A 72,089-nucleotide genomic window follows, 5' to 3' on the forward strand; every position below is an offset into this window, starting at 1 on the left:
ATATATAAAAATACCCAGCTGACGGGGCTTAAATAAGACATTCAACTAAAATTCCTCTAGGTAAACTGTAACACTGAAGTTGTTAAAGTTTTTCAGGATTGCATTGCATTTTTAAGTTGAGAGTAATTCTGGGTTAGTAATTTTTAAATTCCATACTTAAGATATAGTAACCATTATATTTATTACAAATCAAAAAAAAAAAAAACACAAGTTAGAATTTTTTGTAGCACTCATAATTTTTTCCTAGTATCACTTTGGTGAAATATCAAGAGTTTTAAAAATTATTTTTTTAAAGATTTACCTTTTATATTTTTAGATCTGTATTTCTTCTCATTAAGATTTTCATCTATTATTTTGAACTCTGCAAAAAAGTGATGATAATAAATGACTTTTTTCAAAGCTATACTAATTAACTATGTGACTAAAAGCATATTTTGGTGAAACTGAACAAATTTGTGTAAATATGGTTGATGATTACTGAAAGCTGTGACATGAATACATAAGTATTACAATACTAAGAGTCAAGCCTTCAATTAGCTGTTAAAGTGCCTATGTCCATCACTTAACCAGAAGGTTATACATTTATTGGAAAGAATTGATTGAAGCTGGGGACAGTTTAGGAGTGACAGGCTACAGAGGAGATCTCTTCTGGTCTTTCTTCTCTTTCTTCCTAAACAACATCCCCCAATTCAAGGAAGAAACCTTCCAAGGGAGCCCTCATAGACTTTGATGTGTCTTTTTAAAGAGGTATAGGCAGATGTTATTGGTGCCTTGCCCATATCTCCTTTCTATTTCCACTTTGGGGAATACTCACTAGACTTCCATTTGCTTGAATCTAATTGCTTTGCCTGTGAGCTTTTTCTGTCCCTCTAACTTTACTTTTGCACTTGTGCAGAAGAACAAAGTGCCTTGGGAATTAACATACCCTCATCATGCATAGTATTCAGCAATGATTGATATGAGTTGATGTAGAAATATATTAGTTTCTGTATCTCTTGGGTCAAATAAATCTGAGGTATGGGTTTTACACTACTTCCAAAATTGACCTTGTGGGAATAAAGCTCATTGCCCGGGGTGGCAACTGGCTAGCAGCCATTATTAGCTGATTTCCCTTCTGTGTGTCTCATCCCACCTCCTCAATAGTTTACTTGCTCTCAAATCCCTGTTAGATGCCTGCTAATTAAGTAATTCAAACTGCAAAAGAGGCAGCAAACAGGTTGATTTATCCTCATTTTATGTAAGCAAAGGGGTAAACAAATTCCTAAGGGAAAGCAGATTATAAGAAAGGGGAGACAATGGGACAGGCTGTATCACCCCACTAATCATTTTAACAAATATATGTCTGTATCCTGTGGATCAAAAACTGTGGGACAGGAAAGTTAGCTGGTTTGAACAATCTTGGCAAGACCCACCCAAAGGGACTGATAGATCATTAGCTAGGAAAAAGAGGTAAGTATCTTGGAACGAAAAATGAAAGTAATTTAGACTGAATTTGATCTTTAAAAATCTCACAGTTCTTGTAATAAAAAATTACTGGGAAGCTCTAAAATTTATTCATTATTAGAAAAGCAGAGAAGGGAGATCCCATATAATGTGGTTATAGGCAGCAATGGGAAGGAAACACAATCATTTCATGCTCATTCCCCACCTAATTCAGACTGTTGAATAAACAACCTGGTTAGACATAGCATTAATTCCTTCCCAACCCCTCCTTTATCCATGAAAGGCATTGCTCATTAAACACATCACTAAGCTCAGACTAGTGCCCCAAATATCCCTCAATAGTAGGTATAGGCAGTGACTATGAATCAGAGTTGACATATAAACCACAATCTTTTCTTAATTCTTAACATTGGAATAAAATCATAATTCATTAGCATCATATTTTGTCATCTGTTTCAAACTCATTTTCCAGCCTTACAAAATCACACATACTAAAACAAAGCTATAACAAAATGTTTGAGTTGGTCAAATAATTATATACTCAGAGTCTTCTAATTTAGAATTCATTTACCTATTTTTTTTCTTTTTGGAAAAAAATTCTATACACAACCTTTAGTTGAGTTTAAATGCCATTCCACTTCTAAGCACTTCCTCACTCAGAATTGATTTGTCTTTTTATTTTCCAGAACTTTTATTAATTTTAAATCCTATTTAAAACTGAACTCATGTCACCCTAAATTTGTCTCTCTTTCTTGTTCATTATAATTTACTTAAGGAAACAATTATATTTTATTTATTATTCATCCTATGGCAGCTGGCATAAGCTTTATACATTTTATCAAATCAAATTAAATGGATTAAAATATAATTGATTTTCATTTGGACTTTCCCAATATCTTACCCACAAGATAAACTGCTTTACTCTTGTCCTGTCTAGTTTTGTGTTCTTCTACTTATACAAGAAACTAATTATACTATCAAGTAGAGACTCATAATTAAATTATAAGAAATTAGTAGAGATAGTCCAGATTTATAGATTAGCAGTTAAAGTTCACTTAACTGGGCTTGTACTTTTGCATTCATACAAACTTTACACACATCTCACACACACAAACACACACACACACACACAAAATCAACTATATGTATAAAAAACATTCCAAAATACACTCAGAAACGAAGTAGAGATTGCTCTGATTTGTTCTGTTAGTGCTTAAATTTATTTTGGTTTAGATTTCATATACTTGATTATAGAATCATTAAACTCCAAAAATTAGCAAAACTGAGTTTTGTTAGCAAGTTTGTGCTTCCTCAGCCCTTTATTTTCCTCTAGGTGATATGTCCCTGACATGTTCTAAGCTCTAAGGAAATTCAAGACATTTTTCAAAGACTTAATTTCTTCATATATTAATTGGGAGCTATAATAATTTTTACCAACATACCTCTTTACCCTAAAGAGCTGCTGTGGGGATCAGAAGAGAAAGTAACACACACACATATACACAAAACCACACAAACACTTCCAAAAATATACTCATATAACATTATGCTCAGTTTTATTGCTCTGAGGCAATACCAATTCTAACTCTTAAAAAGAATTTTGATCTAACTGAAGACACGATTAATCCATGAAATTTTCAGAGATTATTAGACCTGGCCACAGGGATGAAGGCAGTGTACCAAATAAAACATTTCTTAATCACTTGGGTAAACGATCTTTGGAAAACAATTAGAAATGCTGCCAATTTTATACTACTAGACTAATATTTTGTGGATCATAAATTCTTTTAGAAGGCTCCAGGCAAATTGGATTTGAAAAAAAAAAAAAAAAAAAAAAACCTTCTCTAAGATTAGTTGACGCTTTAATTAGGTGAACACAAAATAAAAAGCTCAGTTTCATTAGATTTATTAAATTATTGCCTGAAATATTTTTCCCCTTTGACATCTTAAAAGAAAGGTTTGTGCTAAGGGTTTAATACCTTCAAGGAGTCAGGGCAAAATCTTTACACTCTCAGTGTTTTAAAGTACAAGGTCTTCTTACCTATTTCTGCATATGTTCTTCCTATTAAAACATTATATTCAACTGTGCTAAAGATGTTCATTTGCTCCTGCAAATAATTGGAGCTTGTTTATTCAGTCAATCAATGGGAAAATATGCAGACTGGACAAGGGTGGAGGGAGTGAAGGTGGGTGGAAGAGAAATTACGTGAGACATATTTGGGAGATAAAAATCAATACAACTTAGTGCTGGACTTGACAGGAGAGATGTCAAGGACAACTTTCAGCTATCTAGCTTACACAGCAGGGAGAGTGATAATGGCCATTTACTGAGTTGAAAAACAGGCTTACTAAGGATGGGGGTAGGCCAGCATCAAGAGAGATATGTTTATTTTAGAATATTTTCTTTATATCTAGCCTAAAATACTTAAATTCCAGTTTGGAAAACCATTCATATATATTAAAATAAAGTCATCTTTTATTTTCTAATATGATCCCTTCTAAAAAATAGGAGTACCACAGGGTGATCTTAATATATTAGATTGTATGAATGAATTTATCAAATTGTTACACTGTGGAGTAAGAGTGTGTAGTGTAAGAAATAAGAGAAAGACAATAGAGTGAAGAGATGATAGCTAAAGAAAAGAAATCTGAGCTTTTTAACAGACTGGCTCTAGTGAAGTTGTTAGAACTAGGTAACTTTTATATGTATTAAAGTGGGACTCATCAGGATATAAACTTTTTTCATAAATTTACAGCTTTTCAAGGTGATTAAAAAGACTATCTCAGATTTCTTCTCTGGTCTACATATACTGTAAATTCTCTTGTTCACTATGTTCAAACAATCAAGCAGAGCTAGTCATTAGCAAATTAACTGAGCCTTCTAAAGTGTGTATTTCAAGCTCCTGCTCATGATTTTGAATGAGGACCAATTATGTTCTCACATCTGTCACTCACATCATTAGCTGTGGAATGTCAAGACCCACTTGCACGTGGTGTAAATATGTGAGAGCAGAGATTCAGAGGTGAACTGTTCATTTTAACTAACTACTGTTGTCAATATCCATTGACACCCATCAACTGATTCCTTTTATTCCTGATAGGAGCTCGTTTGTTTTTGTTTTTGTTTTCTAGGTATCCTGAAGAAGTTCTTTTCTACATAGAGGGCTTTTCATTCCTAAAGTCATGTTTTAACTAGTTTGTTTATTTGACAGGAGCAATAGAATTAAGATATCTTAATCTTGATGTGAAACATATGCACAAATGTGCTGTAAGAAAACATAAGATGAATAAATGATAGTGAGATGAGTAAGTCTTGTATATGAATTATTTTAAGAAATACACAATTAAAATGATAGTTAAGAGTAGATAAAAGTAAAAATTTTAGTTACGTAATATGTAAATTAAATTGAAATATATAAGCTGGTATTTAACAACATATACAAATGTTTTTGTTATTATACTGAAGCATTTTTTCCTTCCCACACAACACTATGAATTAGGAATACTTTCCATCTTCTTTAAAATGACATATTATGATATATTTTATTTTATTTTTAAGTTTCTTTATTTTGTTTATCAGTGATTCTGAACTCTTGATGTTTTTGCATCGTTTGCACATTGTCTTCTATGAATCTCATATTGGTGTCTCTTAGTTCTTCATTTTTTATGAGTTCTTTATATATAAAAAACAACCTTTTAACTAAGAGTATATGTTAAGCTCATTTTTTTCAATGCTTTATTTTCTTATGGACTTTTATCATAAGATATATTGATACAATTTTTTCTGAATGAGGACAAATTTACTAAACTTCCTTGTTAAGAAGTGATAAGTTCTGAACTCTAAGTATCATTGAAAATACTTAGAAATAATCTTAACTAAAACTATAAGAGTCTACTGATTTGAGAAGCTTTGCATTTTATATTAGTTTCATAAGCTTATTCTTTATAACCTTTTTCATCTCATGGAACACATAAACTAATTAGTAAAATTCTGGTGTCCCCCAAAATATATATTTTTGCCAGTCTGACAAAAAATAGGAATAGTTTTGATTCACTCACACTGGAAAGCTATTGTTGTATTTGCTGTTGTCATTTTTTTATTTGACCACTTAAGGGAAAATAGGTCAGTGCCCTGACCAAATGGTCAGGTATCCCATGTTTTAAAAGTTCTTGTGGCACACCGGTTGGAAACCACTGCTTTGTATGATAGTTGAAACTATTTCTTCTGTCCTGTCCAGAGAAGGCATTTACCAGCTATGATACCTTTTATTCAGTTAAGTAATTTCTTTAACTTTCATCAATTTAGTCTCCTCTGATGGACTCAGCCATCACTCTACCCAGGGAATTTCCTGTTTTTCTGCTGCTAGTCAATTTATATTTTAAGCAAGTTATTTGGCCCAATTCAGGTCATAGTTTAAACATACTGTAGTCAATTAGCCCATGTCCTTGGCATTTTTTATTTATAAGGAATTACAACCTAGCACATTTTATATATAATGTTCTAGGCTTCCTTGCTCTGTAATTCTTGTGCCTCTTCTTAATGTTTTTTATAGTGGAAGGATGCTTTTTTTGCTTTTTTTTTTTTTTTTTTTTGTATTTTCCAGATGATTCCCATCAAACATCATATCCACTTTGCCCTTCAAACAATATTAAAATGGGTCATAGGTAAAATTACGTAAGTAAAACACATAAAACAAAAAACTCTGGAGACAGTATTTATATGTGCATTAATTCTGACTGAATCTTGGAATTAGATTCCTGTACAGAGAATTCACAAAGAAAAGCAAAGTGTAGCCTTCACACAAAGGGAACTTAGGGGCACACATACTCTTAACCCAAAAGAAACAGGCATTTTACAAAGTAGGGTGTGATATGTTGTTAGTGTAGTTAGCTAGATATGAAGAAAGGAAGGGGACAAATGGAATCATACACTATTAAGCATAATATACTGGAGAGATGAATTGGATAATAAACCCATTTGCTTCACTAGGAAGTTACAGCTTCACACACTCTCCAGGGCATCTACCACCCTTAGGACCTAATTTTCCAAAGCTTGCATACTGAGGAGAGGAATAAAAATAGCAGGAGGAATTTTTCTGCTGGCCACATATGCAGAAAAAGCCAAGATGGTGACCATGGAGGCATGTCAGTATAGCCTGGGAAATAAATCAGGTTGGGTAAGGGACACAGAACTCCCAAAAGATAGGGGAAATAGATTGGTTAGAGGGTGGACCCATCAGAAGCCCACAAAAGCTTGGGAAGTTGAGTGGTTAGTTTGAAGAAGCTCCTGGTCCTTCCCAAGATGAAGATAATATAATCAGCCTAATAAAGACTCTCCCCTTCTTCCCCTCCCTCTCCCTCCCCCTCTCCCTGCCTGACCCCCCTCTCTCCACACACACTGACTCCATTCATTTCTGTGTTTTCTCTCCATAGCAACTGTGTGGCCCTGGCAGTTGTGAGGATCAAGCACAGGCCAGGTCACAGTGCCAGCCAGGAACAGACTGCACTAGCCAGATGGGAACAGATATGAACTAAGTTTTGACATGGCACAGGACTTTTGCACCTTTGTATTGGGCTTGTTCCATGATGGGACAAACAGAGATGGGGCACTGGGAACCCAGAGGCTTTGATTTGCCCCTACGATGAATTTTACCACAAAGCCTCAATCCCCCATAATGGGGTCTCCTGGAATGCTTTCCTTGCAATCCTGTGAAAGAACTCGACTTCCACCAGCACGATTATTAATTGGGCCCAAATATGTAATTGTAAGGAGTTTTCTCTTTCTTAACCCTAATTTTTACTTCTCATTCATATCTTTCTTCATGAGTGCCAATTTTATATTTTAGGTCATTCATTTTTAATCCTTCTTTTAGGTCTGTTTTATGTTATCTTACAATGCTTTCAAAATCCCTTCTTCAGCCTTTATTAACTAAATGAGAACATTTCATATAACACAATTTTTTTTTCATCCTAATAGCCATTAATCCACTTTACCAAGTGTGCTGGAAACCATTTTTGAGAACTAAAGTTCATAACAAAAACAAATAGTTATTCCCAGAGACTGAGGGAATGAGGAAGGGAGGAGGTGGTATTCTTTAATGCAGAAGAGTGAACTCTAGGGAACAATAACTATCAGTAATAGTGTCCACAAAGCTTGCAGCTTTTAATTTAGTGGTCACATGTTGGAGGCTTTAAACACGTTCATTCCCCTGGTCCCATCCCAGATCATTTTACATGAAGATGGGTTCTGGGTATCAGTATTAAAAAAAAAAAAAAAAACTCAGATAAGTTTAATTAGCAATCAGCTTTGAGAACCACTGCCTAATCATTGACTATATAAGTAACTAAGCAGTTTAGAGTATGTCAGTGAAATAGATAATCTTTGAGAGTTTTAGTGTGCACTATACATATTTCCTGATTTTAAATGTAGATATACAATCACAGGTGATTTTTTAAGAGAAGTCTTGAATAAATTAAAGAAAAATCTCAAATACAGGAAAATGCACCAAATAATGCAACCGAGTACCTTTTACTAAAGTTGAATATTATCCGCTTAAAGTTAAGGTTCAAAATAATCAAAATTAATTACATTAAAATAGTTCAAAAGTAACACCATGCCTTCACTGATGTTGCTGTCAAAATTTCTAATTCTACACATTTATATTATATTCAATTGTCCCCTAATTCCTTTTCAAAATTATTTTCAATAATTATCAGCAAAATGTCATTATATTTTCTAAAAATATATATAGAGAGAAAAGTAATGACAAAATAACTATTTTTAATATTATGAAGAACCTATTTGCAGTTTGAATACAGATAGTAAACATTTATATATATAATATGTACATACTGTCAGAAAACTTCAGACTTAAATATGTATATATCTATTTCTATATTTAATCCCTTTCCAAATTTTATCAGTGAAATCTCTTTTTCATGTATGGATCTTCTTATATGAAATAATATGGTGAACATGTTAATTTTCATATTATATTCAGATTGTTGATAATTTTTTTAAAATTCCATCACACAAATTTATATGATTCTAGAGAAAATTAGCACTGACTTTTAGCATTCCTCTAATTCCAAATAGAGTCCCCCGCTTTTTCTTTCTACACCTTTTGCCACTTAATCCTTTGACATATTTGGAGAAAATATAGTTGTTCTGAAAGACCTTGTTACCCTAAGCAGAAGCACACAAGGAGGAAATTCCAATTTACTCACCCTTACACCCAGACAAAATTAGTTCTGAAGGCAACTATAACTTGAGGATTCTTATTAACCACATTTTTATAGCACCTAGTCCCTACTTCACTTTTCCCTTGTACATCCTGGCTTCCAGAACCATGTTTTTCAAACCACAATATCATTAAAATATGTTCTCATAAATTTATGGATATTTCTTAGATTAAATATTTTGAAAGAAAAATGAAAAAAATTAATAACATGTAACTTGTACGAATGGATTGGACTCAAAAGAATTCAAATAGTAACTTTCCATAATACTGTATTCAGACCTATTTCTGGATGATATCATGTGTCCCATAGTTCTTCAGTTAACTTTTTTATATAAAAGTAATTTAGACATGACAAAGTCTAGTTTAGACTAATTTCAAAACTTCACTTTTTTACTTGATGTAAAGTATTTCCTATCCCCCAAAAGAGCCAAATACAATGTTTTACAGAGTAGGGGAGCTAATCTGGCCCATCACCATCTGAGTTATACCTACTGCCTTTCTTCATAGGTAGCCTCTGGATTCTTTATGGTTAGGGCAAGCAAAGGAGACAACCAGACATTTTTCTGAGCAGTACTTACCACCTGCTTAGCATCCCCACCCCAGTTAATATAATCATTTTGTGAGTTCTTTGGAGATCTCCTCTCACAATGCCGAGGAGCATTCCCTGCACCTTTATTTTAGGGCAAAAAATGGATAGCTACCATGCTTTGCAACTTCTGCTCTGACCAACATGCTGCCCATCTGGCAAAACTCTGGAATTATCCTTTCATGATGACTTGGATTAGTCTGGGTTCTCCTGAAGAACCAATATATAATGCATTTTATAAGTACATCATTATATTTACAGAGAGATACACTTATAACCCAAATGCAAACAGAGTTTTCATCTGTGAACACTACATACTAACTTTAAAAAAAGTTTATTTATTATTTTCCATAAGTAACACAAAATCATTCTGGTTTTGTTTGTTCATTTTGGAGGGGTGAGGTGTTCACATTACAGAGTTGGTAGTGTTTTACACACATACAAAATATCCTCAGTGTCTTTTTGTCCTTCTCTCCTATGTCTTCCCTCTCTCCTAAGACTCCTAACAGCTCTAAATCCAATCCTCATCACTCAGTGAGAACAGTATGAAAATCCTATTGTTCCTTTTTCTTGTTTCAAAATGTTAAAGCACATACTTTATTAGGGCCCCAGCAACAAAACAGAGGGTTGTCACTAACAGAGTTAGTTCTTGGAAAAGAGTTTAATAATGGATTTAAATCCTATTATATTTTTATAAAAGTTTTTTCTAATTTAATGACAAAATTGTTTAAAGAATCCACCAATTCTTCAAACAAAACATTTTGAAATACTTAAATAATTATTATTCAATTCCCAATTCCTTTCTCAGGAGAAATTCTTCATCAAGTAAACTTTAATTCTTGCCTCATAATTAAAAGCTATAGCAAAACAAGATGTAGGAGAGAAGCCTTAACTTGAATATACTAACCTGAGAATATGTTCTATAAATGTGAAGTATGTTTTCTTGACAGACATAAAATATTACAAGAGAAATTCTGATAATATTCTATAACCTAAATAATAAGCCATATCAATAAAACTTAAGAATTGTTTAAGGAAAAGAAGAGGAAATATGCTGAAAATGTGTAACTGTTCTAAGATGTCAGAGGACAGAGAGGAGAAGCAGTGTAAAATAAGCATCTTTGTGAGAGAAATTGGTTTTGCATGGTAGTCATTTGGAATTCTGGTTATATGATCTTTACTTAAAAAATAAATTCAACTCATGTAGGACCTTAATGGATTGTTCATCAGTTTCTGTACTAGAAACTATACATTAATCAGCAACTGCCAAACATCCCCAAGGATTAAATTATTTTGCTTTTGTCCTTAACCTTGATATTTATTCTATTAAAAACATTCTTATTTATTCTGGTAATTAAGTGTTGCTACTGGCCTTTATTGTCCCAGAATCTCAATATCAATGTTTTAATGAGAAAGTCTTATTCACAGGCTGGGTTTTCTACTTATATCCACAGAGGACCATCATTATGGAACCTCTCAAGTTCATGGCTACTGTTCTCACAGATATATGTCTCAATGTCTTGGTAAAGGGGTGCTCCCATAGTTCTCAAGCTGATGGAAAGGGCATGAGTAAACAGATTATATAAAAGGAACCCACTGTAATGTTTCTATTTCTAAGTATTTGGAGTCTTTCTTCACAGTGTAAAACAAAATTCTGGATATCTCAACCTCATTTCATTTAGAACACTGTTGATCAAATGTGCCAATTATCAAGTAATTAAGGTCAACAGAAATTAGAACCTTCTTAGCTACTGAATATCATTCGCAGAATCCAGAGACTCTGATAAGTGTATACCTAAAAAAAATTAGACTAATCTATAATTGTTTTTTTTCTTTCCCTGGTCCTGCATTCACTGTATTCATTCTTATATATATTTTCATGGTCAAGACAGATATAAATAAGGAAATGCTTATAATTCTATTCGCCATATAAGTCTTGTTCTGGGTTTGATAGTGTAATGGGCTCCCGAGATCTAAAGGGAATGAGTACTAGAAAAAATGTTGTATGAGAATTGACTTTTCCTTGCAAGATAATTATAATTGCCTCAGGGAAAGTCATTTACAGGGATTTGAAGAAGTCAAAGCAATCTTTAGACATAGGAAAGGAGGAGAGGCCCCAGGGATTTGGGGACTCTGAGTCATCTATATTCTCTGTCTTAGCCACATCCCAATCTTATGCTCCACACTCCCATAAAAAATTCCTTAGTTTTCACATAGAGACCTCATGAATATAACCACTGCAATCAGCAATTCAGGAATTTCTACCATGGATGTGATTTTCAGCTATATTATCCCTACAATTAAAAGATGCAAATACTATATTTTTCGCTCCATAAGATGTATTTTTTTTTCCCAAGAAGTGGGGGGAAAATGTCTGTGCATCTTATGGAGTGAATATTTCATCACAGACCATGATATGTATTACCTGACCTGTCAGTGGTGATGAGGGCTGTTAGAAGAGGAAGAGGTCGGGACACTTAAATGTCCCACTTTACTGCTGAATCTCAGGGGGTCTGGCCAGTATGAAGATAGTGAAGAAAGTGATATCAGTGATTGTGAGCAACTGATCTTCATAAATTCTGACACTAGCGATGATGAGTTTTGGGGGCTCCCAGAAAACTAGAAGAGTACTTGAACCTTAAAGTCTCTCCTCATTTGTTAATGACAATGATAATGGTTCGTAATACTGCTGTTGACTGCTGTTCACTTTACATGGTTGAAATGTTATTCTGTTATATTTTATTAAATATTTTAATACACCATTTGGTTCAGAATTTATTTTTCTTGTTTTCCTCCTCTAAACCTAGGTGTGTCTTATAGTGTGAAAAATACAGTATATTATTTTAAGGATCTGAGCTTAACATGTTTTTTAAATGCCCCAGCACTATTTGAACGTCAGGTCAATGCAGTGGTGTGCACATATATTTCCTGTATTCTTCACAATGACCGGTGCTAGCATCCATTTAGTCAGACACAAACTTGGTTTCAATAAACAAAGTTAAAATTTCCTGGATGGCCACTGTAGTCAAGGATTACCAGGTTCCTATACTCTAGTATCATCTTAGTCAGTTTGGACTATAACAAAATACCTCGTCCTGGGTATTTATAAACAACAGAATTGATTTTTTACTGTCCAAGATCCCTCTTCTGGGTTGTAGACTTATTGTATCTTAACATGGCAGGAGAGTCTAGAGATCTTTCTAGGACTTTTTCTTTTATTATTATTATTTTTAATTTTATCATTCAATTACAGTTGTCCTAATTTTTACCCCGTTGCTCTCCTCTATCTGTCCCCCAGCTCCCACAATCAATCCTCACCCTGTTGTCCATGTCCCTAGGTCTAAGGCCTCTTTTAAAAGGGCACTAATCCCATTCAGGAAGTCTCCACCCTCATGACCTACTCACCTCCCAAATGCCCCACCTCCTAATACCACAACATTGGTCATTTCACCATATAAATTGGAATGGGGGAGATGGGGTATCACTCAGATCATAGCAAGTATGAATAGTATCCTTACTGCCTCCAATCCAAACCAGTTAAGAAAATTAACCCTAAATTCCCATTTCTTTCAGAGTTCTTTGCCTACATCTTTTCTTGTTATCAATTATTATATTGCACAGAATTGTGAGGTGTGAACAGTACAACACTTTCTGGCCAGTTTAAACAAGAAACACATTTATTATAGCATAATTAATAGTTAGTACATCTCTTAAAAAGATAAAAGCCAGAGTTCAAAATAACAAAGCTAGAAAACATGTCAACCACTGAGAGATCCTTCTAACTGAAAAGTGCACTGTCACTGCCTTTAAGCACCTGTGAACTTACAGGACTGTGTTGCAGCATCACTTCTTCTGACATAATTTTAAAAACTGAGCACTTTTGCACTTTTTAAGATCAATCTCCCTACAAGAAGCCATTATTCATATTAACTACAATCAGAACTCATGCTTATGAAGATGCTTCTGATTGGTAGATTCCAAGTTACCCATGTGGTTCCTATATGCAAGGGGAAATGATCAAGAAATTTCTTAAATATTATCAAACCTGATTACAGAAAATACAGTATGCAATATGGTAACTAAAAAATGACTAAACTCATACTAAATAAGTATAAAGAGATGGGCAGATGTAGGCATTTTTTAAATTATACATCAGTGAAGTTTTAATGGAGGCATAATAAAACTAATAGACTCATTTGATGTGTCAGATTCTAATTTGGTTTCTATAAAAATTAAATGTAATAAGACAAGGAAATAAAAAGACTTAGCATAAACATTGAGAAAGAAGAGATGCAATTTTTTAGTTTTAGTTTTTTAAAATGTAGATGTCATAATTATATGTTACCTAGAAAACAAATAGGCACTAGTAAACATTGCTATAGTTAACAACAGAGTGTTTTGATGTAGACATGAATAAAGGTAAATTTGTAAAATTTTGATTGTAGAAATATTGATGGAAAATTCATTTTTATGAGGTCTCAGATGAACATGAGGAACTTGATATTAGACAATGAAGAAAAGGTGATCTTTGCTACAAAGTGCCTAAGTACTTGGCTGAATTTTGTTCCTGTTCTCTTTGTTTTGTGGGAGGTGGAAACTCTGTATTTAACTGAGACTAGTTTTGAGCAAATGTTGAAAGAGTAGCTTGGTTTCTCTGCACTGCTATAGTCAATTATGAAAATAGAGAAATAAATTGAAGAAGGGATTGTTAAGTAAAAAGGAAGTGGAACTTAGAGATTTTGGAAATTCTCAGCTTATCCATATCAAAAAAATATGAGAAAGTATTTTGAAAGAAAAATTAAGGATGTGGCTGAACAAGCAGTTGGTAAACACTTTCATTAGTGTGTGAACCATGAGCCTAATCAGCCACATCAGGAGAAACACTGCCAGTTTTAATGGAAGGGGTTGAATATTAGACAAAATGAAAGAAGGCTGTTAAATCTGTTAGATTGGACCATGTTGCCATTTGGCAGTGAACGTGCACTATTCTTCCAAACATAGGAAGAATGATCTGGAAAGTCATTTCAGAGATAATCGGAACTGCCTTCTCCGTTTCAAATGGGAGATATCACCTTGGATTCAACAGACTAAGTGGCAGCACTTTTGAAGCCTTGAAGGTGCTATTGCTTAGGAGTTTGGGGGTGTGATGAAGCAGCCCAGCAGAGCCTGGGGGCACAATTTCCCTGCACTCCTTATCTCCCTTCTCCACCTCTCATCTCCCTACCCACCCCCAGCCATGTGCAGCAGAGCTAGAAGTGGATATGTTGATAAAGGAATGCTGTCTTTGATTCTTGAAAGAAATATGAATTACTGTAGGCTTTATGAAAAGCAATTTGGAAACACTTATTAGAATTACAAATGAACTTAGCCTTTGACACAGCAATCCCAATGACGCAAATCCATTCCATAGAAGTGGAGTTGTTTCACAACAGTGAGGTCCTTCCCATTTAGTATCTATTGCTATGTGTGATGCTCATAACATGAGTTGCTAAGTGCTCTGAAATCACTAAGAATAAAAACACCAAAGCCTAAGGCTATATGTACAAAGATGGTTATTGCAGCAAGATTGATAAAGGGGGAAAAAAAAACCAGGTATCACATGAACCCCCACCTGTAGAAGAATGCTTAAATAAACTGGAGTATATATAAAATGTAGCATACTATATCGACACATTAACAGGAGTTAGTTATAGATTTGGATGCAGGAATATTTACCTATGGATTTTATTTATTTATTTTTTTGCCTGGGAAAAGAAAGATCCTGAAACATTTAGATATTATGATAATAGTTTATCAAGAAAACATTTACTAAATAAAATATTAAATATGTGTGTAGATGTGTTTAGGTATAGGTGTGTGCATGTGAATATCTACATGTGTGTGAGAAAGAGGGAGACAGACCAAGAGACAGAGGGAGAAAAAATGGAGAACAATTCAGATGAATACATGGAGTAAATGACAGCATGATTTATGAAGGTAGCAAGCCGAAGGGAAAAAATATTAAAAGACTGAACTAAAACAGTTGGTATGATAATAAGCACATGTATGCATTTATGTAAAATTATAAATATGCATTTGCGTGGGCAGTTTTTTAAGAGCCATCTTTCAAATAGAAGCTAATTTCAAGTGCTAAGAGGTAAATTGATGATGAACTGGAGACAGCAGATAAAACTATTTTAAGCTAAATGTTTGACAAAGGCTAGAGATAAGGAATGTTGAGTCCTACGGGTTTTAGGTTCAAACTGTCATTTATGCTATGAAGGTGACAAGCTTATTTTTATTTAGGAAGAAATAAAATTATTTGACAGAAAGGATAAGGGCAGTTGTATAAAAAAATGAATAGACAATATTTATACACATAGGGCAGTGAATGTCTTTTGGAGCACATTAGTACATAAAAAGGTAGAAATTCCTTACTGCTAGATTAAAGTAAGAGAGGAAGAGTAAAAATAAGGACAAATTCTGGGTGAATAGAAAACAGTAAAGTAGAGATGGTTGTTATTCTGCATAACTTCCTGCTGTTTCCTTCAAAACTCTAAGGGTAGTGATTGAAATCTGTTTTATTGTTATTATCCAGGGATAAAGTCATTGATGAGATATACACATTAGAGATATTGATAAGCAAACTCTGATTCTTTAACTTTGATCTCAGCCTTTAAGTGCCTGCTTGGCTCACCCTGTGTGGATCAATGAGAGACAGATGTGATAGGATAAGTAGTCCTTATCATCTAATTAACATTACCATACTGGTGATTAAAACAAAGCCTTCTAATTATTCAAACTTAATATCTGAATATCCATTTCAAATATAGCTTTGTGATACAGTAAAAAACACCAAGTATGCATTACATATTGAAATTCTATCAGTTATTTTAAGTCTAGATATATATTTAATATTGAAGCAGTAAAATGTTGTGATAATTATGACTTCAATTGCTGATAATTTTATGTACCAAAAATATTATTAATAAACTTAAAATGAACTTAAAATATAAAAATAGCAAACTTATTCAACTATTAGAACCAAGTACATTATCTCAACAACTTTGGGAAAGACATGTCATTCTTTCTGAAGTTGAATAATAATTGAATAATACATTTTTTTTCTATCCAGGAATTGCTATGTGAGTATTACTACCGTAAAAAAAATAGCATTTCCTTAATTCAGATATTGTAAAAGAGGAAGGATATCTTACTGACTTAGTAACTGTATTCCCCAGAGCAGTATTCTGTGTGGGCTGACTAAACCAAAAACATAATATGTTTCACAACTGACCTGTGGTGAAAGGAAACATCCATTTAGCATTGCAATTGCATCTACTTAGCAATATAGAAAAGACAGAGGCAATTAATAGCTAAAAAATCTGAGAAGTGATTGTCTCTCCATTACATCAAGTTTTTAAAAAAATTAATTGACTATTACAGTGTTAATAACACCATTAATAATTGTTATATTTTGTATAAAACCATATTCTTTAGCCTATGAGTTCATTATGTATGATATTTGTCTTTTTCCTGGGTTTCATGTGAATATTAATTTTAACATGCATCCATTCTACATTGAGTCAAAATGTGCATCTCTAGGTACATTTATACTCTAAATATTGACAATTAAATTAGATGAACTAGCAGTGGGTAGAAATCATTGTCCACTTATTTTTCCTAGAATCTCCTTCCATTTCTGAGAGGAAGTATTAAGACAAAGGGAGGGGAATTCAAAGTAACAAAAATGTAGATGGGAACTCATAAAGAGAAAAAATTTGGAAGAGCTATTCCAAGTAAGGCAGACTATGTCAACAAATACTAACAATAGGATGTTTATCAACCAAAAACAACACAGACACACCTAACCGTGCTTAGTTGGAATTTTTATGGGTGCATTGGTCATGAACATGTAAATAGCAAATAGTCAAACATTTTTATTTATAAGGATATGTATTTGTTTTTGTAGGGTTTCATAAGCATGTAAAAAAGAACAATAAAAAATTTCACTATAGATTTTTTAAAAATCTTCACATGAAGATATGTTTATTGATTTTGAAGAGAGAGGAAGGGAGAGAAAGGGGGAGATAGAAACATTGATCTACTGCCTTCTGCATGCATCTGAAAGGGGATGGAACCCACACCTAGGTATGTGCCTTGACTAGGAATTGAACCTGCAACATTCTGGTGTACAGGACAATGTTCCAACAAACCTAATCACCTGGCTAGGGCTTACTATAGATTTTTATTCAGATAATCCTGGAAGATGATAGGTAACAGAGAAGAGAGCAGGTGATAAAGCAGGGGGGATATAAGTAAAGACTTAATTAAAAAGAGAGATAAAATGTTACCTGCACACAGAAACTCCTCCTTCCCAAAAAACATAGACCTGCATTTATGGCTAAGTGTCTAGAAAATGGGTAAAATGCAGTTACCATAAGGATTTTCACTATAGGTATTGTGAGACTGTTTCCTATATTAAATTCCAAATGTAACATTTTTTCATCTATTTACATTTTGTTCATTTTCATCACCACTTTAGATTCCCAGTGTGAAGGTGCATTGAATTGTTTTACTAGAAGAGGTAGCATCTATCATAGGTTGCTTTGTATTTCAAAGTGAATAAAAGATAATTTTGATGATCATGATTAATTTAAATAACATAAATTTGCACATTAAATTTTATAAATAACATACTAATTTTGTATAACTGCTACTTTACTTTAATTATATATTTCTAGATGTCCTACTGCATTATTTAGAATTAGAAATGAATATGCTTTATTGCCTTCTTATCAAGAAACACATCTTAACAGCTCAATTTTGCATTTCATATTCTTCAGGTTTTCAACTCTATTTTTAATTCAAAATGTTATATAGCCTTCATTACTCTAGTGAGATAATCCCATACATGTTGTGGACTTGTAGCATGAAGCAAGCAACAGTTTATTTGGACAACAGATTCTCAAAACTACTTAAGTAACAAACTAGAAAGAAGGAAGAAAGCAATTGCCCTGAGTACAAATAAATAAATAAATTATAATAAAAATATTTTACTGTATTTCACAAAAACATGCCTTCAACTTATTTTGTTATTTAACCCTTTGTGAGTGTTAGTGCATATAACAAATTATTCACTTTGTTTTTTTTTTTTTTCAACAAACCAATGTGCAACTCCCTATAAACAGAAGGATAAATATGATATGGTCTCTGACTTCCTAGAATGACACTTGACTGAGATGATAATAATAATAACTATGATAATAGTCTATAGAAAATAACTGTGGTAATCTTACAAGAGACCTAATACTCCAGGAATGATTATGAACGGAGGTGACAGTATTTGCAACTATGAATATATATCTGCTAAGTGAACCAAGAAGAAAGAAAAGTATTTCAAACAGATGAAATAGTATGGGCAAAGCATCAATGGAAAAATTATGTGAGATATTCTAGGTGCCAACATGAAGAAATATAAAATATTTCAATTTATTAATCATTAGAAATTTAATTTTTTAATTATAGAATGAACATTAGCATGTATTGTATTGAAATTTAATGTTCTCAAATCATATTTGTTTTAAGTACTAACATGCTGTCCAGTAATCTCTATGGACTAATAGGAATCATAGCTTTTAGCATAGTTTTCAGTAAAACAATAATGTTGTCATTAACTCTAATTAAGATGTCTTGTGTTGAGCAGGAAGATCAAAATTGCCTGTAAAGATTTTTTTGCATTCTAATGTTTCTTTTCCTCTCCCATTAATAGAAAGATACAGGTATGATTAGGTCTTTATGTTTATAACGTGATTAGATACAATATACAAAATGAAATTATGCATTAAAATAATTGGAAACAAAAGAGAACATGTAGTTTTTATGCAAAAATGTTTAGATCAATTGTTTAGAATCTTATTATCTTGTATGAGTCAAGTGGGACAGCAAGTTTTAATCTAATGTTAAGCTAGGCCTTTAGATTTGTTATTACACAATTGTTGTGACTTTTATTTCCCAGTGATGGGAAGTATCTCTGACTGATACAATCCCTTCTTACTTGATCACTTTGTCTCTTTGTGTACAATTCTGCTTCATTCTTCTTTCATTATATTCATCATATTTTCAGCTAATTGTGATGATATTATTGAACATATGGGGATCTGGATAAAAGAAATAAATATACATAATATTTTAGCTGATATTATAAAAGAAAATGTCTGCATTTATCCAGCTATAATAATACTTACAAGTCAGAAACGGCATGCAGTTTCATTGGATAAAGTATTCTAAATTGCCCAGGAACTAGTTAGCTATGTTCCAGGTAGCAAATGCCTTGAACGAAAAATTTTACCATTACAGAAGAAGGGGCAATCTGGAAAATTTACTGTTGACTCCACTAAAATGTTAGGAACACAGCAGCAAAATACTCTTTTTTCTTTTTTTAATAACAAAAAGATTTTTATTTTTATTTATTTATTTTTTGAATATATTTTTTTATTTTTGGTTTTTCAATTACAGTTGTCCCATTTTTCCCCAATTGCTCCCCCACCCCAAGCCCACCCCTTCTCCCACAATCATATCCGTCCCCATTGTCCATGTCCATGAGTCATTTATACACGTTCCTTGACTAAACCTCTCCCTTACTTATCCCCCTTATCTCCCCCCCCCCATTGACTGCTATTCTGCTCTTTGTTCTATTTAGTTCTTTTGTTTGTGTTGTTCTTTAGTTTCCTGTGTTAGGTGATATCATATGGTATTTTTCTTTCTTTGTCTGGCTTATTTCACTAAGAATAATTCTCTCTAGTTCCATCCATGTTGTTGCAAGTGGCAGGAGTTCCTTCTTTCTTTCTGCTACATAGTACTCCATTGTGTAAATGTACCACAGTTTTTTGATCCACTCATCTACAGATGGGCACTTAGGTTGTTTCCAGCACTCAGCTATTGTAAACAGTGTTGCAATGAACATAGGGGTGCATAAGTGCTTTTGAATTGGTGTTTCAAGATTCTTCGGGTATAATCCTAGTAGTGGAATCGCTGGTTAAAAAGGCAGTTCCATTTTTAATTTTTTGAGGTAATTCCATACTGTTTTCCATAGTGGCTGCACCAGTCTGCATTCCCACCAACAGTGCAGTAGGGTTCCCTTTTCTCCACATCCTCACCAGCACTTGTTGTTCATTGATTTGTTGATGTTGGCCATTCTGACTGGTGTAAAATGGTATCTCATTGTGGTTTTTATTTGCATCTCCCTGATGGCTAATGATGTTGAGCATTTTTTCATGTGTCTATGGACCTTCTGTATGTCTTTCTTCGGAGAGTGTTTGTTCAGGTCCTTTGCCCATTTTTTAATTGGGTTTTTTGTTTTCTTGATGAAGAGTTGTATAAGCTCTTTATATATTTTGAAAATCAGTCCCCTGTCTGTGATGTCATTGGCAAATATGTTTTCCCATATGGTTGGTTTCCTTTTCATCTTACTGATGTTTTCTTTTGATGAGCAGAAACTCTTCAGTTTGATGTAATCCCATTTGTTTATTTTTTCCTTGATTTCTCTTGCTTTAGGAGATGTATCCGTGAAGAAATTGTTACGTGAGATATCTGAAATTTTCTTGCCTATGTTTTCCTCTAGGATTTTTATGGTGTCATGGCATACATTTAAGTCTTTTATCAATCTTGAGTTTATTCTTGTGTGTGGTGTAAGTTGGTGGTCTAGTTTCATTTTTTTGCAAGTCCCTATCCAGTTCTCCGAGCACCATTTGTTAAAGAGGCTCTTCTCACTCCATTTTATGTCCCTTCCTCCTTTATCAAATATTAGTTGGCCATAGAGGCCTGGGTTTATTTCTGGACTTGCTAATCTGTTCCACTGATCTATATGTCTGTTCTTATGCCAGTACCAGACTGTTTTGATCACAGTGGCTTTGTAGTATTGTTTGATATCTGGTGTTGTGATTCCTCCTGCTGTGTTCTTCTGTCTCAAGATTGCTTTTGCTATTCAGGGTCTTTTTTCATTCCATATGATTTTTTGGAGTATTTGTTCTAGATCTGTGAAATATGTCATTGGTATTTTAATAGGGATTACGTTGAATCTGTAAATTGCTTTGGGCAGTATGGCCATTTTGATGATGTTGATTCTTCCAATCCAAGATCATGTTATTTGCTTCCATTTATTTGTGTCTTCCTTAATTTCTTTTTCAATGTTATGTAATTTTCAGAGTACAGGTCTTTTATCTCTTTGGTTAAGTTTACTCCTAGGTACTTTATTTTTCTTGTTGCTATAGTAAATGGTATTTTCTTTTTTGTCTCTGTCTCTGATATTTTATTATTGGTGTACAGAAATGCCTTAGATTTCTGTATATTTATTTTGTACCCTGCGATTTCGCCAAATTCACTTATTATATCGAGTAGTCTTTTAGTGGAGTTTATAGGATTTTCTAGGTATACTATCATGTCATCTGCATATAATGATAGTTTTACTTCTTCTTTCCCAATTTGGATGCCTTTTATTTCTTTTTCTTGTCTGATTGTTGTGGCTAGGACTTCCAACACTATGTTGAATAGGAGTGGTGAGAGTGGACAACCTTGTCTAGTTCCTGAATTCAGGGGGAATGCTTTTAGTTTTTGTCCATTGAGTATGATGTTGGCCTCAGGCTTCTCATATATAGCCTTGATTATGTTAAGGTATGGTCCCTCTATTCCCATTTTGCTGAGTGTTTTCATCATAAATGGGTGTTGTACTTTATCAAATGCTTTTTCTGCATCTATTAATATGATCATGTGATTTTGTCTTTCATTCTGTTTAGGTGATGTATTATATTTATTGATTTGCGAATATTAAACCATCCTTGCATCCGTGGGATGAATACCACTTGATCATGGTGTATGATATTTTGATGTATTGCTGGATCCTGTTTGCCAATATTTTATTGAGGATTTTGGCATCTATGTTCATCAGTGATATTGGCCTGTAGTTTTCTTTCTTTGTTGTGTCTTGACCTGGTTTTGGGATTAGGATAATACTGGGTTCATAGAAAGAGTTTGGGATTTTCCCCTCTTCTTGGATTTTTTGGAATAGTTTGAGGAGGATAGGAGTAAGTTCTTCCCTAAATGTTTTGTAGAATTTGCCTGTGAAGCCGTCCGGTCCAGGGCTTTTGTGTGCATGGAGATTTTTGATTATTGTTTCAATTTCCTTCTTTGTTATTGGTCTGTTGAGACTTTCCACTTCTTCTTGATTCAGTTTTGGGAGGTTGTATGTTTCTAGAAATTTGTCCATTTCTTCTAGATTGTCAAATTTCTTGCCATACAGTTGTCTGTAGTAATTTCTAACTATCATTTGTATTTCTGTGGTGTCAGTCGTGATTTCTCCTCTTTCATTTCTGATTTTGTTTATTTGGGTCTTCTCTCTTTTTTTCTTGATTAGACTGGCTAGAGGCTTGTCGATTTTGTTTATTTTTTTGAAGAACCAGCTCTTAGTTTTGTTGATCTTTTGGATTGTTTGTTTAGTCTCTATGTCATTTAATTCTGCTCTGAGCTTGATGATTTCCTTCCTTCTACTTGCCCTAGGCTTTGTTTGTTGTGGTTGTTCTAGTTCTTGTAGCTTTAGGGTTACATTTTTATTTGAGATTCTTCTAGCTTTTTTAGGTAGGCCTGTATTGCTATGAACTTCCCTCTCAGGACTGCTTTTGCTGTGTCCTACAGGTTTTGGGCTGTTGTGTGCTCATTATCATTAGTTTCTAGAAATTTCTTGATTTCTTTGTTGATGTCATTGTTAACCCATTCATTATTTAATAGCATGTTATACATTCTCCATGAGTTTGGGTGTCTTTGATTTTTTTCTCTGAGGTTGATTTTTAGTTTCAAGGCATTGTGGTCTGAAAAGATGCTTGATATAATTTTGATTTTCTTGAATTTGTTGAGGCTTGTTTTGTGTCCTATTGTGTGGTCTATCTTTGAAAATGTCCCATGTGCATTTGAAAAGAATGTATATTTTGCTTCTTTGGGGTGGAAAGTTTTATATATATCAGTTAAGTCCATGTGGTTTAGTGTGTTGTTCAATCCCTGTATATCCTTGGTGTTTCTTTGCTTTGATGATCTGTCTATTGTTGATAATGGAGTGTTGAAGTCCCCTACTATGAGTGTGTTGTTGTTGATATCCTTCTTGTGGTCTTCTTGTATTCGCTTTATGTATTTGGGTGCTCCTATGTTGGGTGCATATATGTTTATCAATGTTATATCTTCTTGATGGATTGTTCCTTTAAGAGTTATGAAATGTCCTTCTTTGTCTCTTTTTATTGCCCTTGCTTTGAAATCCGTTTTGTCTGATATGAGGACTGCTACCCCAGCTTTTCTTTCAGGTCCGTTTGCTTGGAAGATTTTTTTATATCCCTTTACTTTCAGTCTGTGTACATCTTTTGTTTTGAGGTGTGTTTCTTGTAGACAGCAAATATGTGGGTCCTGTTTTCTTATCCATTCCACTACCCTATGTCTTTTAATTGGAGCATTTAATCCATTTACATTTAAGGGTATTATTGACGTGTATTTATTCATTGCCCTTTGTACCTCTGTTCCTCTCCTCTCTTTTTTTTTTTTTTTTTTCTTTTTTCTTAGAACTCTCCCTTTAGCATCTCTTGCAATGCTGGTTTTCTGGAGATGTATTCTTTTAGTCTTCCTTTGTCTGAGAAACTCCTTATTTCACCTTCTATTTTGAATGAGATCCTTGCTGGGTAGGGTATTCTTGGCTGTAGGCCTTTGTTTTTCATTGCTTGAAATATTTTTGACCATTCCCTTCTGGCTTGTAATGTTTCTGTTGAGAAATCAGTTGATAGCCTTATTGGAGCTCCCTGGTATGTTATTTGCTGTTTTTCTCTTGCTGCTTTTAGGATTCTCTCTTTGTCTTGGAATGTTGCCATTTTAACTATGATGTGGCTTGGAGTGGGTTTTTGAGGGTTCCTCTTCATTGGAACTCTCTGTGCTTCCTGAACTTGTATAACTTTTTCTCTCATCAGGTTCGGAAAATTTTCTGTCACTATTTCTCCTATCAGTTTTTCAATTCCATGCTCCTTTTCTTCTCCCTCTCTTATTCCGATGATCCTGATATTATTTCTTATTATGCTATCCTGTAATTCCCTTACATCTTGTTCATACTTTTTCAATCTTTTTTCATTATGCTGTATTGTCTGGGAGTTTTTCTCTACATTATCTTCTAACTCACTAATCCGATCCTCTGCTTTGTTTAGTCTGCTTTTGATTGATTCTACTGTGTTTTTCAGTTCAGAGATTGAATTCTTCATTACTTCCTGGTTCTTGTTAATAGTTTCTATGTCTTTTTTTATGCTGGTGTAGTTCTCTTCAAGTTCCCTGTAATTTTCTTGGAGCTGCTGGTAACTTCCTTGGAGGTTGTCATAGTTGATTTTAAGGGTGTCGAGTATATTGAGCTTCTTTACCACCATTGTTTTGAATTCCATGTCTGACATTTCAGCTATGTCTATTTCATCTACCTCTCTTTCTGAGGATTCCTCTTTTCTTTTCATTGAGGGGTTATTTTTGTGTCTTACCATGTTGAATTCTTCTTGTTTGTTTTTATTTTTTTGGGTGATGGTCTGCTTTCACTTCCCTCCTTTGTGGTGTGAGATTCTTTATTGGAGATCTGGGGCTTTCAGTGGTGCAGTCTCTTTGATATCCTGAGCCTGATGTTCTTGGTTTACCCTTTATGTCGTTTGTTTATGCTGTCTGGTTATATTTCAAATGTTCTTTGGTAGGATCTTCCTTCGGGCTAGTTGATTGAGAGTTACTCTATTCACTTTGTCTTGAGTTCTTTTGTGGAGATGCTGTTAAAAACATAAATACACAGCCCAGGCAGGAGACCCACAACCTCAAAAATATCCCCCACCCTCTATCCCGCTATCGTCAGCCAACGAGTCAGTATTAATATAAATGTAGAGAAATTAGAGCTTTTACACTATAGGAAGAATAGATAAGAGTTGTTTTTAGGGAGGAAAAATAAGATTTTTGATAGAGGGGATGATAGATTAATAATAGTTGAGACTATGCAAGCCAGTAGGTAATATTTACATTATATGTTAATAAAAATAGAAGAAAAGGATGTAAGAATGCAGAATGTAGTAAGAAAGTAGGATTGTATTGGATTGGGTTTATATGGTAATTGTCGGCAGCCGTCCCTCTCGAGAGACGATGGTGTAGCTTCTTAAGAGTCTATCTGCACTGCCGAGAATGGCTGTGCAGTCCAACTCGGGAGTGACCCGGTATCTGTCTCCTCCCGTGTTGAATCGACATCTTGCGATGGCGCTGGAGTGTCCTCTCCAGTGAAGCTGAAGCTACAGAGCCTGGGCAGGGTGATATGGAGGGTCTGCTGTTGCCCATGCAGCAGACCCCCCCTCTCTTCGCAGCTGAAGGGTCCAAGGGAAAGACGGAGTCAATACAGCTTGGCTTCAGGTGCGCCGCAGGAGTTGCCGGTGTTGACTACAACGTCAAACCGCCTTAGGGACTCCGGCTCCAGATTTTCTGTCGGGGTTTACTCCCTTAGCCTTTCCCCTGAAGAGGTATGCCGCAAGGCAGCGGAGGTTTTTTGGAGTCAGAGTTTTCCTTCTCTGATGTGCCCTGGTAATTATATTGTATTTATTTAGAGTAAAAGGAGGGCTAAACTAGATACACAAACAAATAAATGATGATTAAAAAGGAAGGATGAAAAGGGAAGATTATATAGAACACATTAGAGATATAATGGTTTTTTTTTTCTTTTTTTCTTCCCCTCCTCTTTTTATTTTCCCTTCTTCTCCCCCTCCTTCTTTCCTTTATTTATTTATTTATTTTTAAGGAAGGGAGGGGGAAAAAAAGATTGTTTTTACTCAGTTCAGCCTTGATGTGTCGTCTTCTTTTTCTGTGTCCGCAGCTGGTCTAGTGTGGCGGTTCAGAGATTCTTGTTTCTTGCAGCAATGTTGTGCGCCCATGGTGGCCGGCATGGCATGCTTCCTTGCCGCCTGCTGGAGCCAGCTGAGGTGTCCTTGCGCACGCGCCCCTGCACACCTGGTGCGGCCCAAGAGCTTGCCCTGCGATTGGCGCCTATTGTCGCCGGGCCGAGGTGTTTTCGCGCTCGAGTGCCCGTGCCCTTAGTCCCGCTGAGCCAAGCTCCGGGAGTTGGTCTCTCGCCTCTTAGGACGGGGCCCTGGACACTTGTGCACAGTGGAAGAGCGTCTGTGAGTCACTGCCGCCCGCCTTCCCTCACCGGTCTGGGGGGGGACAAGCGGAGCCTGAGCTAGTGGTCTGAGTTCCGGCCTGGGGCCTGGCGCCCACTGTAGCTGGCTAGGGGTGTCTGCACACAGTCTTCTGCATGTCCAGCGGGCCCTCCCTGCGCCTGTTGTGGCACTGATCTTATGTCCATTGGGGAGTGTCTGAGGGACGCCTGGACTCACGGCACCGCGCACCTGGGCCAGTGAATGAGAGCACTTCCCTATGTGCACCCCCGCGACCTAAGGGTAGGGTTGGGGAGTGGATGAGCGTGCCTCTGCGCCTGCGCTCCTCAAGAATGGCCTACCACCCCCAAACTTTCCAACCCTTTCCGCAGTCCACTAGAGAAAAATATAAAGGAGAGTTATGTTCTCACTTGCCCGGCAGCACGCTGTCTCCTGTCCTTTGGCGCCAATGCTACTTGGTCAAGTCCCGTCTCTGCCAGTGGGCAGAGATCCGCTCTCCTCCCGACTCCTCTCCGGGGAAGCCTGTGGTTGCCAAAAAGCCTTTGTGTACTTCCAGCCGCAGCTCGGGCAGCTGTCCCAGTCAGGAATCCTATTTTTCTCCTTTTCCTCCGCTATCCTCACTAAACAGGTTGTTCCCAGATGGATTTTCTCTAATCCAGCAGTGCCATGGCTCGACTCCTGCCAATGTCCAGCTGCTCACTGAGATGTTCTGTCTGCAATTAGCCCAAACTGCAGACGGGTCTCGGGAGCCTGAAAGCGCAGCCTCCCTTCACTCCTCCGCCATCTTCCCAGCAAAATACTCTTCATTAGTCCTAACATCTTGCTTCTTAATATTTTTTGTTAGTGGCACAATATTTTTTTATGTTTTATGCAATGGTGGTCAGTCTTATATTCCATTCATTTATACACTTTGGTTAATATGTGTACTCTGTTGCTGCACCCTGACCTTTTTTTCCCTAAAATGTGTATTCTACGTATGTACTTTACTCACAAGGCTTAATTAAGCACAGGTTGTCTCTTGCCTGCTGTCTTGACTGCTTTCTCATTGGAATTTGGCTATGTGTCTTCTCCATTCACTTTTAATCTTGCCTTCAAATATTTCTTCTGTAACTCTTCTGTTTTGATAAGCTTATCTCTATCCCATTCCCTTTCTTGCCTTAATATGGGATAACATTAGGCTATCTATAGTCAGATAAGAACCAGACTCTGCTTTAACATCATTTGTTTAGATGCTTTTGACTACCTTTTGACAGGGAGAAGATAGATCTTGAAGTTCAAGGCAACTGATTGAAATAATTGAAAATTACTGCTATTACTTTGAGCCTGACTCATCAAACAGCTGAAGAGGGCATTACAGGAATTAAAATTAATGAGCATTCTCTTGTTACCCTACAAAAACACCTGAAAAGTCCCCAACTGTTATGTATTACAAGTAAAATCTTCAAAGCTAAATTTCTGGCTGTAGAGCAGGAGGCTGAATATTTAATAATGAGGTTAAAGATAAGTTAAATAATTTTTGTGGTAGTTGACACCTGTGAAGTCCTGTGGGTCTCTATATTCCTTAAATTGAACATCCATAAAACAATTGGTGAAGTTTTATTCCCTTGAGGGTAACTCAGAAATGACTGTAAAAAAGTCTCATACATCATTTATACCAGGTCTGAAGCCTCAGGAGGTTCAGTTGGTCTCCACTCTTGTCCCAGCTATGAGATACAGGTGAGTAAGTAACCCTGCTGACACCCTGACCTGACCCAACCTCCTCAAGCAGATCCCTTGTCACCCAGCCTACACTTGGCTGGAAAGAATTAGAGGGAACACTGACCATAGTGACCTGACAGGATTGCTGTGGGGCAAAGGCCATACTAAAATATCAATGCAGCTACAAGATGTGCATAAATTAGAAATAGTTTGGAGGACAGACGCAAAAGTGACAAAGTACTTTAAAAACGGTCTATGTAGAAAGACTAAAGGGACTTAAATTACTTAACTGTGACGAATGAAGGCTGAGGATAGAGAGTAACAATTTTCAAATAGTAAAGCAATTGTCCTTCATTTTGTTCCATTGTAATCAAGAATACATTATAAAATTTAGGGGAAAAAATCTTTTTGGAAAGAAGCTCCTGACCACTGCAGACACTTTAAATGTGATCTTTTGCAGTATCTGTCAAACTGAATAAAAATATCATCACCAATGGTCCATCCCAGTAACATACCCGAGAAGTTGAAGCAGGTGCAGATTAAGTCTGATTTTCCAAAGCTTATGCGTATGCATAAGTTCAGACTCCCAAAATACTGGCTTTATCACAAATGGGCACGAACTGCCAGGGTACAACAATTTATAAATCTTAAAGTTAATTATGCAGTTAGAACAGTGGATCAAGTCTGAAACTAGTAAATAGATAATTATTTTTAACTAGCTATTAAAATATATTTAAATATTTTCAAAATAAAAAAAGAATTAGAAAAAGATTTCCACAGTTCTGATTTTTAGTTACATAAAAGCATATTTGGGATCAGTTATTTAACTGTAGAACACTAATGAAGCAAACATCGGAAGTGTAGGTGAGACCTTCAATCTGCTCTCCTTTGGAGTAACATATGCTTTAGGGTGGACCGGTGTTACCAAGGCTAATCACTCCTTGTTTTCGCTCTTTGTTACAGCTTTGCTTTTTACTCCTAACTCGTAGGACAGCTTAAATGGTTGACTCATTTAAAGTGCTTAATTACTCACGTGGTGGCTATTTCCAACACAAATTGTCTACAGGATACACAGAGACCTATTGTGTCCCAGGCTGATGTTACAATCCTAAATGGGACATGATTACTGTACATTCCCTTTCAATCCTGTTAATTTGCATATTTGGATAAGTCTGTTGGGACTCCATTTTACAGCTTTTGCTCCTTGTACACTGCCTGCAATTGCTTTGGGAAACAGCATGTGATTGGCTTTTTTTATTCATCAGAATAGAGGGTTTGGAGCTGCTGACACTATGGCCATTATGCGATGCACCCATGGGTTTTGTGGCCCATTACATATTGGATTGCTGCACTTGCTTTTTCTTTTTCTCCCCCCCAACCCCGCCCCACTCCGGTGCTCAGTTTCCATGTATTATTGAATATTTCTCTTAAATGTAAAAGCCACTATTTGCATGTGATTGTTAATGGGAAGTACTAAAGAGTTTTTTTTTTTAATTAAGGTATTCATTAAATGGGTTGATAGATTTCTAGAATTAATTTCATAAATGTTAATGGAAATGAATGATTTTAAAAAACAAAACAAAAAACTAGGCAATCAAATGTTTTTGGTTGTTTCAACCCATGACTGCCTATTAAGTCCATTCAGACTCTATAAGAAGTTGACAAGTTAGTCTGTGCAAAAAATATTTTATGTCCCCATTTCACTTGCTAATTAAACAACAATAATAAAAATTTATTCATCAATAGTCAAATTTATTTTGAATGTAATAGATTTGGGTATTTGGAACAAAAAATCAGACAATGTGCTTAATGCAGCATGATGTATATTAAATGTCCAGGTAAAACTGGCTTCTAGCATTTTCTGTGCTAGAGGAATTGCCTGGCATTCACATATATGTGACATATTTAATAATGCTTGTGAACAAATAGCACAGTACCTTACACATAATGTTTTCAATAAAAAATAAAAGCTTCTTTTTAAGTTCTAATTTTCTTTTCAGATGGACTTGCTTTGATTTTTCAATAAGAAAGATCATGGCAAGGTGATTTTAACTTCTCTTGGTAGCATTACAATGCAAAGGAAGATTCTGAGACTGTATCTGGATTCAATGGGAAAGAATTAGATTGGTGCTTTGGGAACTAAAATGGGAAGCTCAGTATTCATAACTCATTGTCTTATGTCTCTGTTCTTGAACTTATAAAAAGATTACTTTCAATTTTTTAAACTTTCATATTAGTCACTAATCATTCAGTTAGAGAAAACAATTATTGGCAGAGACAGTTTGTTGAACAAGATGGGAAGTTGCCAGGGAAATATCAATATTTATGCAGAAAACATGAAAATAATTTAATAGGTAATAAGAAGTTTGAAAGGATGTGTTGACTTGAGTTGAAAAACCGCTCTAAGATGATCCCAGTCAACCTTTCCTGCTTGTCTTGTGGGCTCTGTAAGAATTAGAAGATATGACCTAAGTGACTGCTTTGTACTTTCACTATTATGTGCATTTGGCCAGGTAGCAATAACAAATGCTAATAATGAATTGTACTATACAATAGCAAAGTAAATAAAGCCTAGGTCAGCTGATCAATAAATAAATTGTTTTCTCTGAAAGTATTTATATAGAAGATAAGAAATAGTCATAGAAGTGTCCATTCTTGCTTAATAATATAGCTTTTGAGTACTAATCACACACAGGCACACACACACAAACATACACAAATCTCATACTGAGGCTGATTACATCTCAGGCAGTGGTTTCTAACTGTAACTATATATAGCTATTTATTAAAATAGGGGCTTATAAGTTCTACTTTTGGAAATAATTGCTTCACTTGGACTTGGGTAGGGCATAAGAATATGTTTTCAAAGCAGTTTAGATAATTTTGGTGATCAACTAAGTTTGTATATCCCTAGTCTAGAGGAATAGTTTTAGTATAGCTACATAGAACGGTTGCACTATTCAATAGTCCCTGCATTTCATAGATAAACCAAATAGAATCAGGAAGAGAAATGAAAAGGTAATAACAAAAGCTGCAGAAATGCAATTACTGCCTTCTTACCAAGGTGAAATGTGTGCCATTTAAAAACACTTCAGATATCAGGATATAATCAGACCAGGGAAAGCCAGCCTGACCACTCAGCCAGGCACCCAAGGAAGAGACTAGAGGCTGTGGTACAAATAAGAGGATCTCAAGCAATATCGATGACTCTCAGAGTACATAGATGGCATTTCTCATGGTTGTATTGACTTCTCATTTTCATTTACCAAGTTGATCAAATACATTAAACATGTATCAGCACCAATTCTATTTAACACTATATATGTATATGCATAGCAATGTAGAAATTATATACATTATTAGCAGTTGGGCATGTAGTTGAAGAAATGCATTAAAAATAAATATAAAACTTTTCTTGAGAATATCTTCCTAATTTTTGAAAACACTGCTCTTAAAAATTAATCATCCTTGGCTGGTGTGAATTGAGCACTGGCCTGCAAATTGAAACATTGCCAGTTCAGTTCCCAGTCAGGGCACATGCCCAGGCTAGGTTCCCAGTTGGGGGTGTGTGAAGGCAACCACACATTGATGTTTCTCTTCCTTTCTTTCTCCCTTCCTTCCCTTCTCTCTAAAAATAAGTAAATAAATAATTTTTAAAAATTAATCAGAAGATAGCTTTTTGTATTAAAAGTATAACCTACTTAAACTAAAAATATTGAGAAACTCAAATTAAATTAATATTTTCATGCTCTTATTAAAAAATAAATAAAAATTTGATGATATCACATAGTTTTATAAAAATATTGTGTAGTGATTTATAGTGATTATTTTCTCAAAATGTGATATTATATTTTTAAGTAATAAATTTTGTTTTTTAGAGCAGCATTAGATTTAAAGAAAAATTAAACAGTAAGGGCATAGAGTTCTCATATACCTTCTCTCCTCCTGCATATAATTTCTCCCATTATTAATGGTTTTTATTAGTGTGGTTTATTTATAGCAATTGATGACCTAATATTGACTCATTATTTACTGAAGACCATAGTTTAAATGAGCATTCACTCTTGTGTTGCATCTTCTATAGGTTTTGCCAAATGTGTAATATTGTGTTTTTAGCACTAACATTTCAGTGTATTTCATTGCTAGAAGAAATCTGAACAGAAAAAGGAATAAAATCAGTGAGTACTCCTAGGAATAAATTTTTTTGAATTATTAAAGAAATATTTATGCGCTATATGTGTTGAAAAGCTAAACTATCCATCTTGCTGCTCAAATTCTTATATAGAATGATCTTTAAAATATAAAAATCTGACTTCATTTTCTGATTTCTCATGATGTACTATCATAGCACTTGTATTGAGAGCTATATTTTATTGACCAGTTAAACAAAGTGAGACAATAAAGTTACTTTTTTCAAATAAAAGTACTTTCTTAAAAAAAAATAGATATGGTAAGGAGAAGATAATCTTAAAAATCACTGTGTGGCTTAACCTCTTCTACTTCAAAACATTAAAACTGTCATTTTTTCTTTAAGATTTATCATGTCAGTACATTAAAAAAGAATATTTAATTCTCAAGTCTTAGCATGCATTTAAAAAATAGCAAAAAAATAATTTTTTCAAGCAAATTAATTTTTGGCAACAACAAACTACATTGAAAGTTATTCTAAATAGTTGTATTGTTTCTACATTATGCAATTTTAATCAGGTCATTACACACAATATTAAGTATAAAGTACATGTATAAGGACTTCTATATTATAGATTGATGAAAGTCCCTTTTAATTAATTTTATTGTCCTGTGAATTTAGCATTTCATGGGCCTTTTAGTGTTAATTTTCTATTGAGATATCTTGAGAAAATATTATCCTGAATCTCAAAACAAAAATAACAATAGAAAAAATGCTTTTCTGAATCTCTGCTGCATTGTTTATAAAATTTAGCATTCTTCCTATTTGACTTTCAGTAACTATATGAGTCAGAGAAAAATCTGAATCAGAGTTTCAGATGTAAAGTGATATCTGTCTTTATGAAGAAAGCTATCATTACACACAAATTTAACCTTCTTGTCATTTGTGAGTTTCCAGAATCTTGCCATGAGAATTTTATGTCTGGCAAGTGACATTAGGAAGTCAAAAAGAAGAGATTGCATAACTACCATCTGAGAATCTGCCCTGATCTTTTCTAAACTTTGTGCAAGTCACATTTGTTTTACAACCCTATATGTAATGCTCATGAAAGCTGTAATATCCTACATGTGCCATTACTTGAATCTTTTGCTTTGGTAAGTACCCCTTACATTTTTTATAGTTCTTGAACTTCTTCTAATTTATTTTATAATTATGAAAGGGAAAAAATCCCACAGCTTTACTTTAAAAAGTACTTTAGCAAAACATAATCACTTCTCAGATAAATTTCAATGCTTTTGAGACTTTTGGCCATGCTGGAGTCATAGGTAGACATGCTTTCTCACCCTCCACAATAATAAGAATAAATACAACTACTTTAAAACTAAAAACAACCAGAACTACCAGAAAATTGAACTGCATGGAAGTTCAACAAACAAAGATATAAAGAAGAAATACTCATCCAGACAGGTAGGAGAGGCATAGAAAAAGTGGAGAGGACATGGTGTGGTGATGGCAGTGGAGGTGAAAACAAGGCAGTGGCTGTGGCTGGCCAGTAGAAAGAGCAGTCACACATTATAAAAATCGGGAGAAATACCAGGAGAGCATCCTAGCCCCAGACCAGATCATGAAGCTCATGGCTTCAGCACTGGGGAAAATAAAGCCTTATCGCTTCTTATTGTGAAAACTAGTGGGGGTTGGAGCAGAGGAAGAAACTGCCAGTCTCTCAACAGAATCTGTTTGTTTAGAGGGCTCTCACAGTCCTAGAACATCTACAAACCCACTCACTCTGGGAACCATGGCCAGGGCAACAGCTAGAGGGGCACCAGTCCCATACAGGAAGTGTGAGAAGTGCCTGGAAAAGGGGAAAATGCTGAACAAGTGACATTATTCCCTCTCAGACCCCTCCCTGACATATAGCATCACAGCATGGTGAAATGGGTCAACTCACACTGATGAATACCTAATCTCTGCCCCTTACTACATAGCAGGTGTGACAGATCTACCTAAGACACAGAAGCGAACACAGGAGCCTGTCAAGTTGAGGAGACAGAGAAGCATGGACCCAAAAAGGGAGCAGATCAAGGCTCCAGTGGGAGAACTGAGCAACAAGGAGATAGCTAACCTAACAGATGCAGACTTCAAAACGTTGGTGATAATGATGCTCACAGACTTGACAAACAAGATTAAGTACAACAAATGCACAAGGAAAGAAGTGAAGGCTAAACAAAGTGAAATGAAGGAAAATCCACATGAAATCAATGGTGAAGGGAAGAAAGCCAAGGTTCAAATCAACGATTTGGAACATAAGGGAGAAATAAACAGTCAGCCAGTATAGAACAAAGAAACAAGAATTGAAAAAAATTAGGATAGGCTTAGGAACCTCTGGGACAACTTTAAACATGCCAACACCCAAATTGTAGGGGCACCAGAAGGAGACGGGGAAGAGCAAGAATTGAAAGCTTATGTGAAAAATAATGAAGAAAAACTTCCCAAATTTGGTGAAGGAAATTGACATACAAGGCCAGGAAACACAGAGAGTCCCAAACAAGCTAGATGCAAAGAGGACCACACCAAGATGCATTATAATTAAAATGCCAAAGGTTCAAGATAAAGAGAGAACCTGAAGAGCAGCAAGAGAAAAGAAGACAGTTACTGACGAAGGGGTTCCTATAAGATTATCAGTTGATTTCTCAAAAGAAACTTTGCTCGCAAGAATTATTCAAAGTGATGAAAAGCAATGACCTATAACCAAGATTACTCTATCCAGCAAAGCTATCATTTAGAATGGAAGGGCAGAAAAAATGCTTCCCAGACAAGGTAAAGCTAAAAGAGTCCATCATCACCAAGCCATTATTATAAGAAATGTTAAAGGGACTTATTTTAAAAAAAAGATCAAAACTATGATCATTAAAATGAAAACAATGTCACAACTATCAACAAACGAATCTAAAACACAAAAACAAAAAACAAACTAAAGAAAGAACCCAAATAGGAACAGAATCATAGGTATGGAGATCATTTGAAGGGTTATCAACTGGGAGGGTGAAGGGGGAGAAATAGGGAAATGGTACAGGGGTTAAGGAGCGTAATGGGTAGGTACAAAATAGACAGGGGAAGTTAAGAATAATGTAGAAAAGGGTACTGGGTGGAGGGGAGCAAAGGGAAAAGAAATTGCGACAACCGTAACAGCATAATCAATAAAACATACTTCTAAAAATTTCAATGGTTTTTATTTTGCTACTGCACAAAATTAGTTTTTTCTAAATTAGAAAGAAAACATGTTTTGGGATGATTCTGAACTACTAATGGAAATATTAACACACACTCACAAGAATGCAACCATGGATATTACCAAGACTAATTCTTTTTTTTTTTTTTCTTTTTCCAAAAAAAAAAAAAAAAGAGAAAAAAAAGAAAAAACACAACAAAAAAAAACCCAACAGGGAAAAGCTTATAAAACTAAATATGGATCTCAGCATTAACAGCTGAACATAGAAAGGAATTAAAACGCTTTAATTAAAAAATCACGAGTGGATGATAGTGTGTAGAAACTGAAAATTTACAAACTATTTAAAACCTGGAATCGCTGGCTGTTCAGAAACTACACAGATGGATCATGGGTGGTGGTGAACAGCAGAAAGGGATTATGGATGAATCTGCATTGTTCTAGCTGCTCCCCATGCCACCCGTCTCCGAAGAAAGCCTGACATTGATTAGATATTGAGCCAGGCTAATGCTGGCAGCAGATCCAGTGATGGTAACCTGCCTATCAGTAGATCCTTCCACTGGGTTCGCAATTTTGATCTGAGCCCCAGACATCTGACGGATCTCATTGATTTTGGCGCCTTGACGCCCGATTATGCAGCCAATCAAATCATTTGGAATGGTGAGTTCATGAGAAGTAGTCTGAGCAGATGCATCCAAACCTGCACTGAATCCGGTGTTGCCATGCGTCATGGGAAAATGAGACTGTTGCATTGCCAACTGGTGCAGCTTGGTCAAATCTGGCTGTGGAATGGCATACTGTCCTTGAATGGTATAGGCCTCTAGAGGTGGTCCCTCCAGGTCAGGGTTGAGGCTCATGGACGGGGTGGTGTGGGGAAAGCTCGCACTGTCGCTGCCTGTGCTGTACCTGTCCTGACCACCTGCAAAGATGACGGGAGAACTGGACGGCTTGGGCCGGTACGGGATGGTCACGCCCTTCGGGGGGGACTCCAACATGACCACACAGATCTGTTTCACACACTCAATGATGGATTGCGGAATGCCAGCAATAGTGATGGCCCGCTCAGTTGAATTGGGGAGCATATCCCCTGCCACCTGGACCTGAGCCCCTGTAGTCTCTCGTATTTCCTTGATCTTGCAACCACCTTTCCCAATGAGAAAGCCGCACTGACTAGCAGGGACCACCAGTCTCAGGGAGACTGGAGGTCTACTGGCAGCTGTGCTATTGGTCATAGAGCCTCTTCCAGTTTGTCAATGATCATAGCAAAGGCTTTGAAGATGGCATTAGTGGGTCCAGCCAAAGTGATAATTCTCTCAGGACAATTCCCTTCTGAGATGTTGATACGTGCACCACTCTCCTCTCGCATCTTCTTAACTGATTCTCCTTTCTTTCCGATGATACTGCCAACTTCCTTTCCATGCATAAGTAGCCGGATGGTGAGTGTGACGTTTAATCCACCTTCAATCACACAGGTGTCCATGTTGAGCAGTGTTCTGAGGAGCAGGACTTTGAGTGGTCAAATCTTTGGTCACTGAAGGCGCGAGGCGACTGAGGGGAAAAGGGGAGCGGGCGGGAAGGGGAAGGGCGGGGAGGCCGGGGGCGGAACAATAGGGGCGGGCAGGAAGGCGAGGGGGCCCCCGCGGGCGGGCGGAGGAGGAAGGGGGGGTGGAGGAGGAGGAGAAGGAAGGGGGAAAGAGACCCCGGGGCGGGTGGAGGGCGGCGGAGGGCGGGCGGGAGAGGGCGCAGGCTGCTGCCTCTGCTGGTCTGGTACCAAGACTAATTCTAAGTTTAGTTGTCAGCTGTGTAATAGAATTATCATTGAATAGATACAATTCCAACAGTTTGCACCATATTCTTTATAAACAAGTTTTCTAGTGAACAGATCACTACAAAAAATATTTAAGATTAATTATTCACTATTTATTATCACTTTATGCTTACTGTGAAGTAAATTGAATTATAATACTAGGTGGCATTTGCCAGTAATATATTCTGTCAGAGAGAAGCATTAAGAATAGGACAAATAGGTATGCTGAGTAATCTTGGTTTAAATATTTAAACTAGTTCTTTTAGTACCTGAAGTATATGTTGCAAAAATTATAGAAATTTTCTGGACACAGGTGGGTATACTTAAAACAACGTCAGAATAATTTAAGAGTTAAGTTAATATTTTTCAATAAAATGGTGATGAAAACAAAGGGATAGCCAAGTATTAAGATGCATTGTTTGAGATAACATACATTTACATTAGTGGGAAAGTTGCATTGTCTCTCACGTTTTACCTTTCTCTGATTACCTTTTTGACAACTCTCTTTTAAGAGTTATTCCAGGTGCACAGAAGTCTGTGGCAAAGTAGTTAAAGAGAATGTACAATATAGTTCAAGTTAGTGCAATCCTTTCCTGTAAAAAATACAAAAGAAAGTGTAATCGTCGGCAGCCGTCCATCTCGAGAGACGATGGTGTAGCTTCTTAAGAGTCTATCTGCACTGCCGAGAATGGCTGTGCAGTCCAACTCGGGAGTGACCCGGTATCTGTCTCCTCCCGTGTTGAATCGACATCTTGCGATGGCGCTGGAGTGTCCTCTCCAGTGAAGCTGAAGCTACAGAGCCTGGGCAGGGTGATATGGAGGGTCTGCTGTTGCCCATGCAGCAGACCCCCCCTCTCTTCGCAGCTGAAGGGTCCAAGGGAAAGACGGAGTCAATACAGCTTGGCTTCAGGTGCGCCGCAGGAGTTGCCGGTGTTGACTACAACGTCAAACCGCCTTAGGGACTCCGGCTCCGGATTTTCTGTCGGGGTTTACTCCCTTAGCCTTTCCCCTGAAGAGGTATGCCGCAAGGCAGCGAAGGTTTTTTGGAGTCAGAGTTTTCCTTCTCTGATGTGCCCTGACTGGAAGATCGAACCAGCGACACTTAGCTCGCAGGCCGACGCTCAATCCACTGAGCCAAACCAGCCAGAAAAGAAAGTGTAATATAGAGCCACTAAAGGTGAACTTCGGTGGGCTGGTGGGTGCATTTGAGTGAACCATTATTGACCTCTCTGCAGAAAAGAGAGGTTATTATATAAAACATCAGAATTACTGGATGCTACTGGTATTCTGAATCAATAAAATTGAGTGAATGCATTAAGGAGATAAGTGTAAATTAGATATATTGGTAATGCAAATAAATTGATGACAAAACATGGAAAAGAGGTGTTATCTTAAATGTATGTTGGAATATTTCTTTTTCTTTAAGTATACTTTATTGATTATGCTGTTACAGTAGTTCCCATTTTTCCCCTTTGCTCCCCTCTGCCCAGCACCCCACTTCTCTCCATCAATCCCACCCTCCACAGTTCATGTCCATGGGTCATGCATGTAAGTTCTTTGGCTTCACCCTTTTCTATATTATTCTTAACTTCCCCTGTCTATTTTGTACCAACCGATTAGGCTTCTTAAACCCTGCATCATTTCCCCCTCCCAACTGATAATTCTCCAAATGATCCCCATACGTATGCTTCTGTTCCTATTCTGGTTTGCTTAGGTGGACCCTGTTTTCATTTTTTAGATTCAGTTGTTGATAGCTGTGAGTTTGTTGTCATGTTAATGATCATAGTTTTGGTCTTCTTTTTCTTAAGTCCCTTTAACATTTCATATTATAATAGCTTGGTGATGATGAACTCTTTTAGCTTTACCTTGTCTGGGAAGCACTTTATCTGCCCTTCCATTCTAAAAATAGCTTTGCTGGATAGAGTAATCTTGGTTGTACGTTCTTGCTTTTCATAACATTGAATACTGCTTGCCATCTTTTTCTTGCCTGTCAAGTGTCTTCTGAGAAATCAGCTGATAGTCTTATAAGCAACTCTTTGTAGGTAACTTTCCACTTTTCTCTTGCTGCTTTTCAGATTCTCTCTTTATCTTGAACCTTTGGCATTTTAATTATGATGTGTTCTGGTGTGGTCCTCTTTGGGTCTAGCTTGTTTAGGACTCTGTGCTTCCTGAACTAGTATGTCTATTTTCTTCACCAAATTTGGGAAGTTCTCCTTCATTATTTTTTCACATAAGCTTTAATTTTTGCTCTTCCTCTTCTCCTTCTGGCACCCCTATGATTCAGATGTTGGTAAGTTTAAAGTTGTCCCAGAGGTTCCTAAGCCTCTACTCTTTTTTTTTTTCTTTCAATTCTTGCTTTCTCATTCTGTACTGGTTGACTGTTTATTTCTTCCTTATGTTCCAAATCATTGATTTGAACCTAGATTTCTTCCCATCACCATTTGTCTTGTGTGGATTTTCCTTCATTTCTCTTAGCATAGCTTTCACTTCTTTCCTCATGTGTTTGCCATACTTAAGCATATCTGTCAAGTCTGTGAGCATCTTTATCACCAGTATTTTGAATTCTTCATCTGTTAGGTTGGCTATCTCCTCATCACTTAGTTCTCCCACTGGAACCTTGATCCATTCCCTCTTTGGGGCCATACTTCTCTGTCTTCTTATCTTGAGAGGCTCCTGTGTTTGTTTGCCTCTGTGTCTTAGGTAGAGCTGTCACTCCTGTTATATTATAAGAGGTGGAGCCTTAGGTATTCGTCAGTTCAGGGGAACATGTTTCACCACGTTGTGGTCCTATATGTGGGGAAGGGGTCCGAGAGGAAATAATGCCACTGGCTCTGCACTCACTCCTCTTCTAGGCACCTCAGCCACCTCCGTATGGGACTGACACCACTCTAGCTATTTCCCTGGCTGTTGTTCTCAAAGTGGGTGTGTCTGCGGATGTTCTAGGACCATGGGGACCCCTTCAACAAGTAGACTCTGCTGAGAGACTGGCAGTTTCTTTCTCTACCCTACCCCCACTTCATTTGCACAGTCAGAAGCAATGAGGCTTGATTTTCCCTGGTGCTGGGACAGTGAGCTGTGTGGTCTGGTGAGGGGCTGGGAACACTCCCCAGGTATCCCTCCTGACTTTTTAAAACATGTAACTGTGCTTTCTGCTGGCCTGCCATTGCGACCACCACACCTCGTCCTCTCTGCCCCAGTTCTGCTCCTCCTACCTGTCTGGCTGAATATTTTTTCTTTATATCTTTGTTGGACTTCCACGCAGCTTGGTTTTCTGGAACTTCTGGTTGTCTCTAGTTTTGAGGTAGTTGTATTTCTTCTTAGTTGTGGAGGGAGACCCAGAGTGTCTGTCTAGTCCTCCATCTTTGCCAGAAGTCTCTGGAATATTTCTTATAATATAAAAATAGCTCTATGTTTATGAATATCCAAACCCTTAAAAATTTTTTTTTTCAATTAAAGCTTACATTCAATAGTAATCTGTATCAGTTTCAGGTGTACAGCATAGCGGCTAGACAATAGCCAAACTCTCTTGATACTATCATTATTCTTTTTCCTAATTAATATTCCTTGATTTCAATAGCATTTTATGTTTTGTTTTGTTTTTTCAGTTTGATTCAGATGAGCTTTTCTGCATTCTCAAAGAAGTGAAGAGGGAAAAAAAATTAAAACCTAGCTGTATATTTGAAGATATAATACTTGTGAGAAGCTATAATGTGGTTTTACTATATAATCTAAGTTATCTTCTATAATTTACTTTTTTTGTATATGTTCTCCCTTCAAATTCCTTGCCCTCAGGGATTGCCTATATTCTCAGAGGCAACTATAACCCTGACAAAATAGAAATATATTAATATGTTTAATAAACTATACAGGGTGAAGAAAAAGTAGGCTTACAGTTATAAGTATGTGAAACAGTTTATTATTATATTATTGCTTAGTAATTATTATACTATTTTCCATACAAACAACCGTAAACCTATTTTTAGCCCAGCTGTACTTACTTTTTTAATAATTATATTTTAAAGTACACATGATAGACATCTGATGTATATTCTGTATAAAATAAAAAAATAATATCTATAATCTCTGTCTTTTTCCTTTCTCCCTCTCCCTCTTCATACACAACACATGCGCATGCGCATGCATGCACACGCTCATAATAGTTTTGCACACAAAGAAATTAATGTATGGAGATAAAGAAATGTTGCTATAGATACAAGATATGTAAGATTCAAAATGACTTAAAGTAAGTTTTATAGATTTATATAAATGAAATATACTACAATGCATACATTTAAAATGTCTACATATGTAATAAGTGTGTACATCGTGTGCTTCAAGTAAAATGGACTCAAATTAAGATGGATCCTACATCATTTCAAAACAACTGTTTGAAAAGTTAACTGTAGCTCACTAGTTGTTTGGTTTAGTTGATTTAAAAAAAGGAGAATAACACTTTTTGTTTGTTCAAGTGACTGAATTGACTCATTGTTTACATCATATTGATGAAACAATAAATGATATTGATGCCATTCATCATATTGATGTCGAGTATGAAACAATGGATTCTCTATTCACAGTGGCTCTGGGAATGGAGTGATCATCATCTTACTAGATCAATTTCATGTCAAATGAATATGACAAGACTGCTGAGTATGTTAGATGGCTTATGTCATTCTTAATTATTCCAGTTTTATAGATAATGTCAGAAGGAAAACTAATGAAGAAAAAAGATAATTGGTCCAATTCTCCTGTTACAACACTAAAAAATGATCATATTAATTGTTAGTTTATCTAATTTATATACATATAAGTTGCTTGTGTAAAATAGAAGCAGTAACAGAAGGTTATAATAGTCAATGTTTTTATATGCACAAAGAAGTAAACTGAATGGAATATGATTTATTTAAGCAGGAAATTTTATATGTTGCAGAATTCACAATTAATGACCATGTGATATTGGATAACTAATTCCACCTCTTTTAGTCTTAGTTTCTCTATTGGACAAGAAAATATGTAATAAAACAAGAAACCTGCCTCCCAAGGCTATTTTGGAGATCCAATGAATTAAAGTATATAAAATGACTTTATTAATTGTAAAGTAGAGTGTAAATATGATGATGATTATTGAGCATGTCAGGTTGAATTGATTCAGATAGAGTTCCACAGCTTTATTAAAAAGACTGAGTGCAAATTATTCTTAGAGGTTTGTTAAAGCTGCAGAAAACTGCTGAGATGGGTAAAATAAGAAAAGCATGGCAATCTGTATTAGAAAATCATTGTATATTGGAAACAATGTTTATATGACTGCCTAACAATAAAAGTGTCATAGTGTATTAAGTTAATTATCCTAACAGAGGATTCAGGTACTACATAACTAATGAGATTATGTGAAAATTTAGTCTTCGTATTCCTGAAAAGTTTGAGTATTATAAACATTACTTATCTATTGTTGCTTCATGCTTAGAGATGAAGAAATGAAAAGTTGCATTTGTAAAAAATACACTGCCTTCTTTTAATGTAGAATTGTATTTGCATTTACTTTTAGAAATGTTTACTTGGAAAGTGGGTTTAAGTAAGCTGCATAGGAAGACTCTGAACTAACCCCCTCCCACAGACACACTTAGTGTACACCTACTTATAGAGCTATTTTTTTCTGAAGAACTGAGGGCTGACTAAACAGTATCAACAGGACAAATGAAAGGACCACATAAAGAAAGATAGAGGAGACAGAGACACAGTACAGTACACTTGTCATGGGTATTATGTTCTAGACGCCACCCCCATCCCCACCCCGCGATAGGTGAAAATCTGCGAAGTAGGAACCTTACATTTATTTTAGTATTTATATATATTTTAAGGCTTTATAAACCCTTCCCACACACTTATAAGCCATTCCCACTGTCTTATTAACATTTTCCACGCTGTTATAAGCATTACTTATTTCTTAAACATATTCTACACTCAAACCTATGTAACTTTAACAACATACATATACAGTACCGCTAAACCCTATGATATAGTGAAAAATCTGCGATAAATAATTAAATATAATATTTTCAAAAATCCTGCAATACAGTGAGGCCATAATAAATGAACCGTGATATAGAGAGTGACTATTGTAACCTGAAATTGCAACCTGGTGCAATCACTATGAAAAACATAGAGATTTTAACACATTATTGAAGAACATTCTAATATTCTTTGAAGCTTTATATATGAGCAAAGTTTTTGGAAACAACAGCAATTCAACTTCCGAATATTTATCTGAAGAAAGTAAAAAAAGGAAACAATTCAGAAAGATATAAGCATTCCTATATTTATCATAATGTTATTTATAATATCAAGATATGGAAGCAATCTAAATGTCCAACAATAAACAAATAAATACATCACTAAATGAATACATATGTCCATAAATATACACATATATGCATATATGTATATATAAAACATTTTATTTATGTATAGATATGTACACACAATGGACTATAACTCAGCCATAATAAAGAATGAAATCTTGTTATCTGTGACAAAATGGATAGATCTAGATGGTATTATCCTAAGTGAAATGAGTCAGATAAAGAAGACAAGTACTATATGATTTTAGTGTATGTGTAATCTAAAATAAAACAAACAAAAACAAACCCAGATTCATAGATACAGAGAACATATTAATGGTTCAAGAGAGCAGGTGGTGGGGAATGGGTTAAAAAGGCAAGGGGTATTCAGAGGTACAAACTGCCAGTTATAAAATAAATAAGTCAGAGATGTAGTGTATAGCGTAAGAAACGTAGTAAATAATGTAACAACTTTGCATAGTGACAGATGGTTACTAGATTTATCAGAGTGATCATTTTGTAAGATATATGTATATATGTTGAATCATTATGTTGTATACCTGGAATTAATGTAATATCATATGTTAACTAAATTTTACTAAAAAATGTATACTTGATTTATTTCTTCTGTGTGTTTTTTTTTTGTATATTTTATTTTCCTTTTCATTGGTTATTTATTTAGATAAATGACAGTTGTATTTTACCTCCTGCCAAGGGAAAGGCACATTTTTTAAATACCAGAGAACATTGCCCTTTTGTTTTTATTATTTATTAATCATCTTCATTAGAGAATATAGTTATGTCTCTAGAAAGCTTATTGTATCATAGAATTATTCTATTCATTGGAATCTATGAGTAGTGTTCTACAATGCTGTGTGTCACTTAAGATATTATACAAAAATAGGTGAATGTGATAAAAGAATGGACAACCAAAGGAACCTGGAGGATGATTTAGTTGTCAAGGCTGTGTTCCTTGAAAGTCATAATCACTACCCTCATTGAATTTATATAGTATATGGGATATACACACATAATTTTATTCTTCATTTGAATAAAAAGATTTGAGTGTATAGAGTCAGAGATCTATCTATCTGTCTACCATCATCTACCTATTCATTAGCAGAAACATGGAAACATATGTGTCTTGATGATGATAAGACAAAGTGCACCCTCTCATAGGTTGAACATAAGAACCTGGAGAGTATTATGCCAGGTGAAATAAGCCAACCAGAGAAAAACAGGTACAATATGATTTCACTTATATGTGAAGAGGCTGCCTGAGAAGGGTGAAGGAATTAAACAAAGGAAAAAAAAAAGAAAGACTCATGTTGATTATCAGAGGGAAGGGTGATGGGGGTAAGATGGAGAGGGTATCAGGGGATAATTGGTGTTGAAAGAAGACTTGAATTAGGATGGTAAACACACAATACACTATCCAGATGATGTATTGTAGAATTATATAGTGGAAACCTATGTGATTTTATTAAATAATGACTCCCAAATAAATTCAATAAATGAATACATATTGATACATACATACATACATACATACATATAAATCTTTTAAAAAGTACATATTCCAGGAAGGCAATTTGATGCTGTAACAGAAACCTTTTTTAAAAAGAAATTTCCTTTGACTCAGTTGTGTATGTTTAAAAATTTATCCTAAGAAAATTATCAAGAAAACTTTATATATATATATATAAACATGTATATATATATAAGCATACATAAATATATATAAGCATACATATATAAACATATGTATGTATAAGCATATATGAAACTCCAAAGAACACCCTAATATGCTTTGAAGTTTTATATATGAGCAAAATTTTTGGAAACAACAGAAATATCTGATGATAGAGAACTAATCCAATAAATTATTATATCCATAAGTGGAATGTAGCCATGCAGCATTTAAAACTTGTGTTCGTGTATATGAGGTGCGCATGTAAGACAGTATAACATGGAGAGAGAGAGTGACAATGAGAGAGACAGAGAGAGAGACTGATTCATTGTATTTTTCACATGAAGAAAGCAGATTAAAACTATATATTGGAATCAATTTTCATTTCAAAAATCATTATAATAATCTGAATTTTCTGTGTACATTAAGAATTTTATTATTTATTTATTTATTTATTTTAAAGTTTTTAAAAATTTATTGTTTTTCTATTACAGTTGTCCCACTTTTCCCTCCATTGCGCCTCCCTTCTGCCCACCCCTTCTCCCATACATTAATCTTTTTAAAAGATGAATCTTACTAATTCATTATGCTAAAATGTGTATTAATTATTAAAAATTTCATGTTTAAAATTATCTATGTGTGATTTTGATATAACTAATTTTAATATATTGGTATTTAATTTTGCAAGTGTTAATTGGTTATATGAAAATATATAGGTAATATTGTATTCTTTATATTTTTGAAATTGATACACTACATTGAAAGTCAATCTCTTTTCAAATACCAGCATAAATCAACGTGAATATCTGACTTTAAATGCAAACAGAAATGCAAATGTCAGGATTCCTGCACTTTAAAAGCAGGTGGTGTTTATTGCCTTGTGCTTATTAAACATCTTTCTATCTTTACTAACAACAGGGTGGGTAGGACTATGAGCTGCTCTATATTTAACAGTACTTTTACATTTCAAAGAGCTTATAATGTGTATTTTTTGATGACTAATCCCTAAGGTGATTCATTTTCAACTGCACAGAAATATTCAGTCTAATTCTGAAGAGAAAATAACTTGCTAGTTTAATCAAGATATATTGTTAGTAGGGAACCAAAAGCCAAAAACAGATTTTTGTTTTATTTTCAAAAGAAGACATTGGTAGGACGACAATTTAACAAGCATGCAGCTGAAGGAATAATAATACCAACTTTAAAGCAATGTCTTCACAAAACAATTGATTTAAGTAGTTTGATTCAAACCACTAAAATAAGGTGAGTGTCTTTATTCTCATCGTCGTCGTCGGCAGCCGTCCGTCTAGAAAGACGATGGCGTAGCTTCTTGAGAGACTATCTGCACCGCCGAGAATGGCTGTGCAGTCCGATTCGGGAGTGACAATCCCTGGCACACTTGTTACAGGTGAAGGCAGATGGCTGTTGTTGCTGCTGTTGACGCTGCTTCCGCCTCGATCTTTTCTGGACCGCCTCGTCGTTGCGCACAGCCTCTGCACGTGACGTACCTTGCCTGACCGCGAGCCTCCAGGCTAGGCGGTCGTCTGCTTGAACTTCCCATGTGTTGAGATTGATGGAGCATTGTGTCATGTCCTTTTTGCAGATGTCTTTGAACCGCAGTTTTGGGCGCCCTGTCATCCTCTTGCCTTCTGCTAGCTCGCCGTAGAGGAGGTCTTTGGGGATACGGCCTGCATCCATTCTTTTGACATGGCCGAGCCACCTGAGGCATCTCTCGCTAAGAACTGCATGCAAACTGCTCATATTGGCTCGCTTCAGCACCTCGGTGTTGGGGACCTTATCCTGCCAGGCGACATGCAGGACGCGTCGTAGGCACCTCATGTGAAAGCTGTTGAGTTTCCTTTCGTGCCTTGCGTAAGTGGTCCACGTCTCGCTGCTATAGAGGAGAGTGCTGAGTACGCAGGCTTGGTAGATGCGCAGTCTGGTTTTCTCAGTGAGGCTGGAATTGTTCCACGCTCGCCGGTTCAGTCTGGCCATAACTGTGGCTGCCCTGGCGATTCTCCGGTTGACCTCCAAGTCGACTGACAGAGAGCTCGAGATGGTGGACCCGAGGTAAGTGAAGTCGTTGACAACCTCCAGGGTGTATCCGTCGATGGTGATGCATGGGGGAGTCCCCGTGCCTTGAGCCATAACATTCGTCTTCGTCAGGCTGATGGCTAGTCCGAACTCCTTGCATGCGTGGGAAAGGCAAGTGACTAGCTGCTGGAGTCCCTCTTCGGAGTGTGATGTCAAGGCTGCGTCGTCGGCGAAGAGCATCTCACGGATGAGCACCTCTTTGACTTTGGTCTTGGCTCGTAGACGGGCCAGGTTGTAGAGCTTGCCATCGGATCTGGTGTGAATGAAGACACCCTCGCTGCAGTCCTTAAAGGCGTATTGGAGGAGCATGGAGAAGAAGATTCCGAACAGCGTAGGCGCAAGGACGCAGCCCTGCTTTACTCCGCTGCTGACTGGGAAGGCCTCAGAGGTTGCGCCGTTGTAGGACACCGTGCTGTGCATGTTGTCATGAAAGGACATGACCACAGCAAGCAGATGTGGTGGACAGCCAATCTTCCGTAGCAAGCTGAAGAGACCGCTTCGACTGACCAGATCGAACGCCTTCGTAAGGTCGATAAAGGCGAGGTAGAGTGGTTTATGCTGCTCGTGACACTTCTCCTGCAGCTGGCGTAGGGAGAAGATCATGTCCACTGTTGATCGGCCAGCTCTGAAGCCACACTGGGACTCTGGGTAGGCGCGGGAAGCAAGGGTCTGCAGGCGGGCAAGAGCGACCCGGGCGAATACTTTGCCGACGACGCTGAGGAGAGAGATGCCCCGGTAGTTGTTGCAGTCGCTGCGGTCTCCTTTGTTCTTGTACATGGTGATAATGTTGGCGTCTCTCATATCCTGGGGCATGTAACCCTCCTTCCAGCAGAGACAGAGTAGATGGTGGAGCGGCTGTAGCAGGACTGGTTTCCCGCTCTTTAGGATTTCTGGAGGGATTCCGTCGCTTCCTGGTGCTTTCCTGCAAGTGAGGCGGTCGATGGCTTTGCTGAGCTCTGCCGCAGTAGGTGGGGTGTCTAGCTCCTCCATGACTGGTAGGTCTGGGATGGCATTAAGAGCAGTGTCTGTTACGGTGTTCTTCGTTGCGTACAGCTCGAGGTAGTGCTCGGTCCACCGCCGCATTTGCTGTTCCTGGTCAGTGATGACCTTACCTGTCTTGGACTTAAGGGGGGCGATCTTGGAGGGGATTGGGCCTGTTGCCTTCTTGATACCCTCATACATTCCTCGTGCGTTGCCTATATCGGCGGCTTCCTGAATGCTTCTGCACAGGTTTAGCCAATAGGTGTTGGCACAGTGGCGGGCGGTCTTCTGGACTTTGTTCCTGGCAGCCCGTAGAGCTTGAAGTGTACTGGGAGTGGGCGAGACCTTGTAAGCCAGTAGGGCCTTCCTCTTAGCCTCGATCACGGGTTCCATTTCTTCCCAGTGAGCCTCGTACCAGTCAGCGTTCTTCCGCTCTTTCTTCCCGTAAGCAATAATGGCGGAGTTGTATATGGCGTCGCGGAGACGTAGCCAATTAGATTCGATAATGTCATCTGCCGCCACTCCCTCGCCGAGTGCATCTTCCATCCTGTTGATGAATTGCTGGGTCTTAACTGGGTTGCTGGCACAACTGGTGTTGATGCGTGGGCGACCCTTCATCTTGGAGTGGTGCAACCTCTTCGGCATTATGCGCACCTTGCTTACCACGAGGGCATGGTCCGTGTCGCAGTCTGCACTGTGGTAGCTGCGGGTGAGGAGGGTGCTGCCAATATCCGTTCTTCTGGTGATGACGAGGTCAAGCTGGTGCCAATGGCGGGAGCGGGGGTGCCTCCATGACACCTGGTGGATCTCTTTGCACTTGAAGAATGTGTTTGTCACGCACAGGCCGTGGTGACACGAAAGCTCAAGCAGTCGCTGACCATTCTCATTGATCTTTCCTCTCCCAAAGTTTCCAAGGCAGGTGGGCCAGGCCATGTGGTCGGCTCCTACTCTTGCGTTGAAGTCTCCAAGGAGATAGAGAGCGTTACTTCTGGGGATCTTGGATAATGCTTCGTCCAGTGCATGGTAGAACTGTTCTTTCTCTTCGATGGTGGCGCAGAGGGTTGGGGCGTACGCGCTAAGAATGCTGACTGGGCCGAAAGTCGTTGACAATCGGAGGGTAAGTAATCTCTCTGTGCCTCCTGTGGGTGGCTCTATGGAGTTAACAAGCGTGTTCTTCACAGCGAACCCAACACCGTGCTGTCTTGGTTGGTCCGGAGACTTCCCTTGCCAGTAGAAGGTGTAGTTGGTTTCTCTGATAGTTCCGTTGTCGGCCAACCGGGTCTCCTGTAGAGCTGCAATGTCGATGTTTAGTCGTGCCAGTTCCCTATCGATGACAGTGGTTTTCCTGGCACCGTTGATCCACGGAAGGTCTGCAGTAAGTCCAGGGCACATGGTCCTGATGTTCCAGCTAGCGAGGCGAAGAGCTGGAGGCTTCTTTCTTGTTGTTTGCTTGGAATTAACTGGTGCGGGTGTTTTGTGGCCCACTTTTCGAGAGGCGCCTCTCTGATCCCCACGCACCCAGTGGGGCAGGCGAGCCATGGCGAGACGGCACCTAATTGGCTGGGGCTGCCCAGCTTGAGGCGGGCGGTAGCTGTCCAGTGAGGTGCGATGACCTCTCCCGCCGTCAGAGGAGACCTCTGGCACTCGTTTCCTTCGCCAATCGGATGAGCTTATAACCGGTATCTGTCTCTTCCCGTGTTGAGTCGACATCTTGCGATGACGCTGGAGTGTCCTCTCCAGTGAAACTGAAGCTACAGAGCCTGGGCAGGGTGATATGGAGGGTCTGCTGTTGCCCATGCAGCAGACCCCCCCTCTCTTCGCAGCTGAAGGGTCCAAGGGAAAGACGAAGTCAATACAGCTTGGCTTCAGGTGCGCCGCAGGAGTTGCCGGTGTTGACTACAATGTCAAACCGCCTTAGGGACTCCGGCTCCGAATTTTCTGTCGGGGTTTACTCCCTTATTCTATATGCAAATAATAAAGTGTAATTTTTTATTATTGATCAGGTTTATAGTAAGGAAAGTAGATGTTATGTATTATGCAATGTATATAATTAGCTACATTCAGACATTTATCTTTGAATAAGTTGTAGTAATCCTGGTGCTATTGGCAGTTTGAACCAGATGCTTTGTTGTTGGGAGTGAGGCCTCTCCTACGAATTGTAAAGTAGTTAGCAGCATTTTTGGCCTCTGTGTGCATCACCCCAGTGGTAATAGTCAAAACCGTCTCGAAATTTACTCCTCTTTTAGGGGAGTAAAATCACTCCCATTTGTTTCTGTCTTAGAATATGTTTCAGTACCTTTGGAAATCAGAGTATAGCTTAAATTAAAATTTTTTTTCTTATGTTTTTTTTTTGGTTTTGTTGTATTCATGTGATCTTTGTTTTGTTTGTTTGTTTTTAGTTGGCCATTGTTTTATGCACGGATGCTGAACATTACTGAGGGTGATTTAGAGCTGTACTCTGGCTCCAGGATAGCAACAACACCTAGTGTCAGAGAGGGTTAGCAAATATGAATTGTCTAGGCTATATATATTAGTACACCAAAGATCTGTAAAAATGAAAATACTATCAAAATAACAACCCTCAGAATAAAATATCAGAAAGGTTTGAAACAGTCAATAGAATGATGTTTTATATAAATAAATATCTGGGTGGTCAGAGGATATAAATTTATTGAAATAAGAAAATATTTATAGAGTGGGCGCCAGGCCAGAGCACAGAGCACTTGCTCAGGCTCTGCTCGTGCCCATCCAGGCGGGTGCGGGAACAGCGGGCAGCAGCGACTCACAGACACTCACTTCTACTGAGCACAAGTGTCCGGGACCCAGCACTGGGAGGCGAGAGACCAGCTCCCAGAGCACGGCGCGGCAGACCTGAGGCTAGCTCCCCAGCCACCTTGGGCACACATGGGTGCGCAAATGCAAAAGCACCTCGCCGGCTTTAATAGGCACCAATCACTCACTTCCACTGTGCCCAAGAGTCTGGGACCCCTCCTTAAGAGGCAAGAGACCAACTCCTGGAACATGGCGTGGCAGGCCTGAGGCAAGCTCTCGGGCCCCCTTGCGAGCTCACAGGCGTGTGTGCAAGGGCACCTCGGCTAGCTCCAACAGGTGCCAAAGGAATGGGCTGTGAGGGGACACACCACTGCTGCAAGGAACTGGAACCTCTGACCTGCCTCATTAGGCCAGCTGTGGACACAGAAAAACAAGACAACACACAAAGGCTGAACTGACATCTCCACAAAAGAACTCAAGACAAAGTGGATAGAGTGACTCTCAATCAACTAGCCAGAAGGAAGATCCTAACAAAGAGCATCTGAAATATAACCAGACAGCATAAACAAATGACATAAAGGGTACCCCAAGAACAACAAGCTCGAGAGATCAAAGAGACTGCACCACTGAAACCCCCAGATCTCCTATAATCTCATACCACAACGATGGGAAGTCAAAGCAGACAAACCCAAAAAACAAACATAAACAAGAAGAATCCAACATGGTAAGATGCAGAACCAACCTCTCAATGAAAAGAAAAGAGGAATCCCCAGAAAGAGAGGTAGATGGAATAGACATAGCCCAAATGTCAGACACAGAATTCAAAACAATGGTGGTGAAGAAGCTCAATATACTCGACAACCTTAAAAACAACTATGAGAACCTCCAAGGAAGTTACCAACAGCTCCAAGAAAATTACAGGGAACTTGCAGAGAACTACAGCAGCATAAAAAAAAAAAAAAAACATAGAAACTATCAAAAAGAACCAGGAAGAAATGAAGAATTCAATCTCTGAACTGAAAAACACAGTAGAATCAGTCAAAAGCAGAGTAAACAAAGCGGAGGATCGGATTAGTGAGTTAGAAGATAATGTAGGAGAAAATTCTCAGACAATACAACATAATGAAAAAAGATTGAAAAAGTATGAAGAAGAGGTAAGGGAATTATAGGATAGCATAAGGAAGAACAATATCAGAGTCATTGGAATTAAAGACGGATCAGAAGAACAAGGAATAAATAAACTGATAGGAGAAATAATGACAGAAAATTTTCCCGACCTGATGAGAGAAAAAGTTAGGCAAGTCCGGAAAGCACAGAGAGTTCCAATAAAGAGGAACACCCCCCCAAAAAAACCACTCCAAGGCACATCATAGTTAAAATGACAACATTCCAAGACAAAGAGAATCCTAAAAGCAGCAAGTGAAAAACAGCAAATAACATAAAAGGGAGCTCTGATAAGGCTATCGACCAATTTCTCAACAGAAACATTACAAGCCAGAAGGGAATGGTCAAAAACATTTCAAGCAATGAAAAACAAAGGCCTACAACCAAGAATACTCTACCCAGCAAGGCTCTCATTCAAAATGGAAGGCAAAATAAGGGGTTTCTCAGACAAAGGAAGACTAAAAGAATACATCTCCACCAAACGAGCATTGCAAGAGATGCTAAAGGGAATGTTCTAAGAAAAAGAAAGAGAGAAAAAAAAGAGCAGAGGAACAGAGGTACAAAGGGAAATGAAAATACATGTCAATAATATCTTTAAATGTAAATGGATTGTATGCTCCAATTAAAAGACATAGGGTAATGGAATGGATAAGAAAACAGGACCCACATATTTGCTGTCTACAAGAAACACACCTCAAAACAAAAGATTTACAATGACTGAAAGTAAAGGAATATAAAAAAATATTCTAAGCAAACAGACCTGAAAAAAAAGCTGGGGTAGCAGTCCTCATATCAGACAAAATGGAATTCAAAGCAAGGGCAATAAAAAGAGACAAAGAAGGACAGTTCATAATACTTAAAGGAACAATCCATCAAGAAGATATAACACTGATAAACATATATGCACCCAACATAGGAGCACCAAATTACATAAAGCAAATACTAGAAGAACACAAGCAGGATATTAGCAACAACACACTCATAGTAGGGGACTTCAACACACCATTATCAACAATAGACAGATCATCCAAGCAAAGAAACACCAAAGATATACAGGCATTGAACTACACACTAAACCACATGGACTTAACTGATATATATAGAACTTTCCACCCCAAAGAAGCAAAATATACATTCTTCTCAAATGCACATGGGACATTTTCAAAGATAGACCACATGATAGGACACAAAACAAGCCTCAACAAATTCAAGAAAACTGAAATTCTATCAAGCATCTTTTTAGACCACAATGCCTTGAAACTAAAAATCAACCTCAGAGAAAAAAATCAAAGACACCCAAACTCATGGAGAATGAATAACACGCTATTAAATAATAAATGGGTTAGCAATGACATCAAAGAAGAAATCAAGAAATTTCTAGAAACTAATGACAATGAACACACAACAGCCCAAAACCTATGGGACACAGCAAGGGCAGTCCTAAGAGGGAAGTTCATAGCAATACAGGCATATCAGAAAAGGATAGAAGAATCTCAAATAAAAATGTAACCCTAAAGCTACAAGAACTAGAACAACAACAAACAAAGCCTAGGGCAAGTAGAAGGAAGGAAATCATCAAGCTCAGAGCAGAACTAAATGACATAGAGACTAAACAAACAATCCAAAAAATCAACAAAACTAGGAGCTGGTTCTTCGAAAAAATAAACAAAATCGACAAGCCTCTAGCCAGACTCATCAAGAAAAAAAGAGAGAAGATCCAAATAAACAAAATCAGAAATGAAAGAGGAGAAATCACGACTCGTCGTCGGCAGCCATCCGTCTCGAGAGACGATGGTGTAGCTTCTTAAGAGTCTATCTGCACCGCCGAGAATGGTTGTGCAGTCCGACTCGGGAGTGACACGGTATCTGTCTCCTCCCGTGTTGAATCGACATCTTGCGATGATGCTGGAGTGTCCTCTCCAGTGAAGCTGAAGCTACAGAGCCTGGGCAGGGTGATATGGAGGGTCTGCTGTTGCCCATGCAGCAGACCCCCCCCCTCTTCACAGCTGAAGGGTCCAAGGGAAAGATGGAGTCAATACAGCTTGGTTTCAGGTGCGCCGCAGGAGTTGCCGGTGTTTACTACAACGTCAAACCGCCTTAGGGACTCCGGCTCCGGATTTTCTGTCGGGGTTTACTCCCTTAGCCTTTCCCCTGAAGAGGTATGCCGTAAGGCAGCGGAGGTTTTTTGGAGTCAGAGTTTTCCTTCTCTGAGAAATCACGACTGATACCACAGAAATACAAACATTTGTAAGAAATTACTACAAACAACTGTATGGCAAGAAATTTGGCAACCTAGAAGAAATAGACAAATTTCTAGAAACATATAAGCTTACAAAACTGAATCAACAAGAAGTAGATAGTCTCAACAGACCAATAACAAAGAAGAAAATTGAAACAGTAATCAAAAATCTCCATGCACGCAAAAGCCCTGTACTGGATGGCTTCACAGGCAAATTTTACAAACCATTTAGGGAAGAACTAACTCCTACCCTCCTCAAACTATTCCAAAAAATCCAAGAAGAGGAAAAAATCTCAAACTCTTTCTATGAAGCCAGTATTACCCTAATCCCAAAACCAGGTCAAGACACAACAAAGAAAGAAAACTATAGGCCAATATCACTGATGAACATAGATGCTAAAATCCTCAATAAAATATTGGCAAACAGGATCCAGCAATATATCAAAAAGATCATACATCACAATCAAGTGGTATTCATCCCACGGATGCAAGGATGGTTTAATATTCACAAATCAATAAATATAATACATCACCTAAACAGAATGAAAGACAAAAACCACATGATCATATCTATAGATGCAGAAAAAGCATTTGATAAAGTACAACACCGATTTATGATGAAAACACTCAGCAAAATGGGAATAGAGGGAGCATACATTAACATAATTAAGGCTATAGATGAGAAGCCTGAGGCCAACATCATACTCAATGGACAAAAACTGAAAGCATTCCCCCTGAATTCAGGAACTAGAAAAGGCTGTGCACTCTCTCCACTTCTATTCAACATAGTGTTGGAAGTCCTAGCCACAACAATCAGACAAGAAAAAGAAATAAAAGGCATCCAAACTGGGAAAGAAGAAATAAAACTATCACTACATGCAGATGACATAATAGTATACCTAGAAAACCCTATAAACTCCACTAAAAGACTACTCGATATAATAAGTGAATTTGGCAAAATAGCAGGGTACAAAATAAATATACAGAAATCTAAGGCATTTCTGTACACCAAGAATAAAATATCAGAGACAGAGACAAAAAAGAATATACCATTTACTATAGCAACAAGAAAAATAAAGTACCTAGGAATAAACTTAACCAAAGAGATAAAAGAACTGTACACTGAAAATTATGCAACATTGAGGAAAGAAATTAAGGAAGATACAAATAAATGGAAGCAAATACCATGTTCTTGGATGAAAAGAATCAACATCACCAAAATTGCCACACTACCCAAAGCAATTTACAGACTCAATGCAATCCCTATTAAAATACCAATGACATATTTCACTGACGTAGAACAAATACTCCAAAAATTCATATGGAACCAAAAAAGACCCCAAATAGCAAAAACAATCTTGAAACAGAAGAACACAGCAGGAGGAATCACAATACCAGACATCAAACATTACTACAAAGCCACTGTGATCAAAACAGTCTGGTACTGGAATAAGAACAGACATATAGATCAGTGGAACAGAATAGAGAGCCCAGAAATAAACCCAGGCCTCTATGGTCAACTAATATTTGATAAAGGAGGAAGGAACATAAAATGGAGTGAGAAGAGCCTCTTCAACAAATGGTGCTGGGAGAACTGGACAGGGACATGCAAAAAAATGAAACTAGACCACCAACTTACACCACACATGAGAATAAACTCAAGATGGATCAACAACTTAAATGTAAGCCGTGATACTGTGAAAGTCCTAGAGGAAAACATAGGCAGGAGAATTTCAGTTATCCCACGTAACAATATCTTCATGGATACATCTCCTAAAGCAAGAGAAATAAAGGAAAAAGTAAACAAATGGGACTACATCAAACTAAAGAGTTTCTGCTCAGCAAAAGGAAACATCAGCAAGATGAAAAGGAAACCAACCATATGGGAAAACATATTTGCCAATGATATCACAGACCGGGTACTGATCTTCAAAATATATAAAGAGCTTATACAACTGAACATCAAGAAAACAAGCAACCCAATCTAAAAATGAGCAAAGGACCTGAACAAGCACTTCTCTAAAGAGGACATACAGAAGGTCCATAGACACATGAAAAAATGCTCAACATCATTGGCCATCAGAGAGATGCAAAGAAAAACCACAATGAGATATCACTTTACACCAGTCAGAATGGCCATCATCAACAAATCAACAAACAACAAATGCTGGTGAGGATGTGGAGAAACGGGAACCCTACTGCACTGTTGGTGGGAATGCAGACTGGTGCAGCCACTATGGAAAACAGTATGGAATTACCTCAAAAAACTAAAAGTGGAACTGCCTTTTGAACCAGCGATTCCACTGCTAGGATTATACCCCCAAAATCCTAAAACCCTAATTCAAAAAAACATATGCACCCCTATGTTCATAGCAGCCCTGTTTACATTAGCTAAGTACTGGAAGCAGCGTAAATGCCCATCTGTAGAAGAGTGGATCACAAAACTGTGGTACATTTACACAATGGAATACTATGTAGCAGAAAGAAAGAAGGAACTCCTGCCATTTGCGACAACATGGAGGGAACTAGAGAGAATTATGCTTAGTGAAATAAGCCAGACAAAGAAAGCAAAATACCATATGATGTCGCCTAATACAGTAAACTAAAGAATAACACAAACAAACCAACTAAATAGGACAAAAGTAGAATAGTAGTCAATAGGGGGGAGGGGGGAGGGAGAGAAGGGGGATAAGTAAGGGAAGGGTCTAGTCAAGGAATGTGTATAAATGACTCATGGACATGGACAACGGGGAGGGATATGATTGCAGGAGAAGGGGTGGGCTGGGTAGGGGGGAGCAATGGGGGAAAATAGTATAATTGTAATTGAAAAAACAAATAATAAAGGGAAAAAATAAAATATTTATAAAATATTTGTAGAGAGCTTTTTCCTGGAAACTGTACTTAGGGCTTTACTTTGGGGAATTAGAACCTGAATCTTAAGATAAGTTGAATATTCTAGAATTTTCAAACCAGACTAGATTTTATTTTGACTATCTTACCCTAAATGCCCCCAAAGGCTTTACCTTCTGGAAACTAAAAGTCATACTTCTATAATTTTTTTCAAAAAAATTCTTGGTATAAATATGATAAGACTCCCTATTTGATTTGATATTCAGATGTTATACAGTTACAATGGAAAATATACTACTATAATTTTTACATGTTTCAAGACCTGTGCTAGTTTGGCCTTTGTTTAATAATTTATCACTTGATGATGATAAGAAAACAAGGAACATTTATTTATTAAGTGGGAGAGTAAATTTAAGAGGGTATATGTAGAAACTTCCAAAATAATGCAAACATAATACTTAAAAAAATAGATTCACTGGTTTTAAATAGACTGGTCTTTCTTCAGATGTTACCTTTTAATTTATAAAGAGAATACCAAAATAATCCACAAAGGAACTTGAGGGTATCTGAGAAGTCATGGAAAATATGAGAGATGCAAGAAAGTTGAAACTGATCAGATATGAAGGTGCATTTCAGAATTGATTACCAGAGATGTTTTTATGACAAAATGTAATGATTCATTTATTAGGAAGGAAGAATAAGCCAATTCCCCTCCTTTTATGATATTTCTGAACCAGACTGAAGGAAAACCTAGTGAAAATAATATTTGTAGATCTGAGCATTATTTCAACAGAGTGCCACATTATGTCCATTTAAAGATGAAAATTATGTGATTATATGGGATAACTTTGTAAATGATAGTGTATCCTGCTGGTTTATTACCATGTTACTGTGACATGCTTGGATCTGTTGTAAGAGTTTCATTTTTAGCTTAAGTAACTACCTACATTGTATGATTATCAAATATGCAGGTAACATGATGTTGTGAAGGAAAGGGTTTAGGTTAGGATGTGAATAAAAAAAGTCTCAGTAGCCTTGTAAAAGTACATGTGCCATGTGAAAGAATAATAAAGTGCTTTAGTTGTCTACAAAAAGAGTAATTGCACCAATTTGGGATCATTGATATGGTGGTTTTATATTATATGCACAAATTCTTTGATAATCCTTCATTCAAGGTGTAGAGGTTAATTTTCTTCCTCTTGAGTGTTGGCTAGACTTAATGACTTGCCTCTAAGATTATCATACAGAAGTAATGGCATGCCATTTCTGTTATTAGGTTTTTAAAGAATTGTAGCTTCTGTCTTATGTGCTGGTTCTATCCCTTGGATCACTCTCTCTGGAGGGAGTCAGCTGCCCTGTCATGAAGCATCCCTATAGAAAGGCCCACATAATAAAAAATTGAAGTCACCAGCCAACAGCCAGGGAGAAACTGACACCTGCCAACAACCACTGACATCAGCCCAAAGCTCTACTACTGCCTCATGGGACACCATGAGAGAAAACAGTCTAGCTAAACCACTACTACATTCCTGACGTTCAGAGATTGTATGATAAAATAAATGTTTTGTCATTTTATAATAATGCCATTTACAATGTATGTTGTTTTTATCTGCTTCTTTTGGGGGTAATTGGATATACAGTAATATATAACTAATACCCCTGGCTGGTTTGGCTCAGTGGATTGAGCGTCAGCCTGCGAGCTAAGTGTCGCTGGTTCGATCTTCCAGTCAGGGCACATCAGAGAAGGAAAACTCTGACTCCAAAAAACCTCCGCTGCCTTGCAGCATACCTCTTCAGGGGAAAGGCTAAGAGAGTAAACCCCGACAGAAAATCCGGAGCCGGAGTCCCTAAGGCGGTTTGACGTTGTAGTCAACACCGGCAACTCCTGCGGCGCACCTGAAGCCAAGCTGTATTGACTCCGTCTTTACCTTGGACCCTTCAGCTGGGAAGAGAGGGGGGGTCTGCTGCATGGGCAACAGCAGACCCTCCATATCACCCTGCCCAGGCTCTGTAGCTTCAGCTTCACTGGAGAGGACACTCCAGCATCATCGCAAGATGTCGATTCAACACGGGAGGAGACAGATACCGTGTCATTCCCGAGTCGGACTGCACAACCATTCTCGGCGGTGCAGATAGACTCTTAAGAAGCTACACCATCGTCTCTCGAGACGGATGGCTGCCGCCGAGGACGACGACGAATATATAACTAATATAGTAGCTATGTTACTTGGAAACAAATGAATTATAAATAGGGTTGTAGGAACTTAAAATTAATATATTTTTAGATTTATTTAGTAGATAAAATATACATACAATGATGGTCATACTTTGCTCAGTGTTCATCCTGAGTGCTAAACTGAATAAGAAAAAGTACTGTCTACATACGGGTTACTAGAAAGTTTGTGATGCTTAGCCTTGTGAGAAGAAGTCTGCTAGGCAGAATAGAAATGCTAATGTTTTAAATATTTGAAAAGTCAATTTGTGAAAAAACAACAAATTTTTCCTCAATTTCCAGAGCTATTCAGAAAATGAGCTGCATCGGTTAGATGTGTTCAAACATATACTGAAATAATCTGAGTTATAGGGATATTTGGATTGGATAATCTGTAAAATTACTTTCAGAACTCAGATTGTATGATATAATCATGTATATCCATGGATTTTCTTAACTCTGGTTGTATACTAGCAGAATCTAGGGAGGATAAAAAATTACAAATACCCAGACTGACCATAAGCTTATTGAGTCAGAATATTTTCTGATACAGCCTGTTCATTTCTATCTTTTTAAAACTCCCCTTTGACTAGAATGTGTAGTCAAGGTTAATAGTTAATAATTCATTTTGTCACATCCTAAATTATAGAAATATTTTATAGATATCATCGTGAAAATAGCAGACTTTCACTCTAAAATGTAACTACAGATATTTAAAGAACAGAAGTTAATAAAGAAAGTTGCCATATGATATCACCTAATACAGGAAACTAAAGAGCAACGCAAACAAATGAACTAAATAGGCAAAGACTAGAATAGTAGTCAGTAGGGGGGAGGGAGAGAAGGGGGATAAGTAAGGGAAGGGTCTAGTCAAGGAACATGTATGAATGACTCATGGACATGGACAAAGGGGAGGGACATGATTGTGGGAGAAGGGATGGGCCTGGACGGGGGAGCAATGGGGAAAAAATGGGACAACTGTAATTGAAAAACCAAAAAATCAAATTTAAAAAAAAAGAAAAAAAAAGTTGCCTGGTTTGTGTAAAGTGGTTAGTCTAAGTGCTTTATTATGCAAACGTCAAACTGATTAAGAAATAGCCATCCATGCAAAAGAATTATTTTACTAGTCCATTTTTTAGACAGAAAATAAATTCAAAGTTCAAGCCAGGATAATAATAATGATAAATGATAATAAATTTTTATTAAGCATTAACCATGTGATTGACAATGTATTAAGGATTCAATATATAATTACTCACCAAATTGTATAATGGTCCTATGAGTTAGATATTATTATTAAGTTCATTATTATACAGTTATTTGTATGGACAATGATACAATAATTAACAAATAATATAAGAATAAACTCTCATATAATCACAACTGTAAATCTACTTTTGCCCCACTGTGTATTCATTATATATTATATAATGATATATATACTCATGAGTATATCATTACATTCATTATTATATTTGTTACATTCATATTATAATCATTCATTTATTCAATTATTAATTTTATTTTAATATACATTTATTATATGTGGCATATATATTCCTATATAAAAAGAAAACCATATAAGACATTTGTCCAAGGTCATTGAAAAAGTAATTGATAGAGCAGTTGGGTCCAGGCATTCCAGACCCTACAATTCACTTTTGACCATTATATTTGTGTTATTCATGAGGTACAGAACAATATCATTTGTGTAAGAGTTTCCTGCTTTTTATCTTCACCTTATCTGCCAAATACAAGTCTATATTTGTCCAATAATTTTCTCCACACTTTTATCTCCTGAAGATGGACTATTGGTTCCTAAGAGAATGGCTTGATCAATTTAAGAAATGAAAAGAACAAGGAGAAAATACAGAGGACACAGCCTCCATAACTGGAATGTGAAGGCTCCAGAATATATTCAGGGTGTAAAAGATTTGAGAAGAAAAAGAAAAGATGTCACAGAATGTTACAGGAAATTATAAATAGCATCCTCTTTGATGGAATTCAAGTATATGGTATGTGATTTCTATAATAAATTTCTGTCTCTTTCTCCTTCTCCTGGTGGTAAGATTCTTGACAATGTCTTGTTCATCTTTGATCCTACCAAAGACTCAAAGACTGTACTAGGTCTGTCTGGAAAATGTCCAGCCATTGTTAATATATCAAGAATGGTTTGGGTGACATCAATATAACCTAGCAGCCAAGGAAAGTGGACTGAAATATACATGTGTGAACAATGATGATGTCACAGTATTAGTCAGTGGGGGCAGTATATGACTTTGAGTGAGCATGTGTACAATGTGGTCATCACATTCAAAATGACTGAGCAAATAGAGCAAAGGGTCTCCATCGAATTTTGACTTAAGCTTGCACATTCTTCTGCAGGAACTATCTGGTTGATTCAGAAGGCTTTTGGGGATGATGCAATGAGTGCAGCACAAATAAAAGTGTGGCACAAATGCTTCAAGGATGGTTGAGAAACTGTTGAAAGTGATCCATGTTCTGGAAGGCAGAACACTTAAGAATGTTGAATGTGTATGGGCTTCAACCACAAAGATCTGTGACCCAGGTCACTCAGGTGCCTCTACAGCCCAGATTTGGTGTCTTGTGACTTCCACCTTTTCCCAGATCTAAAATCACCTTTGAAAAGGAAGAGATTTCAGATTATTGATGAAATTCAGGAAAATAAAATGGGGTAGCTGATGATGATTCCAACAAGTGATTTTGCAGTGTTTTGAACAGTGGAAAATATGCTGGGAGAGCTGTGTGAGGTTTCAGGCTGCCTACTTTGAAGGGGTCTCAATTGTATTGACCTATGTACAGTGTTTCTTGTATCTTGTATCTTCTTCAATAAATATCTCTATTTTCCATAGGATATGGCTGGATATTTTCTGGACAGACCTTGTATATCAGTTTGGAGCTTGACTCTGGTTGCCAATATATTCAGAAAAATATAGTGATCATTGGATCACTGAAATTTTAAGAGGTTGTGAGGCTACTGTCTACATAGGATAGAGGATGAAAGTAAATAAAATGATATACACTTAGGCTAGAGGAAACAAGGAATGAAAGATTCTCTTTTAATATATCATTATCATATTAATGCCATTTTCAGTAGCAGTTAAATTCCCAATTCCAAACTGTGAAAACTCAATTTTTAATACATTGTACTTGAATATAAAAACTAATTTTTAGTTTTGCACTTTCATACATAAAATAAAATAAAATTCTAAATCTAATTTTTAAACTCAAGATTGAAGTCAGTTTTTTCACATAGTTCATGATTTATTAACTTGTGAGCATGATGTTGCTATTGTTATTTGATTACTGTGCATTTATATAACATGTTTTTTAGTAGACTAAATTAACATATTTTACAAGTATTTATTATCTATTTGAAGAACTGAATGAGTCACTTTAAGTTGCAAAGAATAAATTACCAGAGCCATTGTTGCTATTGTTTTCATTAGGTGGTAGTGTTATTCTTACTGTCATGAATAATAATGATTCATAGAATGTTACACATGTTTCCACCTCAAAATGAGAGTTTGTAATCATGTATAACCATCAAGATATAGGCTCCGCCACCTTGTAAATAGCTTTAGAAATAGCTGTGTCTGGAAGATTCATTTGTGGCTTATGTGATTGGCAGAACTCTTGAAATACAAGCCATATTCTTTGAAGGGCATTTGTGACAGGCAGCCATGAACAGAACACACAGACTCTGATGGTCAATTCCAATTCTACTTAGGTTGTATAGAGATATAGATGTAAAGAGATGTTAGGTCATTGTGGCTGACATGAGGCACAAAAACTAGTTTCTTCAAAGAGTTATTTTCAATTGAAAGTGACAAACAATAATAAGATAACAATTCTAGGCAAATAAATAGTAACAACAAGAAACATGAAAGGGGAGGAAAAGGAAAAAGAAAAGAATAATAGTTCATTTTGGAGGATATATAGGTTTATTCTAGGGGTGCTGAAAAGAGTTTCCTAAAATTATCAAAAAGTAAAAATATAAATCTATCCAGTTTGGGAATTTTTAGATAAATATTTTAGCAATCACAAACTAAGTATAATTGAAATTATCAATATTTTTGCTAATCTGTTGTATTCATTAAGACCACACATTAAAAATAAAACAAAAGGAAAGATAGGCGGCTCGCAAGAACATAATAATTAAATAAGACTATAGATTGTGTTCTGGCTTGCAAATGAAGGTAAATTTCCTCTGGAAGGAAAGTCTTAATTGATGAAATCATGTCCATGTCCATATGTTTAAAGTTTAAGTCCCTTGTTCTGACAAAGAATGTTAATGTTCCAGCTGGGTGTGAGAAGCAGTGTCTAAAAGATATTGTTTACAAGACTGAGATACTGGGATTCCTGGGATGTTTTATGGTTTTGAATGATAAGTCACAATTATTAAACACAAGAGTTTTTGTTTTGATTTTAGACCCTAGGATTTAGGGACACTCTAGCAAACAGGCTCAATATCCCTACAGTGTCAGATCCTTTGCTGAGTTGATGCTAAGTTATTAATGTTCTATGCCATCCAAGAGTTTCTCAAAATAATCTTTTAGACCAGAAACACATACCTAGATCTGACAAAATTTCTCCAAAGAAATTGTCAGTGTTAGTCTTCCTGTTCTGCTTCCCTCGACAATACTGAGGTTCAAATTTATGTGTTGATTGTTTCTTACTTGTCCAATAACTCTCTTGCTTGGGATTTCTAGCAAAAAATAGTTAAAGGTAAGTCATGATTACATGCCTATCAAGTTTCTTAGTTTGGGAGACAACACCTTTAGCTTAATTGCAACACAGCCCTTCTGAGATAAGAACAAAATTTTAGCTACTCCTGTTTTATTTCTAAATACTCATTGACTGTAAAACTGGTGAGAATGGCTTTTGGCTAAATTGAACATTTCAATATAACATGTGAAGAAATCCATCTCATTATAATACTCTTATAAATTTTTTTTAAAGAATCTATCCAGCAGGCACATTTTTATTTGTCTGTTTGTCATTTGTTTTTATTTTACCTTCAGCTGGTTCTGTTTCCTTTACATTACCTCACCTCTCTTCCAACCTATCTTACTGCTCTCGGGAAAACCTCTGAATCTACAACCTCTCTGTCCTAGGATCCTCTTCGGCCCCTTTTAGCTGATAACCTTTTGCTTGAAAAAGCAGTCTAGACTAAGATACTATACTCCACTCTTCACAGATTCCACAAGAGTCAATAACTGAGGAGTGATACTAGGAAGTAGAAATTCCTTAGGAACTAGTTTTCTTTTCTCTGTTCACCTCTGTCCATGGCTATAGAACTGCTTTAGTTATCTTGTTTCCTCTTTCACTCCTGTTTTTCATCTTTTCTCCTCTCTTTCTCAACCTTCAAATTCCCTGAAATGTTTTTAGTACTTCTCAGTTTATGAAAACTCTATTCCACCATAGGTAAATTAACTAGCTTTCTCTGATTTCCATTTCAAAATTTTTTAGAATATAATCTGATTATCTCAACTTAAATCAGGTGTATCCTTTAACTAAATCACAGCAGCTCAAGGCAATGACATGAAATGAGAACACACTTGTGGAAGTACCATGGGGTGAATGAGCGACCACTTACAGGCTGAGGAGTTGTAGCTTCTTTGGGTCTACGGCTCTATTTTTTTTCTTTTTTCTTTTGTCACTTTTTAGGGCTTATTGCTTGGTCTGAAAACAAGCTTAATTCATTTTCTACTATGTCATATTCCTGTTAACAGATTTAAATATATATATATGTATATATATGTATATATATATATATATATAATGTGGAATTTACTTTAAATAAACATTATAATGGTAACTTTACAACAGTTCACTTCAGTATTTACATTTTAAATAACATTCTTTCCTTGCTTCTCACAGTTTTCCTATTTATACATTCTGGTGTATCTTTTTATTGAATTTATTGAGGTGACACTGGTTAACAAAATGTACAGGTTTCAGGTGCACAATTCTACAACACATCATCTGTACAGTGTATTGTTTGCCACTGCAAGTCGAGTCTCTGTCCGTCATCATTTATCCCTTTTATACCTCCTCCACCTACCCCTGCAATCACCACACTGCTGTCCATGTTATTATTCCAATAATTAACATTTTATAGGGCTATTTTATCTTCTCCAATTTTATTAGAAAAAATTCTAATGTTTTTTCGGATATATGTTCTGTATTAATTATGGGTCTCCAAAGAGACAATCATTAGGAGATACCTATCTACATATATGAATGCATCTGTATCTCTACCTATACCTACATCTCGACCTAATTTGGAGAAAGAGAGAGAAATTTATTTGGCTCCAGGATTGTGGAGGCTGGCAAGTCCAAAATCTTCAGAGTGGGCTGGCAGGCTGAAAACCAGAGAAGAATCAACCTTGTAGCTTAAGTTTGAAAGCAATCTGCTGGCTACATTTCTTACTGCTTTGAGAAAATCAGTCTTTTTTTTTAAATCATAAGATTCTCAAGTGATTGGATGAGGCCCATTGACATTATTGAAGGTAATCTGCTTTACTCAAAGTTTGTCATTTGAAAGAATAATCTCATCTAAAAATTACCTTCAGAGAAAATCTAGAAAAGTACTTGGCCAAATACCTGAACACTACTCTCTAGCCAAGTGTACACATAAAATTAACCATCACAATTTGTTCCAGCTATTTTAATAATTATGTCTATTTGGACCACTGCAAGTTAAAGAATTATATTGAGAAGTGATGGCAAAACCAACCAAATAAACAAATAAAACATCATAAAGAGTGTTTGTTTAGAGCATTAACTAAAATTTATTAAATACAGAAGTTTTTTTAAGGTCAACAAAATAAAGTTCGAATATTGTATTGAAACAACACAAAGGTTAAAGGGCAATTTTCAAGCCACAGAATGAAATAAACATGGTAGTAAGAGATGAAAATATAAGACAAATTCTAACACTACAGTTGACATTTTTCTCAACTATAATAATAATGGAATAAAATGAATTGGTCACATACTCCTTTCTTTATTCTCAAATATTTGTTCAAATATATTTTCAATATTGCCTTTCCTGACTACCCATCCTCCCTCTCCTATAGCATTCCTCATCCTCCACTCCTCCTTATAGTTTTTTCCTCCCTAGCATCTATAATTTTCAACATACTATGTAATTTTTAAAATTTGCTTATTGTTTACTCTCTGTGTTCTTTCAAATATAAAACAAATTTAAAAAGGCAGATATCATTGCACATATTCTTCTTATATCTAGAGCTGTGTCTAGTGTATACAAAATGCTCAGTGAATATTTGTTGAATAAATTACTGTATGCATTCTCTTAACAACAGTCATCCAGTTATATCATGTCAACTTCTAAAATTCCATTTTTCCTCATGACTTATGCAGTCGTACACAAATTGCTTCCACCTTCCTCATGTGTTTCATCTCACACTACTCTTCCATCCCCAACTAGGCAAAATTTCTTTCTGTTTTTCACATATGCCATAGTTGCCCCAACCTCGGAGCCTTTCGTCTACCTGGGCCCACAGCCTGGGCTTCTCTGCAACTCATCTTCACCAACATGGTTTTGCTATTTAGATCTTGGCACAAGTGACACCTCTTTAGCAAAACATTTTCCAGCTGCGCAGTCTCAAATAGCCACCTTGTTATTTGCATCCTATTTTGATTTTTATATACAAACTATTTATCATTAACCCAATTTTCGTATTTGTTTATTTTCTGTCTTCTTGCACTGACATGCAAGCCCGTCAAGCACAAGCATCTAGTCAGCCTTTTTCTCTTTTGCATTTTTGGGGCTTTGAACAGTGTCTTACACATAGTAGGTACTCAATAAATATTTATAAAGTAAGTTAATTAATCTGAGACTTAAGCCTTTAATATTTGATACTGTCAATATATTTTCACTTTTTAATTAACTAAATTAATTAGATAAATTTACACAGAGTTTTAAGAAACAAATCCTTGATAAGAATTATGAATATAAACAAATTTAACTGCTATATTAGTGGGAACAACAATTTCTAAATTCTTGCTACCTTGCTCTGCTTTGGGATATAAAGTATCATATAATCAAAGAAATAAAAAATAAAATTATTTACTAATGTCTGTCTTTTTAATGTGACAGTGGAAAAAAGAGTATAAATCATTTCTGCATAATTACAGGTTTTAGAAGTAGAGACAGGTTTTATGTTTGCCAACTTCTCCTCCCTAGCCCTGCCCGCCCCCCCCCCCCATCAAAATTCACTTTCTGATGAGAACAGGTGTTTTCACACTTCTATCCATGTTACAGAAATAGGGGAGTCCAAAAACAAACCCCAGAGTTTGCAGCTGGGAGATAGGGAACAGGGAGCAGCTTTCAGGATGCCCTTGCATGCCTGGAGCTAGTGGCTGGAAACATTGTTGCAAAGATCTGCTTTACTTCTGAGACTCAGGAAGATGGGAGGGATCTTGGACTGTGGGCTGGTACGGAAGAAGCAGACAGAACCTATGTAGGGTTCTGTGAATGGTCAGAATGGTTTGCAACACCCACTGCGTGGGAGGACACGGAGAGAGAGGAGGCAGGGAGGAAGAGGAAGCAGCTGCGGACATATTTGGGGGCTGGCTCTGGCTCTAGGAGGCTCTCTCTCTCAGGCTCTCTCTGGCCCTCACGCCCTCTCTCTCTGGCTCTTGTGGGCTCCCTCCATGTGGCTTGGAGAAGGGGTCTCCAGGCTGCTTAAAGAAGAAGCTCTCGCCAGGCGGTTTTGAGAAGGAGAGGAGATCTGCGCGGTTTGCAGGAAGAAGGCAGTTTGCAAGGAGGCCGAGAATCCAGGCGGTCCTGCATTGAGAGCTGGAGGGCACCACAGCACAGAAAGGACCTCTCCAATCAGAACTGAGTGATTGGCAGCTACTGGTAAAGCTGAACTGTGTCTAGGAAGTAGGGAAATGGTGTTTCTGACTTTCCTAAGACTGGACAGGTCTGGGAGGGGGAGGCAGGACTATGTGTAAATAAGCAATTCTTTTTCTTTTTACCAAACTCTGGTATTAAGAGTTATAATTCTGGCGGTGGGCAATCGGGCCCCTAACTAAACAGCCCGTGGGTTCTGTTTCAATCGGAGCAGCCCAGGGGTTCGGTTATATCCAGACATCTAAAATTACATGTCAGAGTTTTCAAACCTCCTTTTCTGCATTATTGCGACTTCCCTATTTATTGTCCAACCTAAGATCAGTTATTTTTTAGCTAGGGAGGCTTTAAAGAAGCTAAAAGTTTTCCCACAGTATGCTAGTAATCTTACATATCAAAAGTGCCAAAAGGAGTCATGAGATGTTTTTAATTTAGGGCAGACATTTTAAAGAACCAAGAACCTGGCCATACAACACATGTAAATAATTAAGTGAAATCACAAATAAATTCTCTACAATAGGGAAAAAAAAGTCATAGCATAACATAAAGCAACACCAACAAAATTGCTATAGTCATTTTGCATAAGTAGAACACAGGTTACACTATTTATTCATTTTAAATGGTTCAATTTCAGTTGGTTTTAGAGAATAGGTAGAATTTGTAACTCAACTCCTAGAGTATGGTAAATAATAAATATTTACTGAATGAAATGATATTAGAAAGTAATGACATTAAATTGGTATTGAATGACTGTTCAAAGAGTTTGGGTATTTGACATTTTCAGTGAATCACAATGCAATACTTTTAAATGAGGATGTGACATGAAATTAAATCAGGCAATAATTATGGAAGTTGTCTAAATGATCTATAATAGATAAAATTTTAAAAATAGATCAATTAATTATGAAATAAATTTTTTTAAAGGTAGAAGCTATGTCCCTAAAAAGATACTGACCTTTATAGAACAGCAAAAAAGAAGGGAAGATAGAAAAAAAGAGAGTGAGGATAATGAAAGACTTAAAAGAGTACTATATAGAATTCAAATTAACTGGAGATAAGTCTTGTATACCCTGCCAACTAGGCAAATGAAGTAAATAACCTCATAGCAGTAAACAAACCTTATGATTTGCAGTAAGTATGAAATCTTTCTGCAGAGTGCCCTTTCAATAGACAATGTTGATAGTATTGACACTCATTTATCTTAAACTTGGCTGTGCTTTTCATCTCTTGTAATAAAAAATGAATATCTAATAGAATTACTTACCTATTCTGACTCTTACTAAGATAAATAAAACATCCATTTTCGTATCAACACCCAAAATTAAATTTCCTCTCATAATTTTAAATAACTTTATTATACAACTTTGAATTTTTTAAAAAAAATTTGTATTTATGATTTTAAAGAGAGATAGAAAGGGAGAGAGAGATTTAAAATAGAAATCAATTTGTTCTTCCCTTACTTAGGCATTCATTGGTTGCTTCTCATTTGTGCTCTGACCAGGGATCAAACCCACAACTTTGGTGTAAGGATAATACTCTAACCAACTAAGCTACCAGGCCAGGATTTGAGTGTGTTTTAAAAGAAAGGATGGCTTAGCAACTTGTCAAAGTTTACATATCAAAGTTAGAAATTGTAATTAACACTACTGTCATTTTGTTAACAAGTCATTGATATCTGAAATTATAGGCATAGGTTTTTTTCTTTTTCTTTTAGCATTGAAACATATTGATTTGGTTTCTAAAGAAATGTCTTTTGTGAACTGCTTACATTTAGATGGTATAAATGGTGTAAAATTAGCCAGGTCCACATAAATATAAACCTGTATTTTAGAGCCCTGGCAGGGTCGGAGCATCCTCCCACACACCAAAATGTTGCAAGTTTAATCCTGGTCAGGACATGCCCCTGGGTTGTGGGTTTGATTCCCAGTTGGCTGTTGGGGCACATGTGAGAGACAGCTGATTGATATTTCTCTCTCAACATCAATCTCTCTCTCTCTCTCTCCTCACTCCCAGCCTACCTACCCCCTCTCTTAAAGCAATGGATGTGTCCTCAGGTGAGTATTAAAATAAAAAGGTAGATAGATAAATAGATAGATAGATAGATAGACAGATAGATCATTGCAGAAATGTGCACAGAGCTTATAAAAGATAAGTTAATATATAGAGTTCTGCCCTGGCTGGGTGGCTTAGTTGTTTGGAGCATCACTTCCAAGTGCCAAAAGGTTGGGGTGTGTTTGGGAGGCAGTGCATTAACATTTCTCATCTCTCTCTCTCCCTTTCTTGTCTCAATAAATATATCCTCAGGTGAGGATTAAGAAAAAAAATTCACAGTCCTTTACTGCTTTTTAAGAGGCTACCTAGAAAATCATCACAAAGGGATTTTATAGCCCTCTTTCACTTGAAGTTCTAAGATGGATATGAGAATAAGGCTGAACATAGCAAGCTGTAGAGAATGAGAAAAGTGTACTTGAGAATTAAGGATGATTGAATAATTGGTTTTATTAAAATAGGCAATGAGCCCTAACTAGATTGAAATGTCTACAATGGAAACATCTAGAAGTGAGCTGGCTAACAGTGCAATACTGGTGTTATATTCAATAGAGATTTTTGATACAAGTTTGATACAATTTATGTATCAGGGGAAAGAAACTGGAAGAAAACTCAGCTGTTTATTTTGATATCCATCTTCATTCACTCATTCGATAAATATTCAAGCAGTTGAAGTGTGCTGAACAAAGCATAGATAAGTTAATGCCATTAGGAAGCATGTATTTGAGTGGCATAGAATGACAATGGACATGATAAGTAAAAGAAAGGTAGATTACCTGGTAATAGGCACTAAAATATTTAAGGTGGGAAGGGAAATATACGAGATATAGGATATGAGGAAATTTGAAATGTTAAGTCTGTGACCAGGGAAGACCCCACTGAGAGGGAAATGTCTGTGTAGACTTGTAGGAAGTGATGGAGCCCCAGAAAGAGCATTATAGTCAGAGGAAAGAATAATTAGATGTTCTCTGTTATTTAATCCTTAGGTATTACTATTATACACATTTTATCAATGAAGAAACTTAAGCAGAGAAATAAGTAACTTTTGTAAGGTCAAAAGCTAGTAAATAACATAGCCAGGGCCCAAATCCAAGCAAACCCTAAATACAGAGAGGAGTTCTTAATGTGTAAACAGACCTATTTCTAATTTATTTTTATCCTATTTGTTATTTTCTCTTTCTAAACATTAGGTCAGATCACCCTATTACATGATATATTTTCCTTTTTGTTACCCTCTCAACTTATTACCATTTAAATTTGTTTTCTTTATTAGTTACAAAGCATTAGTTTATTACTTTATTACTGCTTTTCATGAAGTAGACTTTCTCTTTTTTCTTCAGCTTATAATCTGAACTTTGACCCCTTGAAATTCAACTTCTCTTCTCTGAAAGATATACAATATCTTTCAAACACCAAATTCAATAGGCTCTTCTAATTCTTCATTTTTCTGGATCTTAATAACGTAGTAACTAAAGCTCCTGGCAT

The 72,089-nt window shown here is 36.6% G+C and overlaps 1 pseudogene; it reads right to left on the minus strand.

The window, feature by feature from the left end:
* Positions 1-35,769: 35,769 nt before the first annotated feature.
* On the minus strand, positions 35,770-37,086 carry LOC149996022 (poly(rC)-binding protein 2 pseudogene; annotated as a pseudogene).
* Positions 37,087-72,089: the final 35,003 nt, after the last annotated feature.

The sequence above is a fragment of the Furipterus horrens genome, unplaced genomic scaffold (assembly GCF_987537825.1).
Source record: "Furipterus horrens unplaced genomic scaffold, mFurHor1.1.pri manual_scaffold_12, whole genome shotgun sequence".
In the NCBI taxonomy this organism is placed as follows: domain Eukaryota; kingdom Metazoa; phylum Chordata; class Mammalia; order Chiroptera; family Furipteridae; genus Furipterus; species Furipterus horrens.